The 70,900-nt window shown below is 46.7% G+C and overlaps 3 protein-coding genes and 1 pseudogene across 4 annotated transcripts in view; 3 read left to right on the top strand and 1 right to left on the bottom strand.

Moving 5' to 3' along the window:
- Positions 1–4,720, top strand: part of WNT8B (Wnt family member 8B) — a 17,297-nt gene extending 12,577 nt beyond the window's left edge. Inside the window, exons 4-6 of the mRNA XM_081191849.1 lie at positions 1,771–1,896; positions 2,861–3,003; positions 4,139–4,720. Coding sequence (XP_081047975.1) covers positions 1,771–1,896; positions 2,861–3,003; positions 4,139–4,699 — 830 coding nt within the window. The 3' untranslated portion in view covers positions 4,700–4,720. The remainder of the gene's footprint in view (positions 1–1,770; positions 1,897–2,860; positions 3,004–4,138) is intronic.
- Positions 4,721–22,553: 17,833 nt separating this feature from the next.
- NDUFB8 (NADH:ubiquinone oxidoreductase subunit B8) lies at positions 22,554–33,287 on the bottom strand. Its single transcript, XM_081191937.1, has 5 exons — positions 33,141–33,287; positions 28,597–28,723; positions 26,165–26,264; positions 23,981–24,136; positions 22,554–22,724 (listed from the first exon to the last, which is right to left on the bottom strand). The coding sequence occupies exons 1-5, from the start codon at positions 33,235–33,237 to the stop codon at positions 22,635–22,637; spliced, it is 570 nt and encodes a 189-aa protein (XP_081048063.1). The 5' UTR covers positions 33,238–33,287; the 3' UTR covers positions 22,554–22,634.
- Positions 33,288–36,337: 3,050 nt separating this feature from the next.
- Positions 36,338–37,817, top strand: LOC308585785 (small ribosomal subunit protein uS7-like; annotated as a pseudogene). Its single transcript, XR_014013503.1, has 2 exons — positions 36,338–36,483; positions 37,105–37,817. The product of XR_014013503.1 is annotated as a small ribosomal subunit protein uS7-like (transcript).
- Positions 37,818–44,089: 6,272 nt separating this feature from the next.
- HIF1AN (hypoxia inducible factor 1 subunit alpha inhibitor) lies at positions 44,090–62,153 on the top strand. Its single transcript, XM_081191778.1, is given in 10 exon segments — positions 44,090–44,167; positions 44,169–44,256; positions 44,259–44,611; positions 48,788–49,038; positions 51,334–51,482; positions 52,524–52,669; positions 54,637–54,743; positions 55,766–55,829; positions 57,609–57,719; positions 59,956–62,153. Coding segments are annotated over 10 exon segments (1,377 nt in total). The 5' UTR covers positions 44,090–44,104; the 3' UTR covers positions 60,001–62,153.
- The last annotated feature ends 8,747 nt before the right edge of the window (positions 62,154–70,900 follow it).

Raw genomic sequence — 70,900 nt, 5'->3', positions numbered from 1 at the left:
TAACTAACAATTTGCAACCAGCTCATGACACCCAGGAAACTGCCTCGCTGAGTCTAAAGATAGGACCGGCCCCATAGGAGCTGTTAAGGGGATTTAAGGATGCTTTCAACTCCAGAGTTTATGTGCCCTTTTAAAGACGCAGTCACCCAAGGAAGAAGCTTTTATGATCTCACAACCATCACTGACATAATCTAGTTCCCTGGCAATTGATCTATCTATTACACAACAGGGGAGCTGAGGAGAAAAAGCTATGGCCAACTGCTGCTTTAGCCAAATATGGTTAACCAGTGCTTTTCTTCCTGGGGGTACGCAGGGGTATGCATAACCCTTAACATTTTGTGAATCTAACGGAGAAGAAACAATTTTTAAAATTAAAAAATAGTTTCTTCTCTAGCACGGTGAATTGTCAGTTCTGTTGAATAGCACGATGATTGGCCAGTTTCGTTGTTACTACCTCTGATTGTTGTTGCCACCTTCATTCCTTTCCAGGTGTTTCCTGAGTCACATACAGAAGCGAGTGTCAGGGGTCAGCAAACTTTTTCAGCAGGGGGCCGGTCCACTGTCCCTCAGACCTTGTGCGGGGCCGGACTATATTTTGAAGGGGGAAAAAATGAACGAATTCTTATGCCCCACAAATAACCCAGAGATGCATTAAAATAAAAGGATACATTCTACTCATGTGAAAACACCAGGCAGGCCCCACAAATAACCCAGAGATGCATTTTAAATAAAAGGACACATTCTACTCATGTACAAACACGCTGATTCCCGGACCGTTCGCGGGCCGGATTTGGAAGGCGATTAGGCCGGATCCGGCCCCCGGGCCTTAGTTTGCCTACCCATGGTTTAATGTGTGAAGCAGTGTGGAATGTGGACGTGTGGTGTTTTGCTGATTAAAGTTTGGTTTCATTGAGGGCCAGTCTTTCAAAATGAGTAATGCACGTTCTTTGTACTTTTGTCCATTTACTGTATTCATTTCCCCCGATTTGAACTATAAGATGGCGATTTTCTTGAGTCAAAATGAGAGTACCCCTAAATATGTTGGTTTTTTTTAAAGGAAAAAAGGGCTGTGGTTACCAAATCCAGCTGCTTTGCTTATCTTTGCACATCTGTACCTCCAGCTGTGACCCATCAGCGGCACTGCCACCCGAGAGAAATGTAGAGAACCAAAAGCCAAACAGTACGCTCTGTGTATTGTTTTCTCTAACAGGTTTGGTTTTTTTAGTGCAATCTAGATGGCTTCAAGGGACGCGGGGGGCGCTGTGGGTTAAGCCACAGAGCCTAGGACTTGCTGATCAGAAGGTCGGCGGTTCGAATCCCCGTGACGGGGTGAGCTCCCGTTGCTCGGTCCCTGCTCCTGCCAACCTAGCAGTTCAAAAGCACGTCAAAGTGCAAGTAGATAAATAGGTTCCGCTCCGGCGGGAAGGTAAACGGCGTTTCCGTGCGCTGCTGTGGTTCGCCAGAAGTGGCTTAGTCATGCTGGCCACATGACCTGGAAGCTGTCTGCGGGGAAAAGCCGGCTCCCTCGGCCTATAGAGCGAGATGAGCGTGCAACCCCAGAGTCATCTGCAACTTTACCTAACCGTCAGGAGTACCTTTACCTTAAAACATTTTTTTTTCAATTCAGTATGGATCATTTCCCAATACAGTACTCTTTCATCCTTTTACAAGTCCAAGTTTCAGCCTTACTGCTCCAAATCACAGGAGCTGCTGCCGTATCCTGTCTTGCACCTCCTTTAGTTTCCTTTTTCCTGTGTCTTCGTTTGACAGCAAACCGAGAAACAGCCTTTGTCCATGCGATCAGCTCCGCTGGAGTCATGTACACACTGACACGCAATTGCAGCCTGGGCGACTTTGACAATTGTGGATGTGATGATTCACGCAACGGGCAACTTGGTAAGGACTCTTGTGTAGGGTTGCCATGTTTCAAAAAGTAAAAAACCAGGGCATCCCAAAAGTGGTGGAGCTTTTTCAATTCGCTTGCCTAAGACCCAGGACAAAGTGCTGCCTTTTGGACCCCCCCCCCATCAATTCTGCCTTTGAAATCCAAGTCGTGTCTGGAAAAATCCGGACGTATGGCCACCCTACTCTTGTGACCATTCTTATTGCAAGAGAAACAAAACTGCCAATCCAAACATAATATTTCTTGCCCTTCTCTACGTCCTCACTTTATTAGAATCATAGATCAGAGTTGGAAGGGTCCCTGAGGATCCTGTAGTTTATAGGTAGCTTTCCCATATGGGGATCAAACCTGTGACCTTGCTGTTATCAGCACCATGCTCTAACCAACTGAGCTAGAAAACTGTGCAGAATTGATTCTCCCCTATCAGTGCTATGGCAGTGAGTGCAATCCTACGCATGTCCATTCAGAAGTCAGTCCTTCTGAATCCAGTGGAAATTACTCCCACCAGGTTATATAGGACTGTAGCTTCAGTTTTCTGCAAGAAATGGTGTATTTTCATAGAATCCTAGGGATGGGAGAAGAACCTTGGAGGTGATCTAGTTCAACCTCCTGCGCAATTCAATGCACTCACTCAGACAACTTGAAACCGTCGCGGCTTTTTCCAAAGAATCCCAGGAACTGTGGTTTATTAAGGGTGCTGAGAGTTTGCGAGGAGTCCCCTATTTCCCCTTGGAAAGATACAATTCCTGGAGTTCCCCACAAAATGGGTTTGATTGTTAAACCACTCTGGGGGTTGTGGAATTTGTTATTGCCCCTAAAACAAATCTCGTTATTGAGAATCCATCTCTTTTCTGGCTGCGGCTGTAACACTCACCATGAGGATGAAAGGACTGAGAGAATCTCGCCTGCCTCTTGACTCCATATGTCTGATGACAGCTCTCTCTCTCTCTCCAACAGGAGGACAAGGATGGCTGTGGGGAGGCTGCAGCGACAACGTGGGCTTTGGGGAGGCCATTTCAAAGCAGTTTGTGGACGCACTTGAGACAGGGCAGGATGCCAGAGCAGCGATGAACTTGCATAACAATGAGGCAGGCAGAAAGGTAACGACACATTTTCCACCTATGGCAAATGAAAAAGTTTGAAGCAGGAGATGGGTATCCTTTAGCCTTCTTCCTGATGAGGTAGCCTCCTCTGGCGCAGCCAATTCAGATGGATGGCTTGATACAGAGAAACACTTTGGCAAGTTTCCTGAAGGCTCCAGATTTTAATGTCAGCAGGTTTGCCATTCATAAATTTCTGTCGAAATTGGAAGGAAGACTCTGACCACCAATCGAACAGTTTTCCAAAACAGTTGCAAAGTACCCCCTCCCTTTCAGGTAGAAAATTATGATCCATTTCAATAAAAAGTCTTCTAGTTCTAGATACTGAACTCGCAGGACACAGGTGGCGCTGTGGTCTAAACCACCGAGCCTCTTGGGCTTGCCAATCGGAAGGTTGGCGGTTTGGTTCCGTGCGACGGAGTAGGCTCCTGTTGCTCTGTCCCAGCTCCTGCCAACCTAGCAGTTCAAAAGTACACCAGTGCAAGTAGATAAATAGGTACCGCTCTGGCGGGAAGGTAAATGGCGTTTCCGTGCACTCTGGTTTCCGTCACAGTGTCCTGTTTTGCCAGAAGTGGTTTAGTCTTGCTGGCCACATGGCCTGGAAAAGCTGTCTGTGGACAAACGTCGACTCCCTTGGCCTGAAAGCGAGATGGGTGCTGCAACCCCACAGTCACCTTTGACTGAACTTAACCATCCAGGGGTCCTTTACCTTACCTTTTTACTGAACCTGGGCTGGGGGGTGGGGAGTGGCCAGTGCCGGATTTACGTATAAGCTAAACAAGCTATAGCTTAGGGCCCCACTCTCTTGGGGCCCCCCAAAAAAATTAAAGGAAAACAACTGGATGTACATTTCCAACATATAAGATAAAAAACAATTGCTTCGATAAAATACATATTTTGTTATGTGCAAATGGCTTTAGATACCTATTAGGTCCAGAAATGACCATATAGCATATATCCAACACAAAAAACAGTGACAATTTGTTGTGGACAAAGGGCAGCTGGACATATAAAGGGCCCCATTACCTTCAGTAGCTTAGGGCCTCATCGAACCTAAATCCAGGCCAGGGAGTGGCTTCCGGTCCACCTGGCCTTCTTGCATGGCATTCCCTCTTGTCTTTTCCTTCCTCTCTAGGCAGTGAAAGGGACCATGAAGAGGACTTGCAAATGCCACGGAGTATCCGGCAGCTGCACCACGCAGACCTGCTGGCTGCAGCTGCCCGAGTTTCGAGAAGTAGGAACCTACCTGAAGGAGAAATACCACAAAGGCCTGAAGGTTGACTTGCTCCAAGGGGCAGGCAACAGTGCCGCCAGCCGGGGGGCGATTGCCGAAACCTTCAGCTCCATCTCCAAGAAGGAGCTGGTCCACCTGGAGGACTCCCCTGACTACTGCCTGGAGAACAAGACTCTGGGCTTGCTGGGGACGGAGGGCCGGGAGTGCCTGAAGAGGGGCAAGGCTTTGAGCAAGTGGGAGAAGCGCAGCTGTCAGCGTCTGTGCGGGGACTGTGGGCTGGCCGTGGAGGAGCGGCGAGCTGAGATGGTGTCCAGCTGCAACTGCAAGTTCCACTGGTGCTGCGCCGTCCGGTGCGAGCAGTGCCGCAAGCGCGTCACCAAATATTACTGCGTGCGCAAGGAGAAGCGGGAACGTGGTGGGGGCAGCGCGGCCTCCCGCAAACTCAAGAGGAAGCAGCCCTAATACCAGGCCCCTGCCAACCTCCCCCCCCCCAATTTTTCTTCACTTCTGGATAATATTTAAGTTAGAACCAACGACCCAGTACAGTGGTACCTTGGTTCCCGGCTTAGTCGTCGAACGAATCGGCTCCCGAACGCCGCAAACCCGGAAGGAAGTGTTCCGGTTTGCAAACGTTTTTTGGAAGCTGAACGTCCGGCGCGGCTTCCACTTGGGTGCAGGAAGCTCCTGTAACCAATGAGAAGCTGTGCCTTGGTTTTTGAATGGTTTCAGGAGTCAAACGGACTCCTGGAATGGATTAAGTTCGAGAACCAAGGTACCACTGTAGCTGGGGAAGCCCAGAGGGAGAGAGCTCGCAGGCATTCTGGCAAAGATGAAGTTTCCAGGAGCCCCCACAGACTGTTGTCGTGTGTGGTGAAATTCTTCATAGGGGAGCAGCTAGGGCCAGAGGCACCAGTTTGTGAGGGTGACGGGCCGGGGTGTGTGTGTGTGAGAGAGATTGCACATACATTATTTCGATGTTCCACGCACGAGCATCATGCCTCCCTCCCTAAGCTGGGTAGAAGCTTCCTAGACTTTGCAAAGTTGGTTTAGTCCTCTGCCAGGATGCTGAAACTTGCTGCCTCCTTGCCAAAGCTGGGTGGGCTTTGGGAAGGTGGGGGAATGTCTCTTGGACCCGTTGGAGCATCAGATACCCCTCACTGAGCCAAGCAAAGGCTTCCTGGGCTTTGGGAAGGAGGCAGCAGGCTATAATACTATAATACTCTGATTTACCGGGAACATTTAGGGGACTAGCTTAGTCCACTGACCGCATACCACTGGAGCGGATTTGTTGTTGGACTCAAGAATTGGGTTTCTTTTCCAAGTAAGGAAACACATGGTCCTTTGCTGCGACCTCAGAGGCCATCCTACCCTTAACAGAAGCTACGAAACATCCACGCAATCTAGGACTTTTTTTTACCCGAGATTCCAAGGTAGCAACTCCACATCTGCAGAGCTTGCTTACATAGGCAGGAAATTCCAAGCTGTTTGAGCCACGTTGCTCTATGTGCTGTCTTCAAGGATAGCTTCCCTCTGTGTCCTTTGCTATTAGCTTTGAATTCCACATTCCAGTACAGTGGTACCTCGGGTTAAGTACTTAATTCGTTCCGGAGGTCCGTTCTTGACCTGAAACTGTTCTTAACCTGAAGCACCACTTTAGCTAATGGGGCCTCCTCCTGCTGCTGCTGCTGCCGCGCCCGCCGCCGGAGCACGATTTCTGTTCTCCTCCTGAAGCAAAGTTCTTAACCCGAGGTACTATTTCTGGGTTAGCGGAGTCTGTAACCTGAAGTGTATGTAACCTGAAGCGTATGTAACCCGAGGTACCACTGTACATACCTGGGATCAGGACCATGCTTCTGTCTCCAGGTGTGAGAAAAGCACAGCTACCCACCCACTTTTTAAAAATAAAAAGTAAGGGTCTTTCTCTCTCTCTCTGACCTCTGTTGCAGAACCTGATTAGTCCTTTTATTGTGAGAGCTGAATCAGGGAGGAGTGAAGTGAGTTAAAAAGAGTTTTATTTCAGGGGAGCCAATAGTTTTGAGTGGCTCCTCAGGAAAAGGGCACTGTTAGGGATCCCTGAACGCTGAAACGAACCTTGAAGGGCCAGGAGGAACAGGAAATAGGAGTGGCAGGCTACGCTGCGCATTCAGGGAGGGAATAGGAACCAGGAACTAGTCTCAGTTGGAAAGGAATGCAGTTCTGAAGTGGAAGGTGAAAGGAGAGACAAACACAAGCTTGGGTGAGGAAGGAGGGAAACAGCTTCTGTTTTGGGTGCTCCCTAATGGAAATACATTTCCATCACTCATAAATTTGCTATAATGTGCCGAAAAGGGGGAAAAAAAATAGACACACTGTTCCTTAGAATCAGAAGAAAATAAAATATAATCTCATGGCCTTACCAGGTGATGAGAGATTGTTCTGTTATGTTTTTTGGCACGATAATTTTACATTCATTGCTCGGTCAGTCGTAAGGTCAAGACATCTTCTCTCAGTATAGTTTTTCTGGGGTGAGGATATCACATTTTCACGGCACTCAAGTGATCAAGGCTTTTGTACTTGGGAAATGCCGTTCTTCTCCCAATAGTGCGTTGTAGCTTTTTGCAGCTGTAGTGGGAGCCAAATTCCACTTTGGATAGTGGCTTCGTTTATGACAAATGACACCGACACAGACAAAGAGAACATGCCTTTTTGCGAACTTTTATGTTCTCAGATCTTAGGCACACATGCTCCCTGTGCATGCTGCCTTGTACGTCTAGTGCTTAAAAAACAAATCTACTGAAAAGCAGCAAAGCTATTCCATGAGCGCCCAACTTTCCCCAAACTAGTGCCCTCCATGTATTCTGCACTACAACTCCCATCATACCCAGTCAGCATAGCCCATGGTCACGAATGATGGGAGTTGTACTCCAAAACATCTGGAGAGCACTAGCTTGGGAAAGGCTATTCTAATAATTCCTTTGCTTGCTGTCTGCAGGCTCCTCAGCCAGGACCGGCCCACCCATAGGACAAGATGGGGAGACTGCCTTGAGCGGCAGGATCCACAGGGAAAGCAGAGCCCAGTGTAGATCTCCCTTTGTTCCTGATGTAGATGGTGGGGGCATCATTCTGTGGTTCTATTTAGGTGTCAAATTCTTTGGGGCTGGCCATTTCCCCAGCTAGACTCGCCCAGCCCCATTTACAAAAAAGACCTGACAGCTCCCTCCCTCCAAGGCTTCCCTCAAACCTATCCATTACAATGCAGGGATAAGATATTTCATGACTTCTTCTTCTTTGGCAATCACTCATAGCCAAGTAAGATTGTCTTCCGTGAACACAGTCTTAACAGGGAGTCCATAAGTGACTGTGGAGGCCAATTCTGGATCCACACGTCCTTCCACAGTTGGGACACAGGTTTCCAGGTGGGAGTTGATCATGGTGAAGGTTTGCCAAGCGTGCCTTCCTCTTAGCATGTTTCCCCCTATTGTCCTGAGTTTGAATGTCTTCAAAGCCCATGACACCTTTGGTAAAGGCTGTTCTCCAATTGGAGCACTCGAAGGCCAGTGTTTCCCAGTTGTCGGTGTTTATACTATGACTGGTGCTAGACTGAAGATAGCAAAAGTGTAGCTCTAAATTTTTTTAAAAAACCCTTTGCTCCTCTGGAAAGCCCTCAGCAAAAAATGAACGATGGAGATCATTCCATATCTTCACCATGGAAAACATGTGATATTGCAAGAAGGAAATTTTGATGCAGGAATATAAACTAAATCTCAATCCACAGGAGTGTTATTTTCAATGCTTACTTAATATCTGGAGTTTTATTATCTGGAGAATTAGAAGGATTTTTCTTTGAGCACTTCTGGGCTGGCGTACCTTCTGTGCCACGGGGAGAATCCTCTGCCTCTTTAATAATCTCTGCAGCCCTCAACGGTGCAGTGCAGTGTGAATAAGCGTTTTAGAGGCTCTGGGTGGAAAATTTCAGGGTGCCATTTGACCTTCTTAATCAGCTGCTGTCTCAAACGTCCTGATTTCGAGATCCCATGACTCCTTCTCTCATGTTTTCGGCAGTCCATCTGGAGTATCCATTCTTGCTTTCTTCGGCGCCTTCTCTTTGTCCCCGTTAAGATCCTCGCCAACTCTCTCCTCCCTTTATCTCCCCCAGCGATGCTGCGGAGAAAGCCCTCTGCTTCTTCCCAGGAACTGATCGCAGGAGAGTTGTTCCCCACAAGTCTGCACTGCCAAACATTGTTGTTGTTGTTGTTTAGTTGTTTAGTCATGTCTGACTCTTCGTGACCCCATGGACCAGAGCATGCCAGGCACTCCTGTCTTCCACTGCCTCCCGCAGTTTGGTCAAACTCATGCTGGTAGCTTCGAGAACACTGTCCAACCACCTCATCCTCTGTTGTCCCCTTCTCCTTGTGCCCTCCATCTTTCCCAACATCAGGGTCTTTTCCAGGGAGTCTTCTCTTCTCATGAGGTGGCCAAAGTATTGGAGCCTCAGCTTCAGGATCTGTCCTTCCAGTGAGCACTCAGGGCTGATTTCCTTAAGGATGGAGAGGTTTGATCTTCTTGCAGTCCAGGGGACTCTCAAGAGTCTCCTCCAGCACCATAATTCAAAAGCATCAATTCTTTGGCAATCAGCCTTCTTTATGGTCCAGCCCTCACTTCCATACAACACTATACCAAGCAGAGCAAACACAGGCCTGATCTGAGCGCTAACTGCTGCTTCTTGGGTTGAAAAAAACAACCACCCAAATTTGAGCAGCCTACACTTTGAGCTTATGTGGATAGGCAGGGTGCTGTGTCCAAAACCAGCTTGTAGTCCATCGGCACAGCAGCTTTCTCAGCCCCCAGCCTCACATTAGACATTATATTTGAGGGGAGGGGGTGAAAGTGCTTTCCTATGTCCCACCCAGTCACTCCAGGGCAGGATGAAATTATTAAAACCCTCTTTGTTATTATTCATAATGTTACGACTTACAAAACCCTTCCCCTTAGTAGATGGCATGGATAACACCAGTAAGGTATTTAATTATGTTGTAAATAGGAGAGTTAAGCACTTTGAAGTTTTATTTATTGCACAGTTAACTGTGATATACGTATGCATAACTGTTTATCCGTCTAGATTGTGTATCTCCATTAGGCCTAGTGATGAAGCTTTGTAACTTTGGATAGAAAACTGGTTTGCTTGTTTTTCCCCTCCTTGCTGTGCATGGGTTACACAACACAACTTTTTTTCATGGGACTTTGGGATGTGACTTGCTGAGATTAATCCCCGAGGCATTAATTTATCTATGTCGTTTCAGCTTTTGCTGTTAATTTTCAGTATTAAAGCCAGTCTAGCTACATGTTACTGGTCAATAGACCTCTGTCTAGGTTATAATAAATAAATTGAAAGCTAAGTGCTTGCTAAACACTGAGATGTCCATGTGGTATTTATTTATTTCCATTTTTTCAGCCCGCTGCACAATGTTGTAGGTTTATTAACCATTCATTCTTATTTGTTTCTGGTTGGTGTTACAGGACATCACAATTGTTATTTCACACTTTCCAGTGAACCACTTTAGCCAACACTTTCCTAACTGCAAAAATTCCCCAAATAAGAAGATTTGTTGAGTGCCAAATCCATGATAATTATGCAACCTGGCCTGGCTGCTACGAGCTAGAATTCCCACCTGCAAAATAGCGACAGTCTGGAATTGCCCTTTGCTCGATGATGTTCTCAATGATCTTTTTGATCACAGAACCTAAGACTTGCCGATCAGAAGGTCGGAGGTTCGAATCCCCGTGACAGGGTGAGCTCCCGTTGTTCGGTCCCTGCTCCTGCCAACCTAGCAGTTCAAAAGCACATCAAAGTGCAAGTAGATAAATAGGGACCGCTCCAGCAGGAAGGTAAACAGTGTTTCCATGCGCTGCTGATTTACCAGAAGCGGCTTAGTCATGCTGGCCACATGACCCGGAAGCTGTACGCCGGCTCCCTCGGCCAATAAAGCGAGATGAGCGCTGCAACCCCAGAGTCGGTCACGACTGGACCTAATGGTCAGGGGTCCCTTTACCTTTACCTTAGTCATCCTTTTGAAATATAATTCGAACCTGCGCGCTCCCCGCTTGGGATTTCATGATTACAAGAGAAAGAGGAAAGGATAGAAAAGGAGCTCTTTGTTCTTCCCCATGTTCTTAACTGTTGTTAGTGCCACGGGACTCCCAGGAACCAGGTCTTTGTCTGTAATAAAACGGGGAAGAAACACTGGAAGATCCCGTGGAAGACTCTGTAGTCTTAGGGTGCTTTCAGATGGGTGCACATTGCAGTCTGGGTGCTCCTCACACATGAGAGTTTTTCGCAGCATCGACACGATGTTGTGGGTATCAAAATGCCCGCCGGCGGGATTGCCATAGTGGGGCAAAATGCGGATTTGCACCGGCCTGACTCCACATTACTACAGTGGTACCTCGGGTTAAGTACTTAATTCGTTCCGGAGGTCTGTTCTTAACCTGAAACTGTTCTTAACCTGAAGCACCAGCAGCTAATGGGGCCTCCTGCTGCTGCTGTGCCGCCGGAGCCCGATTTCTGTTCTCATCCTGAAGCAAAGTTCTTAACCTGAAGCACTATTTCTGGGTTAGCGGAGTCTGTAACCTGAAGCGTATGTAACCCGAGGTACCACTATATAGTGGTGTTTTGCAATCCTTGGAAAGTCAAAGATGGCCAGGATTGGAGGGGAAACCCCTGCCTTAAAATAGGGGGAACATCCAGGAATGACACTGGGAAGGAGAGGAAGTGATGTGGATGCCACTAATGGGAAGTAAAGCAGGTATAAATCCTCATTTTGTTCTGGGATAAACAAGCCTGGTATTCCCTCCCCACGTAATCTGAATTTGTCCTTTCTGCATAAAATCTTACAAGTTTCTGCAGCAGCCTTTGTACGATTAAGCCAACATCTGGAATCATCCTCAGAAAGGGAAGGTTTCACAGGAAATCTCCTAGGCTCCCTCTGGCGGTGGCAGTTGGCTAGCACAAGTCTTTCATAAGTAGTGGAAGAATCATCTTTACAGTGGTACCTCAGGTTAAGTACTTAATTTGTTCCGGAGGTCCATACTTAACCTGAAACTGTTCTTAACCTGAAGCACCACTTTAGCTAATGGGGCCTCCTGCTGCCGCCGTGCCACCGGAACCCGATTTCTGTTCTCATCCTGAAGCAAAGTTCTTAACCCAAGGTACTATTTCTGGGTTAGCGGAGTCCGTAATCTGAAGCGTATGTAACCTGAGGTACCACTGTATTTGCATCAGCCACTGGCCATAGCAATAAAAATAATAATAAAAATGTACTGAAGGTAGAGGTGAAAACTTAACTATACAAAATACATTTTGGAGGTTTACATCAATAATCAAATAATAGATCTTATTCTAATTGCCCCCCCCCACGAAAAATCTTGCAGTTTATGAGCGGTAGTCATGTAATCTGGGTAACCGGGTTCGCTTCCCCGCTCCTCCACATGAAGCTGCTGGGTGATCTTGGGCCAGTCACACTTCTCTGAAGTCTCTCAGCCCCACTCACCTCACAGAGTGTTTGTTGTGGGGGAGGAAGGGAAAGGAGAATGTTAGCCGCTTTGAGACTCCTGAAGGGGAGTGAAAGGCGGGATATCAAATCCAAACTCTTCTTCTTCTTCTCTTCTATCACCTGATTGTCCTGATCTGCTAAAAGAAAAGGACACAGTAGGAATGGTTGAGCAACCCAACATGGACAATAGTAGAGGGGTACTTCTATCTCAAACAAACGTGATCCTAAAAAGATTGATGAGGGCATTCTCAGGATACGGACAAAGAGAACAGTTGGCTGTGAATTACAAGAAAACTAAAGTCTTTCATAAGTACTGAGGGAGGTTAGGCAGGAAGTCAAAATTTCTCCTCCTTGTGATTGATCCCACAACCTACCTACCACACTCTCTCTCTCTCTCTCTCTCTCTCTCTCTCTCTCTCTCTCACGCACACACACACACACACACAATTTTTTCTGTTTTACAATTTAGAATCTTCTCTTTCCATGGTTCATTTTGCATATCATAAATCCCTGCATATTTTACAAAAACGATACCATTCAGTATTCCATTATTGCATCCATCAAAGCTTATTTACACTGTTGAATTTCTCTTAACGCTGCCAGCGTTTTCAGCTGTATATTTCCCATATATTCAATAAACATTTTCCAAGCTTCTCTAAACGTATGATCTTCTTGTTCTCTTATTCTACATGTTAAATCGGCAAGCTGCGCATATTCTGTCAACTGAAGTTGCCACTCTTCTTTGGTTGGGACCTCACTCGTTTTCCATTTTTGTGTTAACAAAACATGAGCCGCAGTAGTGCCATACATAAATAACCTTTTCTGACACTTGGGAAATTCAGTCTGAATTATCCCCAACAGAAAGGACTCTGGGTTTTGGGGGGGAAAGTACTTTTGAACATTTTTTTTCCAATTCATTATGTATCATTCCCCAATACTCTTTTACCCTTTTACAAGCCCACCACATATGAAAAAATGTTCCCTCAACCTCTTTGCATCTCCCTCAACCTAATATTTCAAGCGGTCTGGAATTTCTCTCCCTGGGTGGAACTGAGTGCACGAACCCACTGTTCTGCATACAGACAGGCTGGTACGCCAGCATTTAACAAAGACAAGTGTCTGAACGTTTTCTCGTTCTTTCCCCTTCTGTAACCATATCTTACTGGTTCTCTCCATAGTACCTGGTTTCCTTTAGGACCACCAGTGCCGGATTTACGTATAAGCTAAAGAAGCTGTAGCTTACGGCCCCACTCTCTTGGGGGCCCCAGAAAAATTAAAGGAAAAAAACCCTGGATGTACATTTCCAAAATATAAGATAGAAAACAAATAAAATAAAACCTACAAACAGCAACAGTGTTTTGTGCTGTGTAGGCTCCTGTGATGTAAGTCGGGGTGGCCAACTCCCAAGAGACTGCGATCTACTCACAGAGTTAAAGACTGGCAGTGATCAAAGTTGTTGAGCTTTTTTTAGTTGAGCTTCCTTGGGGGGAGCCAGTGATCTACCAGTAATCTACCACTGACATAAGTGATCTACCGGTAAATCAAGATCTACCTGTTGGACATGCCTGATGTAAGTAATGGGTCCCGCCTGCCAGCCTGCTCCCTAAAATATCACTGGTTTGCTCATTTCTAAGTACTTAATTCATTCCGGAGGTCCGTTCTTAACCTGAAACTGTTCTTAACCTGAAGCACCACTGTAGCTAATGGGGCCTCTCGCTGCCGCCGCGCCGCCGGAGCACAATTTCTGTTCTCATCCTGAAGCAAAGTTCTTAACCTGAAGCACTATTTCTGGGTTAGCGGAGTCTGTAACCTGAAGCGTATGTAACCTGAAGTGTATGTAACCCGAGGTACCACTGTATAGGGTGCCCACATTCTGCATGGACTGGTTTCATGGCAACATGTGCAAATGGCTTCAGATACCTATTACCGTAGGTCCATAAATTACCATATAGCATATATTCAACACACACACAAAAAAAAACAGCGACATATAAAGGGCCCTATTACCTTCAGTAGCTTAAGGCAGGGGTAGGCAACCTAAAGCCCGTGGGCCGGATGCGACCCAATCGCCTTCTCAATTCAGCCCACGGACGGTCCAGGAGTCAGTGTGTTTGAACATGAGTAGAATGTGTCCTTTTATTTAAAATGCATCTCTGGGTTATTTGTGGGGCATAGGAATTCGTTCACACACACCCCCCCCCACAAAATATAGTCTGGCCCACCACATGGTCTGAGGGTCAGTGGACCGGCCCACGGCTGAAAAAGGTTGCTGACCCCTGGCTTAAGGCCTCATCAAACCTAAATCTAGCCCTGAGGACCAGCAGCTCTATCACAGAATCATAGAATTGAAGAGTTGGAAGGGACCATGAGGATTCCACTCCCTTCAAGGCAGGAATATGCAGGTGGTCCGTATGGGTATCAAAGCCACAACCTTGGCATTATCAGCACCACACTCTAACCAACTGAGCTGTGTCCTCCTTTGAAGCCAAGTGCCAAATGCCTTCATTTTGGTTCTGGGGCTAGGTTAGGCGGAGAGGTTGCAATTGGCACACAGTGACAATAACTCCCCCAACAAACGTTTGAGACTAGCTCCCCTAAATCTAAAAGATGGATCAAACAGTGTGACGCGGCAGCTAAAAAAGCCAATGCAATTCTGGGCTGCATCAATAGGAGTATAGCATCTAGATCAAGGGAAGTAATAGTGCCACTGTATTCTGCTCTGGTCAGACCTCACCTGGAGTACTGTGTCCAGTTCTAGGCACCACAGTTCAAGAAGGACACTGACAAACTGGAACGTGTCCAGAGGAGGGCAACCAAAATGGTCAAAGGCCTGGAAACGATGCCTTATGAGGAACGGCTAATGGAGCTGGGCATGTTTAGCCTGGAGAAGAGGAGGTTAAGGGGTGATATGATAGCCATGTTCAAATATATAAAAGGATGTCACATAGAGGAGGGAGAAAGGTTGTTTTCTGCTGCTCCAGAGAAGCGGACATGGAGCAATGGATCCAAACTACAAGAAAGAAGATTCCACCTAAACATTAGGAAGAACTTCCTGACAGTAAGAGCTGTTGGACAGTGGAATTTGCTGCCAAGGAGTGTGGTGGAGTCTCCTACTTTGGAGGTCTTTAAGCAGAGGCTTGACAACCATATGTCAGGAGTGCTCTGATGGTGTTTCCTGCTTGGCAGGGGGTTGGACTCGATGGCCCTTGTGGTTTCTTCCAACTCTATGATTCTATGACCAATGTAGCTGCGAATATGTGTCCATAGGATGCTCCTGTTTTCTTTTTTTAGTTTTTATTTATACTTTTCGATTTTATACATTTCATTAGTTCTGCAGTCAATTTAACATTTCAAAATTTGACTCCCTACCCCCTCTTTCTGCGGTTCCTTAAATTCATTTTTTCATTTCTCCTGCATATCCAAGTTCATTTAACTTGCTCGCTTATTTATCTACTGGAAATATATATACTCTTATAAAACTGAAGGTTATTACACTAATCCTGCCAATGTTTTTATCTGTTTACAATTTATCTGCAAATATTCAATAAACCATTTTTATAAAAAGTTTGTTATCTTGATTTCTTATTCTTCCGGTAAGTTTCGCCATTTCTGCATATCCATTTTGTATCCATTCTTCCCTTTACTGGGACTTCTGCTTCTTTCCACTTTGGGGCAAGCAACATTCTTGCTGCTGTAGTAGCATACCTATATAAGTTTCTGTTCCATTTATGTAGTTCTGTCCCTATTTTCATGCTCCTATTTTCATCGGAGAAACAAAAGGCATGCAAACCCCGGGCAAACCACAGTTCAAGAACCATGCAAACCAGCTTTCCCATTTGGACACAAAGGAGGGCCCTTTTTAAACAAAGATTTTCATTTTATTTTATTTTAAGTGTTTGCTGCAGACTGAGATATCCATCTGCTAGGTGCAGGTCAGCAGAAAAGAACTGCTGGGAAATTGCAAACTGGCAAGATCTACTCCTGCGGGTGAGCCTGCCCTGCAATATTTTAAGAGCGATGTCTTGCGCAATTAGCATTACGAGTTCTGCTATAAAAAATACCAAACCAGGTTTAGGAGTGACTTATGGCCACTGAGGGACGCGGGTGGTGCTGTGGATTAAACCACAGAGCCTAGGACTTGCCGATCAGAAGGTTGGCGGTTCGAATCCCCGCAACGGGGTGAGCTCCCGTTGCTCGGTCCCTGCTCCTGCCAACCCAGCAGTTTGAAAGCACGTCAAAGTGCAAGTAGATAAATAGATACCGCTCCGGCGGGAAGGTAAACGGCGTTTCCGTGCGCTGCTCTGGTTCGCCAGAAGCGGCTTAGTCATGCTGGACACATGACCCGGAAGCTGTACGCCGGCTCCCTCGGCCAATAAAGCGAGATGAGCGCTGCAACCCCAGAGTCGGTCATGACTGGACCTAATGGTCAGGGGTCCCTTTACCTTTACCTGTGGCCACTGAAGAGTTTAGCCTGGAAGAGTCGAGAGACCCAGATAAGCCATGAATCACCCCTTGCCCCTGTTTGATTTACTGCGGCGGGAGTAAAGCAGCAACTCCAGGGGGAGGACAGGTGAACTTGAAGTGCACAGGCCCTTTCATTTTTGTGGAGAATGTTCACAAATTATCTGAAGAAGCAAGGCTGGGCCTGTTTTTTTGTAGACTTGCGTGCTTCCTCTCCAAGAATGGCCTTCTCCACCCCGTTTTGCACCTCAGAAAGAGCACGCCTGAGAAGCTCAGAGGGGCTGCACATTGAGTACGGAGCCAGAGAAATAAAGATCGCTTTTCTGCACCGCCCTCCCCTTCTTGCAAAGCTCATTTTCTTCCCCTTTCCTTGTCTCGGTGCCAATTAGTCGACAGGCAAAAGCGGGGAGGGGGCGGCACAAGGATGGGGGGGGACCTGAGAGAGCAGCTCTGCGACGCTGCCCTTCCACCCGTGTTGGGAAGCAGAAAGGCCCAGCCCGGTCTGGTCCACGGGGGCCCCCCTCTTTCACGGCCGGCATTCTTCCTCACACAATTGGCGCTCGGGGGCTGCGGCCTTCCAAGCCGTGCCATTCAGCAGAGTGACACCTGTTGGCGAAGCGGAGGACGGTTTCCCTCCAGGCGGGTGCCCAAGCAGACGGGGCTCTGGGAACTCGGCCGAAGGCTCCTTTCTGTGCCACATATGCCGGTGCAACACAGCTGCAGAGAGCGTTGACCCCTCACAGCAGTGCAGGGCCAGCCCGGGGTCGGCCGGAGCAACAGGCTTCCCAGCGGCCGAGGCAGCGGGCCATTGTCCTCGCATATTGGATGCTTCCCCATATTCATTTCTCCTTAATGAAGGTGCATTCCTGAGAGGAGAAATATTTACATTGGGCTTCCCAGGTGGCCACATCTCGAGCGAGACAACACAGACCCAGCTGCCTCCCAATCAAAACCTCTTTAGCGGGCCTCGAGAGGAGGGTGACGCGAGGGAACAAAAGTCCAATAACCAAGACACCCAACTGCCTTTCTCCCTCCCCACGGCGGAGTCAATGGAAAGTCCATTTCACATGCTAATCCCCACTGGCTCTCTTCAACAACACCTTTTCCCGAAAGTGTTTGGGAAAAGTCCTTGTGGCGGGTACACAGCGCCCCGCTGCTCGGATTCTTCCTTGTTTTAGTCCTGTGGGTCTCTTCCCTCCAGCAGGGCCATTTACAAGAGGGAAGAAATTAAACAAAGACTTTGGAGTTCATCAACCTCCCACTGAAATTCACAGCTGCTGAACAAACTAATCCCCTCTTCAGGGCTTTCTTCCTTTCAATGGGTTCTTGGCTTCAAAGACACTTGGAGAAAGGACTTTGCGGGGACTCACACTGTTCCCTCAATAGAAGTTAGTGCAAGTATTATACTCAAAGCAAGTGCCTTTACAAACCCCATCCCGCTAAACAATCGAGCCCCCTCTGCCTCCATCAAATGTACCCACAGCAATCGAGGCTTCGGGCGCCATGTTCTCCTCGAGGCATTTTGCCCTCTAGAAGGGAAGTGACATGCTCTCACACACAGCTGGCTCTGTGTGGAGATGTGTGTGTGTGTGTGTGTGTGTGTTTGGCTGCATGGGAATGGCCCAGCGCAGCAAACAGGGCACGCTCAAAGTTGCCCCCACTTGGATATAGGAGCAAGGCTGAGTGCTCTTAAAATAGAAGGCTTTGCAAGCAAGGCATGCTGGGACTACCCAAAGTAGCTGGCGCAGAGTCAACCCCTTGTGTTAGTTGGCACCTTCTCTTGTCATAAGCTGCAATAGCTCAGTTGACAGGGCATGAGACTCTTAATCTCAGGGTTGTGGGTTTGAAACCCACTGTTGGGTGAAAGATTCCTGCACTGCTGGGGGTTGGACTTGATGACCCATCATGGTCCCTTCCAGCTCTACGATTCTAAGATACCCTCCAACATTTCTCCTATGAAAATAGAGAAATTCTATTCCATTCTTATTATTATTATTCCCTACCCATCTGATTGGGTTGTTGCAGCCACTCTGGGCAGCTCCTGACATCTATAAAAACATAATACACCATTAAACGTTTTAAAACTTCCCTATACAGGGCTACCATCCCCGTGACGAGGTGAGCTCCCGTTGCTCGATCCCTGCTCCTGTCAACCTAGCAGTTTGAAAGCACATCAAAGTGCAAGTAGATAAATAGATACTGCTCCGGAGGGAAGGTAAATGGCGTTTCCGTGTGCTGCTCTGGTTCGCCAGAAGCGGCTCAGTCATGCTGGCCACAAAAGCTGTACGCCAGCTCCCTCGGCCAGTAAAGCGAGATGAGCGCCGCAACCCCAGAGTCGGTCACGACTGGACCTAATGGTCAGGGGTCCCTTTGCCGTTACCTTTAAGGAAAAACAGGACATTCTGGGATCAAATCAGAAACAGGGATGGCTTCTGTAAATCTGGGACTGTCCCTGGAAAACAGGGACACTTGGAGGGTCTGGGAGCAGGATAAAACTATCGCAGTGGCTGCGGCACTCACCTAAATTGAGATACTGCAATTGTTGTTTCACTCACATCACAGCAGCCCTCGGTTTTAAGTTCTCAGCAGCTTAGCTGGTCCTAAACAAGCTTTGTGGTTGCATTTCCCACCCCCATTTTCTTTTCCAGGCAGCACCACCAAGACTGGGAAGGTGTAGCTGTCTTGTTTCTCCAAATTCCAGCACTACCGAGCTGGAGAAAGTTGGGGCGTCAGGGCTTCGCTGCTGCTTCTTTTCCTAACAGTAGCGCAGCTCCTGGTGGCTTAGCCACAGTGCACAAGGGCAGAGTTTGACGGAAGCTGCCCTGCCCCTTGGCAGAAGAGTGGATCCCAGCTCAAAAGAGCATATTTCCAGGGAGCGACACCTGACAGGATGAGGGAGTGGCTTGTGTGTGTGAATGTGAAAAGCATGCACTCCCAATATCCCAAAGACAGCTGTCCTCAGATTGCTATTAGCAGTGCAGGAACTGCAGTATTTTTTCCTACTGCCATACCGGGTGGTGACGAATAGGTTGCCTGTACTTTGGGTTTTTTAGTGCAATCTAAATGGCTTCAAGGGATGCGGGTGGCACTGTGGGTTAAACCACTGAGCCTAGGGCTTGCCGATCAGAAGGTTGGCGGTTCGAATCCCCGCAACAGGGTGAGCTCCCGTTGCTCAGTCCCTGCTCCTGCCAACCTAGCAGTTCAAAAGCACGTCAAAGTGCAAGTAGATAAATAGGTACCACTCCGGTGGGAAGGTAAACGGCGTTTCCATGCGCTGCTCTGGTTCGCCAGAAGCGGCTTAGTCATGCTGGCCATATGACCCGGAAGCTGTACGCCGGCTCCCTCGGCCAATAAAGCGAGATGAGTGCCGCAACCCCAGGGTCGGCCACGACTGGACCTCATGGTCAGGGGTCCCTTTACCTTTACCTTACTTTATATCTGGAGACTCTTGAGAGTCCCGTGGACTGCAAGAAGATCACACCTATCCACTCTGAAGGAAATCAGCCCCGAGTGCTCACTAGAAGGACAGATCCTGAAGCTGAGACTCCAATATGTTGGTCACCTCATGAGAAGACTCCCTGGAAAAGACCCTGATGTTGGAAAAGATGGAGGGCACAAGGAGAAGGGGACGACAGTGGGTGAGATGGCTGGACAGTGTTCTCGAAGCTACCAGCATGAGTTTGACCAAACTGTGGGAGGCAGTGGAAGACGGAGTGCCTGGCGTGCTCTGGTCCATGGGGTTACGAAGAGTCGGACACGACTAAACGACAACTTTAAATCTATGCATCTCTTCATTTATTTTTCTCCCCAAGCTACTCTATTCCATTCCCAACTGACTTTCATACCCCCTGCCCCCCTAGCATATTCATCAGGCTGTTCTGGGTGCTTCTTGCAGTTTCCCCTCCCACCTCCCATTTTTTGCACTTCTGGAAACATCGGGGTTACCCTGGTTACCTCTCTCTTGCGTCTGACTGTTGCAGCCTTGGCTACGTAAGAGGCAGCTCTCGTCTCTGAAGAGCAGAAACAGAGCACGAGGCAAACAGGGCCAGCCACTAAATGTTGCAGGGTGCTCCTGCGTGGCGATTCCCAGGTTGAAAAATAAATTAGCATTGGAACACTGGGTTTTGTGTTTGTGAACGTTTAAAAGTGCAACCAGTCTGCATGCAAGCCAACGGAGCACGAGGCTTCGTAAACCGACTGCTTGATTTGGTTGGGAAGCAAAAGAGAGTTGCACCCATCAACCTTCCCACTCTGCTCCTTCTGTCACTTTCTTGCACCCGGATTCCCTCTGCGCCTCTCCCGGTGCATCTCAGCCTACAAATGCTTTGTATGTCCCATTGTATCCACTGGGGCTTACTCTCAGGAAAGCGTTAAGATCCCAGCGCTATCGGTATCTGAGCAGCCTGATCCTCTGCAGTCTTAACAGTCACTGCCTTTTCTGGCATAGTCCTGTATTCTCCACCCCCTTATAATTACGTGGGGAGGGGGAAGTGGGAGCATTCTCTCTGACCCTCACATGGCTTCGCAGCTGCTCCCCCCCCCCACCCCCTCCATGTGCCGGGGGCTAAATTTAGTCCAAGTGCTCAAGGATCGGACTACATCGCCGGGTTGTTGTTAAGCAGCACTGCAGCAATGTTGGTAGGATGCTGTTTCGTTATTACAGCAAGCTTTGTTGTTGAACTGACCTGCTCATGCCGCTGGGGCGAGACATCTTTATAAAGGGATCTTTAAAATGCACTCGGACTGAACACATAGCACTATGCAAAGGATCATTTTCTTTGGCTTGGTGTCAAGTAACCCAGAGAAACAAAATTAGAATTTCCCTTCACTCAATTGTATTGCATTGTATAGCCTCTGTGATAAAAAAGAGGTATTTTATTTATGCAATGCCCCTATTCTCACACTCATTCCAAGGGTTTATCCACTGTTAACTTTGCTGAAGGCTTGTCTGTACCTCCTCTACTCCTTCATTTATTCTTCAATACCCTGTTTGTTTGTTTGTTTGTTTGTTTTTATTACTGGTGCTGACTTTTTAAAAAATTTCTTACACATGGTGAGATTTCTCATTTGGTTCTGCTTGTTTCAGGCCTGAGGGGATATTTTTTGGTAGCAACTTGTGATCTATAGATTTCTGTGACAATTCCTTGTGAGTTGATAGCTAGGTTTTGATGAAGGGCAAGGAAAAGCTTTCTTTTTGAAGTCTCCTTTTTTGATTTTCCGTCATTGCAGTTTGGCGCTGTACAAGTGGTGGTGGAGGGGAGGTTACTGGGTTGTTTTTGATTATGTATTTAGTGGTTTTATATTCTGATTTGATCTAGTGAACCGCCCTGAGGCCCAATGTTATAGGGCAATATACAAATTTAATAAATAATAATAATGATAAATGTTTCTTTACTGTGGATCAATGGATTTTTAAATAGAAGACAGATTATTTTATCTATTATCACATTTATATCTCACTGCTCAAAGCTGCATATATAACTGTCCTCCTTCTCATCTTTCACAAAACCCAGACACATTGCTCAGGCTGTGACTGGCAAGAGTTAATTTTATGTCGGAATGGGCACTTGAACCCAGGCCTTAGCCTGACAAGCCAACCACACAGTAGGTGAGGTTGTCTTATTTTCTTTTGCTGACTGTTTGCCCCTCATTCAAAAATATGCTGGTCCAGTGCTACTTACTGAATAACCTGGATGTTTGTCAGAATATTGGTGCTCATTTGTTTTTACTTTACAATATTTCTGAGTCATGCTGTATTGATCTTACTTTGTGTGCCGATTCTCACATGACGCAAAAGGTTCTGAAGGAAACAAGGTTACGCATAAAAGAACTCTCTTTAGGTTTTAGAGCGACGCGGGTGGCGTTGTGGGTTAAACCACTGAGCTTAGGACTTGCCGATCAGAAGGTCGGTGGTTCAAATCCCCACGACGGGGTGAGCTCCCATTGCTCAGTTGCTGCTGCTGCCAACCTAGCAGTTCGAAAGGACGTCAAAGTGCAAGTAGATAAATAGGTACCGCTCAGGCGGTAAGGTCAGCGGCGTTTCCGTGCGCTGCTCTGGTTCGACAGAAGTGGCTTAGTCATGCTGGCCACATGACCACATGCTGGCTCCCTCGGCCAATAAAGCGAGATGAGCGCCGCAACCCCAGAGTCGGTCACGACTGGACCTAATGGTCAGGGGTCCCTTTACCTTTATGCTAAATCCACATGGCCCACTGTACAACATACTCATACAAATCAGAAATAACTAAGTAGAGGCTTTCATGGTTGTGCCCTCCCGTCCTGTTCTCCCCCCCCAAAAAAACAACAACAACAACCACACCAGGATCTTGAGAAGAGTGGTGTACAGTTTGTTTTATAGATAATCCTGATCAGAGAGGATAAAAGAGGAGTTGCAGTTCCAGCCATCCTTATATCTCATAGTGCTTCACCACAGGTGTTTCGCTGGGATCCCCACCTCGTGCCACATGCAGGTCGCCGTAGGGAAATTGCTTTGGGCCCTGCAGAGAACAGGAGACAGCGAGAATTAACTCATCACACTACATATTTATAGAGTACAGAACCAAGAGGCCCAAGTGAGCCCTTTCAAAGCAACAAAATACCTGCCAACCCACATGCCATGTCCCCCACTTTTCGTTTGCTCACAAGGCCACCTGCATGTGGCATTTCTCACTTAAGACAGATGATTATCACCTGCCAAACAATCTATTGTGAGCAGTAAGAACCCCATCCAGTAGACCAAGTTCAAGGATAGTTTGTTTTCAGGGCCACCATTTCTTTATGGGCCTACCTTTGAAGGTGACCCGGAAACTACAACTAATCCAGAATGCGGCAGCTAGAGTGGTGACTGGGGGCGGCCGCCAAGACCACGTAACACCGGTCTTGAAAGACCTACATTGGCTCCCAGCACGTTTCCGAGCACAATTCAACGTGTTGGTGTCGACCTTTAAAGCCCTGAACGGCCTCGGCCCAGTATACCTGAAGGAGCGTCTCCACCCCCATTGTTCTGCCCAGACGCTGAGGTCCAGCGCCGAGGGCCTTCTGGCGGTTCCCTCACTGCGAGAAGCAAAGGTACAGGGAACCAGGCAGAGGGCCTTCTCGGTAGTGGCGCCCGCCCTGTGGAACGCCCTCCCATCAGATGTCAAAGTGATAAACAACTACCTGATATTCAGAAGACATCTTAAGGCAGCCCTTTTCAGAGAAGTTTTTAATGTGTGATATTTTAGTGTATTTTTGGTCTCTGCGGAAGCCGCCCAGAGTGGCTGGGGAAACCCAGCCAGATGGGCAGGGTACAAATAAATTATTATTATTATTATTATTATTATTATTATTATTATTATTATTATTGGGGATCCATCCAGGGCTGCAACTCTGACTTTGCTACAGCAGATTACATTAAAGCCACATGCTGGAATACACCTGTGGGTATAGGGCGATATACAAACTTAATAAATAATAATAATAATAACTCACAAGGTTTACACCCCACCCCTCTTCTTTGTAGGCAAACCAGAGGCACGACCACAGTTCAATGACACATTCCAGCTGGGCAACAGAAAGTGTGGCTTGGAGAGAGGGGCATGGCTTAGGGAGAGTCCTGAGGAGCACAGATGACTCCCTAGCCTGAGGTTCCCCAAATATTTTAACAAAAGACAGAAAGTGCCCCCCCCCAGATGATATGGGGCACTGGAGTCTAGGTATGAACTTTAGAGGGCTCTCACAGCCAGATATTCAAAAAGGCTGACTTGTAACTCACCACAGGCTGGTAGGATGGAAATATCTCGCCAAGAACAAACATGGAGACCATGAAGCCAATGAAGCCGAAGAGGTACTTAAACATTGTGTTCCGGGGCACGAGAGTGGGAGATGTGTCAACCCGGTTCCGGATGAACATATCAAAATGCCAATGCAGCTGGTCAAAACAAAGGGGAGGTGTGGTTATATATGGCCAACACCACCTGCGAGTTATCTTGGGGTTATTATGGAGATGAGAGAGGGCTTCACACAGTTTACTGCTAATACTATGAACCAGGGGTTGTCTATGGGGGAGCTTAGACATGAACTAGTTCACATCGCAGGAATAAATCTTCCCCTTGAACTGATGTGACGAGCAAACAAAGTTAGTTGTGAAGACCCAGTAAAAAACCAGGAGGGGGGGGGGATCACCCAGTTTCTTCGCATGGTCCCCTTCCAGACTTGTTTTGCTTCCCCCACAAAAAACAACAACAAAAAACTGATTTCTTCTGCAAATAAGGGACTCTGCTGTGATGAGATATCATCCTATGATGAAATTTCCTATTTTGTATCTTAATATACTGTGTTTTCTGGCATATAAGACTACTTTTTAACCCAAGAAAATCTTCTCAAAATTCGGGGGCCGTTTTATACGCCGGCTACAGCAGCGGCTCCGGCAGCAACTCCCCACCAAAGGATAAAAAGACAACAAATTAAATCAGAGGACACCAAGATCTCTAGATGAAGCAGAAATACGCTTGAAAATTGGCCCCAGAAGCCCCGGCCACTGGGGAGTGGAGTGGATTTCCGAGCCGGACTGGAGACTGGTTTTTTTTTTTTTTTTTTTAAATGGTGTGCGTTGGAAGAGGAGTACAGTGGTGCCTCGCAAGATGAAATTAATTCGTTCCACAAGTTTTTTCTTCTTGCGAGTTTTTCGTCTTGCGAAGCACAGTTTCCCATAGGAATGCATTGAAAATCAATCAATGCGTTCCTATGGAGACCGTCCGGGGACAGAGGGGAAGTGCCGCGCGCCTTCCCCTCTGTCCCCGGACCTGTTTTAAAGGGAAGGGGCAGCGGGGAGAATCGCTTCTCCCCGTTGCCGCCCCTTGGTTCAAAAGGGGTCCGGGGACAGAGGGGAAGGCGCGCGCACGCCTTTCCCTCTGTCCCTGGAGATTGCGGGGCTGGCAACGGGGAGAAGCGATCTTCTCCCCACCGCCCCTTGCTTCAAAAGAGGTCCGGGGTGCGGGGGCAAGCTTCGTTTTGCGAAGCAAGCCTATAGGGAAATTCGTCTTGCGAAGCAACTCGAAAACGAAAAAACCTTTCGTCTTGTGAGTTTTTTGTCTTGCGAGGCGTTCGTCTTGCGGGGCACCACTGTAGTCTTTTATGGCGAGTATATCCCAAACTCTATATTTTAACTGGAAAAGTTGGGGGTCATCTTATACGCCCAGTCGTCTTATACGCCGGAAAGTACGGTACTCTCGCCTGTGATCTTCACTCCTCCAACTCTGTTGCCCTGATCTGCTTAGAGACCTCCTGCTCCCTGAAACAGAGCCATCCATTCAGCCTTGATGCTGTTTACGTCATAGAATCATAGAGCTGGAAGGGAACCAAGGGTCATCTAGGGTTGCAGGAAGTCTGGATGATGTCTAGGTGACATCATCCCCCTGAATGCATGCACCTTCTCTTATTAGTCTTCAAGCCACTGATAAAGATCTCTCTCTAATATTTGCCCTCCCTTGTTAAATCTGTGTTTCCAGGAGAAAACACATCCTATGTGCCTATAGCTTCATTTGCTTCTGCTTAGCCCTTAATACCAGAAGCTTCCCGTCCCCTCCCTCCCTATCCATGTTTAGACTAAGTTCTTAGGAAAAGGACCTGCTCAGTTTGTGTTACATTGCAAAGCACCGCAAGTATTGATGACACTGAGTGACTTCATACACTGCAATCAGAAAGCAAAATATCTGCAAGGTCAGAATCTATTTTTAAAACACATACAATTATCATTTTCATACTCAAAACTTGGATTCTAAAGTGTCAATGTGTGTACACTAAGTAAATTCAAAAACAGGAAGATCTTTTGAGCTTGGAAGCATCAGAATGTGATTCAGTAAAAAGTCTCAACTCGGTGATACTCTCCCTAACCCAGATAAATATGGACTGCAAACTGAAATCACAGAAATGGAACACAAAAAACTATCATCCTTACGGTCTCGCCGTAGTTACGCCTTAACTCAGGATGGTCCCACTGATAATAAGGATCTCTCTCATGCTGTGATCGGTCAGGAAGCTTGGGATAGTCACCATAACTATGAAAAGTATATAAGGAAGTCACCATAAATCCATTGCACTAGACAAACAGAAAAATGCTTACAAGAACAATAATACAAGAGCAGAAGAGAAAGCAGGTAAAGCTATGAAGCTCTGAGTACTCTATGTTTATTCATTAAAAAATACTCAACCATTTCATCCTGTAAAAAGCAATTTGCCTGTGTTTTACCATTTCCCAGTTTTCCTAGTTTACAGGTTCTGCGGGATATAGTGTGATATACCACTAAGTCATGGAAACAAAACCCATTCGGAGCTGTGTATTTAATTAAAATATATATATCACAGGGTTCGAAAAGAGCCAAATTCCAATCAGGAAGGAGGGGAGAGAGAGGGAGGTAGACTGAAGTTTATGTCATAGTGGCAGCTACTGCCACTTTAATATTATTACAAACGTGAGCTAAGGGAGAGGATCCTCCATGAATTAGGCCAATGTTTCTCAATTATGAGTCTTGAAGAGCTTCATACTACAGAAGGACAACATTAACATGGAATTGTTTACTTACATTTAAAAACTTTAGACTTAATGTTGTTGTATTTCAGCAGTCACCAACCTGACCCCCTGGGTATCTATGGAGTCTGTTAAAAAGGTCTCTGTAAATATTGCCCTCCAAATCAGCAATGCATGAGGGCCTATTTGCCCTTCCTGCTCAGTGCTTGTGTGTATTGGCTCAGCATCTCTTACACTGAACAGGTCCCCTTAAACATGCCCACATTTCATTGGATGCCATGATTGGACATCAACCCTCCCTTCCGTTCTGAACACAGAAGGCGTGCAAAGAACTGCTCTCTGTGAGTGAATGCAGAAGTGGTTGACGTAGGTACCTTTTTTCTGTTGATGGAAAGGGGATGCCCACGTCATTTTGCATTCCTGTCTCTTTCTAGATATGGCAAACATTTGGTGTTCTGTCACCCGCACCCCGAGAGCAACCATTTTGCAACTGGCACCCCAGGATTTGCTCAGAACTATCCAATATATTCATTGGCCCAAACCAGTTGAGAACCCCTGTTGCATTTGGATTCCTGCCTTCACTTCAAATCTAAGCTCCCCTATCAGTTATGTATTCCCCACAGTGTAGACTGTAATTCTAAAGGAGTAGTTTAAGGTAAAGGGACCCCTGACCATTAGGTCCAGTTGTGACCGACTCTGGGGTTGCGGCGCTCATCTCGCTTTATTGGCCGAGGGAGACGGCGTACAGCTTCCGGGTCATGTAGCCAGCATGACTAAGCTGCGTCTGGCGAACCAGAGCAGCGCACGGAAATGCCATTTATTTTCCCGCCGGAGCAGTACCTATTTATCTACTTGCACTCTGATATGCTTTCGAACTGCTAGGTTGGCAGAAGAGGGACCGAGCAACGGGAGCTCACCCCGTGGCGGGAATTCGAACCGCCGACCTTCTGATCGGCAAGTCTTAGGCTCTGTCGTTTAACCCACTGCGCCACCCACACTACTAACATTTTCAACACAGGGATGTGGGTGGCGCTGTGGGTTAAACCACTGTGCCGCTTGGGCTTGCCGATCGAAAGGTTGGTGGTTCGAATCCCTGCGACGGGGTGAGCTCCTGTTGCTTGGTCCCAGCTCCTGCCAACCTAGCAGTTCAAAAGCACACAGTGCAAGTAGATAAATAGGTACCTCTCCGGCGGGAAGGTAAACGGCATTTTCATGTGCTGCTCTGGTTTCGCCAGAAGCGGCTTAGTCATGCTGGCCACATGACCTGGAAACACTGTCTGCGGAAGCAGACAAACGCCGGCTCCCTCAGCCTTTAAAGTGAGACGAGGGCCACAACCCCAGAGTTGTTTGCGCCTGGACTTAATTGTCAGGGGTCCCTTTACCTTTTAACATTCTCAAGTGGGTTTGGATAGGGTAGGATTTTTCCCTATTTTAAAATCCTGAGGCACTGCCCTGACCTCATGTTGCTAATGCAGGTTCATTTCCCTAGTTTTCATTACTCCTTGGTAAAAACCGGACTAATAACCCAAGTCACTGAGTTGATGTGAAGATGAACAAATATCTTAATGTGGCTCATGCTGAGACAGTATTGACCTGAATATGTGCTTAAAATTGCCCCTTCCTTTTTGGCTGGCCTTGCAAAGTCCAAGGGCTTCCCAGGATTGTGTGGTTGGATCCCCATTGTCTGAACTTCATGAAAACAATCTATTATTGCTGTGGGTGGGGTAGGCAGAGAAGAGCCAAGAAGCATGAATATTATGTTTATTTTACCCAAGTGTCTGCAAACAACACCAGGAGAGGCATATGCTTTTCACAATCCCAGCTCCCCACATCACCCAATCTTTGAGTCAAGTATACCTCACCCCATGCCATCATCTGGATAAGGTTCATAGTCCTCCAGTCTCATGTTGTACTTTTTTGCCGCAGCTGCCCGTTCCTCCGGAGTTTTGGGGTAAGGCCCAGGCAGCAAGTCTTTTGGCGTGTCCGAAGCTAGAGGAAGAAATGCAAGTCAAGCCCAAGGCTACAGGGGGAAATAGCAGCTTACAAAGAATAGATTGTTCAGAGCAGGAACAGTACAGGGCTGTAGAACAAAAAGCTGAATTCATTTAGGCCTGCATTGACGGAAGCTTTGAATTCACAGTTAAGGAAGTAAGTGTACAGCTGTGTTCGGCAGCACACTCACCTCACGGCAAAACTGGTGGGGTTGCCACTGAAAATGTCAATGTTCTCCCCCTTCACAATCTAATACGTTTGCCAGATCTAGTAGTGTCACTTGCCTGCATTTTTTCTGACCTCTGTGACAATCAATGATGTGGAGCAAGTGTAGGGGAACACACAGCAAGCTCACATAACACGGGAAAATCTGCAGAAACAACCCCAACATGGGTGTGTTTCCAGCAGCCCTGCATGTAGTCTAGAATCACAGCCGGTTCCATCCTCAGTCACCACCTGCCATTCAAAATGAGAGCTACAGCAAAGAGATCCAGAAGCACAAATCCCTGCCCTTTATGCAGAAAGAGCACAACATTCTGCATAAAGCGCAGTGGCAGCTAGGGGGCGAGGGGTGGAATGACCAGAAGATCTAATCAATAAGGGTGGGGATGTGGAGGTTTGGCATGAAGGTACCCTAGAAAAGCCTCTCCCAGGCCACAGCTTTAAGAATAGCAGAAGTGACTGTGAAGGCTGTGTGTGTGTGTGTGTGTGTGTGTGTGTGTGAGAGAGAGAGAGAGAGAGAGAGAGAGAGAGAGAGAGAGGAAGGAAGGAAGGAAGGAAGGAAGGAAGGAAGGAAGGAAGGAAGGAAGGAGTCGGGGGGGGGATTCCTTTAATAATTTCAAAAGTTATGTGACCTTGTTGTTCAAGTCAATCTTTTTTACATAGTTTAATGTATCATGGTATTTTATGACTTGTTATTTTTATTGATTATAATTTAGTAATGCTTTATGGTAACTGTTGAGAGTAAATTTCTCTTTAATCATTATTGGCTGATATTTTGAGAGCTTAATTTTATTGTGTATTACAGGCTGATGGATTACTGAATATTCTTTATTTTACATGTTTAAGTCATTTTAAAATTATGACTTATTTGTATTGGATCGTTGTAAGGTGTGTGACCTTCCTTGCATATTTTGTTGCCTCTTCAGCTTGTAAGCTGCCTTGTGTATAGCAACACAGAACGGCGGTATGCAAATTAAAAGTGACAATGGTGATGAAGATGACAGAAGCCACAGAGAAAATTGAGAAGACATGAATAGCCCAGATATTGTGCTGGCAGGAGCTGGCTTTGGTTTTTTCTCTCTCTCTTTTTAAAGCCACCGTCATCCTCAGTGCGACTGAACAGGGAATTCTAACCTGGGACCCGGGGCCCTCTGGTCACAGGCATTCAGGAATGAAGCCCCACTAAATTCACAGCACAAAAAGAAAACTAGAAAACAATGAAAAACCAAGCCACAGCCCTATCCCACTCTCTTTTACTCAGTGATAAAGGCACTGTGTGTTCATGGAGCTGTCTCCCAAAGCCAGCATGCAAAAGGGCTGCAGCCACCGTTGGAAGATTCATAGAATTGTAGAGTTGGAAGGGATCCTGAGGATTACAGTGGTGCCTCGCAAGACGAAATTAATTCATTCTGCGAGTTTTTTCGTCCTGCGAGTTTTTTCGTCTTGTGAAGCACGGTTTCAATTTTTTCAAAAAAATCTTCAAAAACCTCAAAAAAGGCTACCACACCGCGTGCTATGAGTTGTTCCCCGAAGTCAAGTCGCAACTGCACCTCTTCAAGCAATGCACCCTGTATTACTGTAACGGTTTTAAGAAAGAGGAAACAAGCTTGCAAGACGTTTCCGTCTTGCGAAGCAAGCCCATAGGGAAATTCGTCTCATGAAGCAACTCAAAAAACGAAAAACTCTTTCGTCTTGCGAGTTTTTCGTCTTCAGAGGCATTCGTCTTGTGAAGTACCACTGTATCAAGTTCAACCCCCTGTAATGGCAGGAATATGCAGTTATCCCATATGGGGATCGAACCTGCAATCTTGGTGTAATCAGCACCATGCAGCTGTCCCATATCAACTGAGCTATGGAGTGACAGGTAAAAGGAAGCTCTTCTTCATGCAGCATATAGTCAAACTGCGGAACTCGCTCCCACAGGAGGCAAGAGGTGGACATCAACCAGAATGGATTAGACAAATTAATGGAGGAGGAGAGGGCTATTAATGGCTTTGCCCCCAGCACATGGAGGCAGTGAATGTTTCCAAATTCCAGTTGCTGGAAACCATGAGTGTGGGATTTTGCTCTGGTGCTCAGTTCCTGCTTGCTGGTTCCCCACAGGTACCTGGTCAGCCCCTGGGAGAACAGGATGCTGGACAAGAAGGACCAATGGCCTGATCCAGCAGGCTGCTCTTTCCATTTCTTCTATTTCATACACCACTTGATGGTAAAACAACAACAACCCTCAAAGCAGAGACGCTAAAACCGAGAACCTTGAAATGTACAAAAAATTAAAACACTGAAACAGGTTAGAAACCATCTCAATCCTCTAAGCACCTAGGTAGGCTTCCCCTAAACAGGAATGTCTTTTTAAGCAGGTGCCAAAAGAGTGCAGTGAAGATGTCTACTTGGGATCAATAGGCAGGGAGTTCCAAAGTGGTAGGCGCTACCTCACCAAGCAACCAAGTTCTTACAAACACAGAAAACAGGTGTTTGGTGGCACCCGTAGGTCCAGCGCAGCCTCAATTTCCTCCCCGCTCAATAGACCCCCAGGTGAACAGGAAGGGGACCCCCACACCTGAGGGAAAAGTGACCCCCCCAACTTGAGGTTGCCCCCACCTGTGGAGAAGTGAGATGTTGACCTCCCAACTTAGAGCATGGTGACCTCCACCTGAGCAGAAGGTCCCCTACTTCAGGGGAATGTGACCCCCCCACCTGTGGAGAAGTGAACCCCCTGTGTGAAGGGGATGCTCACCGTCCACCTGGTCGTCACTGACCTGCCCACCTTAGAGCATGGTAACCCCTACCTGAGAGGAAGGTGACTCCCCCTACCTGAGGGGAATGTGCCTCCTCACCTGAGGTGACCCCCCCATCTGAAGAGATGCTGAACCCTCACCTGTGGAGAAGTGAACCCTGTGTGAGGAAATGCTGACCCCCCCACCTGGTAGTCATTGACCTGTCTACCTTAGAGCATGGTAACCCCCACCTGAGAGGAAGGTGACTCCCCCTACTTCAGGGGAATGTGACCCCCACCTGTACAGAAGTGAACCCCTTGTGTGAGGAGATGCTCACCCCCCCCACCTGGTAGTCACTGACCTGCCCACCTTAGAGCATGGTAACCCCCACCTGAGAGGAAGGTGACTCCCCACCTAAGGTGACCCCCCATCTGATAGTCATTGAACCTTGAAGGAAGGTGACCCCTCCATTTGAGAAAGTGGCCCCCAAACCTCCCTACTTTAGGGGAATGTAATTCCCCCACCTGAGGTAGTGACCCCCCTCACCTGTGGAGAAGTGACCCCCCCATCTGAAGGGATGCTGACCCCCCCCCAATCTGATAGTCACTGAACCTTGAAGGAAGGTGACCCCTCCATTTGAGAAAGTGGCCCCCAAACCTGAGGGGAAGGAGACTCCCACGTTAGGGGAATGTAATCCCCCCACCTGAGGTAGTGACCCCCCTCACCTGTGGAGAAGTGACCCCCCCATCTGAAGGGATGCTGACCCCCCCCAATCTGATAGTCATTGAACCTTGAAGGAAGGTGACCCCTCCATTTGAGAAAGTGGCCCCCAAACCTCCCTACTTTAGGGGAATGTAATCCCCCCACCTGAGGTAGTGACCCCCCTCACCTGTGGAGAAGTGACCCCCCCATCTGAAGGGATGCTGACCCCCCCCAATCTGATAGTCATTGAACCTTGAAGGAAGGTGACCCCTCCATTTGAGAAAGTGGCCCCCAAACCTCCCTACTTTAGGGGAATGTAATCCCCCCACCTGAGGTAGTGACCCCCCTCACCTGTGGAGAAGTGACCCCCCCATCTGAAGGGATGCTGACCCCCCCCCCCAATCTGATAGTCACTGAACCTTGAAGGAAGGTGACCCCTCCATTTGAGAAAGTGGCCCCCGCACCTGAGGGGAAGGTGACTCCCCCTACTTCAGGGGAATGTAATCTCCCCACCTGGGGTAGTGACCCCCTTACCTGTGGAGAAGCGACCCCCCCCCCATCTGACAGTCATTGAACCTTGAAGGAAGGTGACCCCTCCACTTGAGAAAGTGGCCCCCGCACCTGAGGGAAAGGTGACCCCCCACCTGTGGGGCAGTGACCCCCCCCCATGGATGTTGACCCCCACAACCCGCCTGCCTGAGGGGAAGGTGACCTCCCCACCTCCCCTCTCTGCACCACCCCATGGGAAGCGGCGGCAGCAGTAACTCACGGACCGGCACGGGCGCCGCTCGGAGCCGCCGCTTTCCACGCCAGCGGCCGCAGCAGCTGGAGAGGCCGCAGCCGGACAGCAGCGGCGCCGCCGAACGCCATGGCGGGCCTTCCAGCGCCGAAGGGAACTCTGACGGCGGAAAGGGGCGGAGCTAAGGTGGGGGGAGGCGCGCGGCGCGCTCCGTCACGCACATCATAGACGCATTAAATGCCGGCCTTGGTTCCCCGGATGTCGTTTGGACTACAGCTCCCATCACCCCCAGCCTTTGCGTCGCAGGACCTAAGCCCCGCGCTTCCTTTGGACGCTATGCCTCCCCGTGCGTGCGCACGCGCGCAAGAACGCGCCGTCGCCGCCTCCCGCCGGGCGGAAGCGGCCTCTTCTCTCACGGGGAACAGTGGGTCGATTTACAGCGCACGCGCGGCTAAGGGCTGGTTGCTTCTGTGGCCTCTTTCCCCCCCAAAGCAAGAGACAGGGCGACGGGGCCTTCGTGCTCTCCCTCAGCTGAAAGTGAAACGTTTAATTTAATTGTCGCGTTTTATTTATTTATTTTTCAAAAAAAAAAATTTACTGGTTTTCCACAACATTATAAACAAACACATAAAACAAACAAACATAAATCATAGCCTTTATTAAAAATTACCCTTATTAACATTGTTAACTGACTTCCTCACTTGAATTTCACTGCATATCCTTTTAACGGTTTTCCAAATCACAGTCCTTATAAAATTTAACTTAAACATCAACATCCCTAGATCTTCACATTATGAAATTAAACATATTAATTCATCACTTAACTTAAATAAAATCCTAAGCCAATTGAGTATCTGCAAGCTGTTTTCAGTTAATTTAACTTAACATATTTAACTAAGTAATCGTTAAATTTAATCCAATCTTCCTGATACTCCTCCTCCTGGTCGTGGACTCTTCCGGTTAGGTCAGCTAGCTCCAAAAAACCCATCATCTTCATCTGCCATTCTTCCATCGTTGGTAATTCTTGGGTTTTCCACTTTTTAGCTAACAAAATACGAGCAGCAATTGTGGCATACAAAAATAATTTAACATCTTTCTTGGGCAATTCCAAACCTGTTATTCCAATTCCAAACCTGTTATTTTCTTGTTTAAACAAACCTCATGGCTGTTTCGTTGCTATTAATTTTATAGCATGGCTCCTGCGGAGCCTGAGCTTGTCTACTCGATAGTAAGTCCTATTGAATTCCACGCGGCTTACTCCCCCGTAAGCTCGTGGCCCCTTTTGATAAAGGGTGGGTATACAAATTGAAATAATAATGATGATGATAATAGGTTAAGGGACCCCTGACCGTTAGGTCCAGTCGTGGACGACTCTGGGGTTGCACCGCTCATCTTGCTCTATAGCCTGAGGAACCTGGCGTTTGTCCGCAAACAGTTTTTTCAGGTCATGTGGCCAGCATGACTAAGCCGCTTCTGGTGAACCAGAGCAGCACACGGAAACACCGTTTACCTTCCCTCCAGAGTGGTACCTATTTATCTACTTGCACTTTGACGTGCTTTCGAACTGCTAGGTTGGCAGGAGCAGGGACCGAACAACGGGAGCTCACCCCGTCGTGGGGATTTGAACCACCAACCTTCTTATTGGCAAGCCCTAGGCTCTGTGGTTTAACCCACAGCGCCACCCGCGTCCCCTTGATGATGATGATAATATGCAGTAACTGGCTACATAGTCAGAATCCATGGGGGTTGCGCAGGCAGGGTGGAAGGAGATGGGGGAAGTATTTTATGGTGGTCTGCTGAGTTCAACATGAGTGTTAATGTTAAGTTGTGGGTGAAATATCAGACGACACAGCGATTCTTCAAACAACTCTTGTTTATTCACAGGCCAGAACAGAACTGAACTGAAGGGTTCAGCCAGCCTGCTTATATAGAGCTCCATTAGAATGCAACAGTAACAATTTTCTGTAATTATCCAATCACTGAACGTCAGTTTCAATCCCTTATTTGCATATGTGGACCTGAGTGAAAACTATCTACAGTATCCCCTGCTGGCCTAGGGTGAGAACTTTAGTACATAACAGTTAACATATACACCACCTATTTTGCCCGGGGTAAAATTACACTGTTTTGCTGACTAGGTTGTACTCCTCCCATGACACATCTCTGATTCCAACTATCACTACACACGGTTGAGGTTGCTCTGGTAGTGGGGTTACACTGATGCAAAGTTAAGCCATAATATTCCTCCTGATACTGTAATATGCCAATGTAAAGTTCCCAGCAGCAGCATGTCTTCCAGGTCTGCTTGCACAGGGGAGGGTTCTGTAAATAAGAAAAAAGGCAGAAGAAACAGAAAGAGCAAGCAAGCAACACATTCGTGTTGAGAATAAACAGCAGTTAGATGTAGGTATACCTGGTTTATCACTGTCTTCATTAAATTAGTATGTTTATAACTAATGTTGTCATTAGAGCAAATGGGTTTAATGATAAATAATCTGGAATGGGTTTTGATCTGCAGAGGTTTATAATAGAGATCGTTACAGAGACATTCCCCATTATGTCTGATGTGAATAACGGGAGAAAAAATGAGAACTAGTACGCCAGAGTTTATGTAATGAAGTAAAATGTAGGCTTCATTAATGTTAATATTGATCTTATGCAAGATAATGCATCAGTCATGCTAATATTATATATATATCTGAAAGTAAGCATGCTGTTTCAGCTGTTTATATTTTCCCAGCTCTGCCAGGACAAGACAATTAGATTTGGATATTAACTTTAATAATATTGATACCATTCCAAAAAAGGCAATTTGCATAATGAGGTGAGATGCAAAATTGATCTTATTTGGAATTGATCCCTCCATCCCATAAAACTCTGCCCCGTAAATTCTCATTAACTTTTGCTAGAATTTGCCACATGGAGAGAAAGATTACATCAATGGCCATTTCAACTTTTAAAGTCAATATTATTCTAACCATGGCTGAGTAAATGAAATATATTTTAGCAAGGGGTGGGCAGAAATAAAGAGATGGCACAAGCCAGAAAGGGAGGCCTGTCGCTTGCCGCAAGAAGGGCAAGCACATAAAATACGCAACGCAAATGTTGAGCTTCATGTTCTCATAAGATACCTTGACCTGGCTTGACAAGGCTGTGTGACAGAGGGAGCTCCCAGAGTGGACTTCACAGCCACCTTGCTCCCCCCAGATCCTTCTTACTGCCCTGCCAAGGGGTCGGCATAAGACTCTGAGTAACCCCGCGCGTGGCCCTTTTCTGCCTCTGCGAGCGAGCGGGATGCGGGGAGGAGAGCGAAGCTCCTCCATAATGACTGACTGGGAGACAGCCCCTGCTGTGGCTGAGACCCCTGATATCAAGCTGTTTTGTAGCCTTATTGGAGTTTACCGATTGGATCTGCGTTGCTCCGGGACAGGAGGAAGGAAGTCAAATGACACCGATAGCAGAAGGCACTTGCGTGGTGAGTCCACAGCAAGTCCAAAGAAATCAGAGATTACATGCAGTATATATATCCTCCAGGCACCCTCTCCCTCCTTCCCCAGGAATCCAACCACGTCAGCCTATGTACGCAGGTTGACATCACATATGTTCTTGCTCTGGTATTCTTAACCATAAAAGGGTATTCCTTCCTGTACTTCTGACCATAAAAGGATCTTTCTCTTCCTACTCTTATCTTGGAGGAAGAGGTCGTCATCTCCGAGAACACGCTCTGGCGTTGTTCCCGGATTTGGGTCTGTGCGTCTTTTGTGGTCAGAACGTAAGATAAGGCACAGACGTGTCTTCTCTGTTCTACTGGTACAGTCAGGGTCATCCCTTGCCGTGACTGATAAAGGAGAGAGTTTGTTTATGCAGCTGTGTCCTTGTTATGCATTTGCTCAACAGCTCAAAGTTTATGCATTTTAGAGTGCTCTCTTGGAGAAACAAGAAAAGGGGGGGGGGTTGAACCAGTTTTAAACTGACTGCACAGAAACCCATTCCTTCAGTTTTGGGAAATGGAGTACAGATGATGTGCAAATCAATGATATCTCCTTGCAGGATTACATTGCAGTGAAGGAGAAATATGCCAAGTATTTGCCACACAGTGCTGGGCGCTATGCTGCCAAGCGCTTCCAGAAAGCCCAGTGTCCTATCGTTGAGCGCCTCACTAACTCAATGATGATGCATGGACGCAACAATGGCAAGAAGCTCATGACTGGGCGCATCATCAAGCATGCCTTCGAGATCACCCATCTGCTCACAGGAGAGAACCCCCTTCCAGTCCTGGTGAATGCCATCATCAGCAGTGAAGACTCTCCCTCATGAAGACTCTACCCGTATTGGTGGAGCTGGCAGAGTGAGGAGACAAGCTGTTGATGTGACACCTTTGTGTCGTGTCAATCAGGCTATCTGGTGGCTCTGCACTGGGGCTCGTGAAGCTTCCTTCCGCAACATAAAGACCATAGCTGAGTGCCTAGCAGATGAGCTGATCAATGCAGCTAAGAGTTCCTCCAACTCTCAAGAGGTCCCAGGCCCTAAGGAAGTTAGATTAGCTTCAACCAAAGCCAGGGCCTTCTCAACACTGGCTCCAGCCTGGTGGAATGCTCTGTCTCTTGAGACCAGGGCCCTGCGGGATCTGATCTCTTTCCGCAGGGCCTGTAAGACAGAGTTGTTCCACCTGGCCTTTGGCTCAGAATCAGTTTGATTCCCTCCCCCTCTTTCTTTTTCCTTTCTCCTCCTATGAAGAGATTGCTCCCTAATTGTTTTAATGTTGTATCTTAATTCTTTTAAATTGTATTTTAATCAACTTATTATTATTATTATTGGTTGTTAGCCGCCCTGAGCCCGGTCTTGGCTGGGGAGGGCGGGGTATAAATAAATTATTATTATTATTATTATTATTATTATTATTATTATTATTATGCCATCAAGAAGAAGGACGAGTTGGAGCGTGTGGCCAACTCCAAACATTAAGAGCTACTGCTGCTGCTGGATATCCAAAGCAAATAAATTCTCATTTAAAAACAAAACAAAACTCAGGGGTTGGCATGGGCTGGATCACTCCCACCGAGATCCTCCGTGGGCCAGACCGGTGAAGCGTGATGCAGGAAATCATGTCTGCGCATGTCTGCGCATGTCTGCGGTGCTGGAAACTGCTTCTGCGCATGTCCAGACGGAAATCACTTCTGCGCAGGCGCAATTTCCGGCGTCTGGGCATGCGCAGAAGCAATTTCCGGCGCTGCGAACATGCACAGACGCGATTTCCGGCATCTGGGCATGCGCAGAAGCGATTTCTGGAGCAGTGGAAGAGAGTCCCCATGCCGTGCTGCGCTAAACCGGCGCAGCACGGCATGGGGACTTGCCGAGTGGTTCGCTCAGGGGCCGCTTCGGGCCCATGGGTCTTAGGTTGCTGACCCCTGGTTTAACTCAAGGAGTCGTCTAAACTGGGACTTGTGGCTAAGAGCTCTCTTCACGAACCACGAGGTGCAGCCAATGTTTGTTGAAATGTGGGCCAACCCACTGCAAGAAGGGCTTTCAGTATACTTTGCTGCCTCAAGTTGACAGGCTTGGCAAAGCTTCGTGCAGAAGAAATGTCTCTCCAGATATTGCATGGAACCTTTTTGAGAGAGGAAGTTCCCTCTTCAGAGAGAAAGACTCACTCTCCAGCCAAGCCAGACTGTGGAGCTCTGTGAGCTGTGGTGGACTATGCCAGCCATTTGCAGACCATTGTTATGGAAAAATCTAGGTGTGAGGCTGCTCAGTCACCCAGCTCATCAGGCAGAGCCCGCGGGTCCCTGCGGAATAAAGGAAGGAGTCCAGCCCACCGGAGCAAATAGCTGTAGACCAAAGTTTATTGCGCAGTAGGTTCAAAGAGCAAATTTGAACCCCGAGGATGGGGTGACAAAGACTTTTAAAACTTTCCCACCATATCCCAGAATAAAGTTCGTACAGCATCATTGCTACATCACTGACATGTCACAAAAGGGGAGGGGTTAACCTTGGCAAACATGTCCAGACAAGTCCTTGGTACAAGATTAGCATAAGCAGACATGGCAGGGCAAGACTCAGGTATAAGATTAGCATAGACAAATATGTCTTAAGTACCCACCACCCAAAAGTACAATAGAAGTTCCTTTGCATGTCTGGAGCCTGAGGAGAGTCAGGTGATGAGATTTGGCTTCCTTTGGCTAACAATGAGCCCAGCAAATGTCACCTCTGGGAACTTCCTGGAGTCCTTTTTCAAGGGGAAAATAGCTTTGGAATGGAGTGAACTGGCAAAGGAGATGATTTTATATTGAAAGGATACATTCAGGCATAATATTTGTAATATTTAACTTTAAAGATGTCCCCCACCCCCGTAATTTCCGTAACACCATAATCTCTGATGAATCCCCACTCAGATGCAAGTTTCTCCACTTTTTCAAAGCTGCAATCTCATGTCCGCTGACCTGGAAGCAGGCTCCATGGAACTGCCTCAGGGAATGTTTCAAAGTATTGCACCATCTACCTTGAAACCCAGTGGGAGGAGAAGATGTAGCTGCTGCACCAACCTGGCAATCTTCCTGCTGTGGAGAGACTCACCTTTGGCCAAACTAAATAAGGTGTGAGAGAAAAGCAGCTTAGGTGGCTCTGAGTGGGCAGACCACAGGAAGAATTAAGCTTAGGCTGGTGTCTCAACGATGACCTTAAGACTAGTGGATGGAGTTACACCTTGGCTGCAGTAAAGTGTCCTCTGGTAACCTTAAGAGTGGAATACTGTGAAGCATATGTTAGAGGCAGAGGAACCAGAGACCAAATTGCAAACATGCACTGGATTACGGAGTCCAGAAAGACATCTACTTCTGCTTCATTGACTATGCAAAAGCCTTTGACTGTGTCGACCACAGCAAACTATGGCAAGTTCTTAAAGAAATGGGAGTGCCTGATCACCTCATCTGTCTCTTGAGAAATCTCTATGTGGGGCAAGAAGCTACAGTTAGAACTGGATATGGAACAACTGATTGGTTCAAAATTGGGAAAGGAGTGCGACAAGGCTGTATATTGTCTCCCTGCTTATTTAACTTATATGCAGAATTCATCATGCAAAAGGCTGGGCTGGATGAATCCCTAGCCGGAATTAAGATTGCCGGAAGAAATATCAACAACCTCAGATATGCAGATGACACAACATTGATGGCAGAAAGTGAGGAGGAATTAAAGAACCTTTTAATGAGGGTGAAAGAAGAGGGCCAAAATATGGTTTGAAGCTCAACATCAAAAAAACGAAGATCATGGCCACTGGTCCCATCACCTCCTGGCAAATAGAACTGAAATTAAAGAATGTGAATAACTTAGGTCCATTCATTTCCATCAGTCGACTGTGTAAAACTAAGTTGAATGCCACCCAAATATTTTGTATCACATACTCTTACAAAGTTGCCAACAAAGGTCCGTATAGTTAAAGCTATGGTTTTCCCAGTAGTGATGTGTGGAAGTGAGAGCTGGACCATAAAGAAGGCTGATCGCCAAAGAATTGATGCTTTTGAATTATGGTGCTGGAGGAGACTCTTGAGAGTCCCATGGACTGCAAGAAGATCAAACCTATCCATTCTGAAGGAAATCAGCCCTGAGTGCTCACTGGAAGGACAGATCCTGAAGCTGAGGCTCCAATACTTTGGTCACCTCATGAGAAGAGAAGACTCCCTGGAAAAGACCCTGATGTTGGGAAAGATGGAGGGCACAAGGAGAAGGGGACGACAGAGGACAAGATGGTTGTATAGTGTTCTCGAAGCTACCAGCAAGAGTCTGACCAAGCTGAAGGAGGCAGTGGAAAACAGGAGTGTCTGGCATGCTCTGGTCCATGGGGTCACAAAGAGTCGGACACAACTAAACAACAACAACAACAACAACAACAACAACATATGTTATATGGGACAGCCTTGGGGGACTCTTTGGAAACTTCAACTAGTGTGCAATGCAGCTGATCAACTGTTGATCGACTCAGGGCAAAAATATTGTTATAATTTGAGGAGGACCCACCTAAACCCTAGAAATTCTTAAATGGTAGAATTTTGATTAATCAAGATACATATAGATCAGTTGTGGCCAGCTCTCAAGAGGGTGCGATCTACTCACAGAGTTAAAAACTGGCAGTGATCTACCCCCTTTTGGGGGGTTCAGGTCAAAGCTGTTGAGTTTCTTTTAGGGATGAGGAAAGCCCTGTTTTTTGGGGTTGCAGGGCAAATATGTTGAGCTTTTTTAGGGGAGCCAAACTTGTTGAACTTCTTTGAGGGGAGCCAGTGATCTACCACAGATGTCCAGTGATCTACAGGTAGATCACGGATCTACCTGTTGGACATGCCTGGTATAGATGAAAGTACAAGCTGCAGAACTGTGTGAGACAATGAATCCCTTGGCTGGCTGATGCAAACCAGCCTGGCTGGCCTAGGGAAGAGCAAATCTGTTAACATGACAAAAGGAGTTGATGGGCCATCTGAGAGGAATCTTTTGGCCTGGAAAGACCAATGGGGTATGTGTTTGAAGGGACAGGAAAAGAGAATGCAGAATTAGACAAATTAATAGGAAGGATTCGAAATCTGCGGGACCAGAGATTCACAGAAGACTGGTGTAAATTTACAGACTATTTGAAAAGTAACTGTGATGATCAGACTACGTTTGCAAGAAGTTTTGTGAGGTGAATTATTGGAACTATTGCAAAAATGGATAAAGGGGAGGATGGTTAGTTAAATAATTAAAGGCAATATGAATTTAAGAAATGCATAAGAAGTGATAAGAACGGTGGATCATCAGAGGTGCTGATGAAAGTCCAAAAAAGATTGCATAAGTTGTGAAGTTTTGTTGTACGTATTATAATTTATATGTCAAAATTAATAAAAATTATTATAAAAAAAGGAAAAGAGAATTTTTAGCAAGGTGTTCTGGGGAAAAGAAGGAGGAAGGAAGGAAGGAAGGAGGGAAGGAAGGAAGGAAGGAAGGAAGGAAGGAAGGAAGACTGGGATGTATCTTGGACAGGTTGGCTGAAGGCTGGCTGGGAGAGATGCCTTACATTCCATGGCTACACTGTGTACAAGCCCCACAATGACCATGCTGTAAGATCTGGACTCCCTCCATGCAGACTGAAGGTCTTTTTATTTCTTAAACTCACGACAGTCCCTGCCACATCTCAATTCTCCGAAGAAACACAGACCCTGCATGAGTGCCTGGAACCCCATAGACCAGGCCTAGGCAAACTCGGCCCTCCAGGAGTTTTGGGACTACAACTCCCATCATCTCCAGCTAACAGGACCAGTGGTCAGGGATGATGGGAGTTGTAGTCCCAAAACATCTGGAGGGCCAAGTTTGCCTATGCCTGCCATAGACTCTTGCTACCACTCGGCAGACAGAGGGGGAGGATCCCAACTTATGTAACAATAGCATACAGCTCCAATGCTGTTGCAGCAACACCAGTTGCCCGTATGCTTCCAAGCCCAGTTAAAAGTGCTCCTTTTGACCTATACAGCTCTTTGCAGCTGAGGACCACAATAGCTTCTGGAAGGTCTCTCCCAATATGAACCCTTACACTTATGGACAATGTATCACAGTAGGTGTGACTTTTCGAATACCCTCTACAGTGGTACCTCAGAACTTAATCCGTTCTGGAAGTCCATTCCTAAACCGAATCCATTCTTAAACCGAGGCGCTCTTTCCCTAATGAAGCCTCCAACCGTCCACTGTTCTTAGACCAAGGTAAAGTTCTCAAACCAAGACACTATTTCTGGTTTTGCAGAATTTGTAAACCAAATCGTTCTTAAACCGAGGTACCACTGTATATCACATTCCCTAACCATCCAAATACAGAGTGATTCCCAGCCACCTCCACAAGCCTGAAAGCAGCCAGAAAGTTTTTGAGAGGGGAATGCCAAAGAAAATCTCATTATCAACACACGTTTACACAATACCAGTACGTTTACACAATACCAGTCCTACTCTGAGCAGACCCGCTGAAGTTAACAGACCTGGCTAACTTAGTTACAGATAGGTAGCCGTGTTGGTCTGCCATAGTGGAAATAAAAAAAAATTCCTTCCAGTAGCACCTTAAAGACCAACTAAGTTAGTTCTTGGTATGAGCTTTCGTGTGCATGCACACTTCTTCAGATACACTTAGGTTAGTTAATGTCAATGTGTTTATTTTGAGTAGAACTTAACTGACTAAAACTCACGAGTCTACAGCGTAGGATTGCTAGTTAATGTTATGGTTTTATTCTCTTTTTAAAGGTTTTCTTTAAAAAAACAATGACCAAGTGGTTTATCTTTTTTTTATGAAATAAAGAAAATAAAGAAAAATAGATAGACAGCCAATTTAGTTGCAAATAATTTCCTATGCATGCCAAGAGCAGATTTCTCTCTCTCTTATAAAGGTAAAGGGACCCCTGACCATTATTAGGTCCATTCGTGGCCGACTCTGGGGTTGCGACGCTCATCTCACTTTACTGGCTGAGGGAGCCGGCATACAGCTTCCGGGTCATGTGGCCAGCATGACTAAGCCGCTTCTGGCGAACCAGAGCAGCGCACGGAAACGCCGTTTACCTTCCTGCCGGAGCGGTACCTATTTATCTCCTTGCACTTTGAGGTGCTTTCGAACTGCTAGGCTGGCAGGAGCAGGGACCGAGCAACGGGAGCTCACCCCATTGCGGGGATTCGAACCACCAACCTTCTGATCGGCAAGTCCTAGGCTCTGTGGTTTAACCTACAGCACCACCCGTGTCTCTTATACCCCACCTTAATTATTTTACTTGATTTGCGCTGCATTTGTGACGTTCCATTTCATTACATTGTTGGTATCCGCTTTGGGATGCAAATCAAGCCAGATCGAAAAGCCAGATCTTTAGCTGCCTCCCTGCCTTCTCGCTCCCGGGGCAGATATTCACCGCCCGCCCTGGCAGGATGCGTGCATGCGCCCCCCTCTTGCCTCAGGCACCAAAATGCCTGCGCCGGCCCTGCTGCTTACCAAAGGTGCTCTAAGCTGAGATGCTGATGGCTCCGGGCGCGTTTCCTCGACCGCCCGCCAGGGGTCGCCGCTGCGTTCGGGCCGGACCGGAAGTCATCCCCTCTCCCCGCGGACAACGACGCCGGCAACAACAACAACAACAACAGGCACGGCCTGGCGTACCCGGATGTTCCTCGCCGCCGTTTCCGCCTGAGGGAGCGAGCGAGGCGCCGCCGCCGCCGCCGCCGCGAGTCCCCGGGCTGCCCAGCGTCGCGAGGTGGGCGATGGCGGAGGCCTCCGCGTCCTGCTCCTCCCCCTCCCCGGCTGCTGAGGAGAACGGGGGCCCTTCTCCGCCCCCTCTTCCTCCCAGGGGCCCCGAAGGCGGCGGCGGCGGCGAGGAAGAGGAGGAGGAGGAGGAGCGGGAGGTCGGGGGCCGCCCCCACCGAGGCTGGAGCGAAGCCCAGTTCCGGCGCTACGGCTTCGCCACGCGGCCCATCCCCAGGCTCCGCCACGGGGACCCCCGGGCCGAGGAGCTCATCGAGAACGAGGTGAGGGGGTGGGCTCCTTCCCAGACATAAAATACACGCGCGCGCCCCCCCCCTCGGAGGAAGGGGGGAGGGGTCCCCTGTGCTGAGACCCGGGGGGGGGGGTTGAGAGGGGTAGGGTGTGGGGCTTGGCCCCCTCTCCTACGGTTTGCCGCCAGCCTTGGTTAGGGTGCCTCAATCTTTATTATTATTATTATTATTATTACACACACAAAAATACGTATATGCATTTATACATTCCTGTCTGTCTATCCATACCCCCAAATGTGTGGGGGTCGGGGGTGTATATGTATACGCGGAAGGGGGGAGGGTCCCCGGTGCTGAGACCCGGGAAGTGGTAGGGAGGGTTGCAAACGCCCTGGCCTCCTCTCCTACGATCTGCCACCAGCCTTGGTTAGGGGGCCTCCTGCACTATTATTATTATTATTATTATTATTACACACACACAAATATGTATATGCATTTATACATTCATTCCTATCTGTATATCCATACCCCCAAGGGGGTGGGGGTGTATACACACACACACACACACACACACACACACACACACACACACATATTTATATATATATATGCATTGCAGGGGTTATGCTAACTAGATGATCCTCAGGGTCCCTTCCAACTCTACAATTCTGTGTTAACTCTATACCCTGGCTTTTCCCCTGACAGTGACTTAAGGCAACTTACAGTGAGAGGGATGGAGGCCTGAGTTTTCCTTCCGGGAGGAAGTGGGGCGTCCCCTCTGCTGAGAGCAACCCACCCATGCCCACCCGTCTGCTTCCCCCCTCTTTGCCACCAGCCTTTGTTAGGGTGCCTCCAGTATTATTCTTATTACACATACACATGTATGTATATGGATTTATACATTCTTGTCTATTCCTACCATACACACACACATGAATTGCAGGGGTTATATTAGATGATCCTTGGGGTCCCTTCCAACTCTACAGTTCTGTAATACTCTATACCCTGCCTTTTCCCCTGACAGTGACTTAAGGCAGCTTACAGTGAGAGGGATGGAGGTCTGAGTTTCCTTCCTTGGAGGAAGTGGGGGGGGTCCCCTCTGCTGAGAGCAACCCACCCATGCCCACCTGTCTGCTTCCCCCCGCTTTGCCACCAGCCTTCGTTAGTGTGCCTCCAGTATTATTATACATATACAGTGGTGCCTCGCAAGACGAAAATAATCCGTTCCGCGAGTCTCTTCGTCTAGCGGTTTTTTCGTCTTGCGAAGCAACCCTATTAGCGGATTAGCGCTATTAGCAGTTTAGCGTCTATTAAAGGCTTAGCGGCTTAGCGGCTAAAAGGCTATTAGCGGCTTAGAAAAAGGGGGGGAGCGAAAAAAATCGCAAGATTCGCAAGACGTTTTCGTCTTGCGAAGCAAGCCCATAGGGAAATTTGTCTTGCGAAGCAAGCCCATAGGGAAATTCGTCTTGCGAAGCGCATCGAAAAACAGAAAACCCTTTCGTCTTGCGAGGCATTCGTCTTGCGGGGCACCACTGTACATTCTTAAATATACAGCTTGCCTTTTCCCCAAACAGAGACTCAAGGCATCTTACAGCTAAAAACAAATCAGCTAAAAACAGAGAAAGAAGCTTTCATTATAAAAACCATTAAGCATTGATAGAATTAAAACTAATTACACATATGTTTAAAACCACACACAGAATTATAATCAAAACAGCATGGCTCCAGCCCTTTAATTAAAAGCGGTCAGTTTCCGGAAGGTCTTCACCTGCTGGCAGAAGGATAGGAAGGAGGGAGCCAGAGAGGGTGTTCCAAAGTTGCCTGGGAGCAGCCACCACAGAGAAGGCCCTCTCTGTATCTATGAGGGTGGCGGGGCCAAGAAGAGGGCCTTCCTCAAAGATCTCAGATCCTGGGAAGGTTCACATGATGGAGTAGGGTTGCTGGATCAGGAGGCTTCAACCTTGAAAAAATAGGGGGGAAAGGGGGGCATAGAGGGAAGTTTTCCCACCTCCTCTTTTAAACATCCCCATGGTAGGAATATTCACTTTTGACAAGCAACCTTCAAATAAAGGCAAGCTGGCCCACACATGCACAGGTTAGTGATTTGTGGTACATAGGCTGAGGAAAGAAGAGGGTGGTTTTTATATTATTTTTGTTTGCAAAATATTTCTTAGTCACCTGGATCCCCTTTTTACTCATTATACTTTATTCTGCAGTTGCTATATGAAAAACCTGCTGATATTGTTCCTGTTTCAGCATTACAGTTCCTGTGCATTTACAACTAAAAAAGGGCTTTGAAATAGCAAGTGACACTGCTGTGGTAAACTGGGGCATTGGGCTGAAGGCAAGGTTTTGGGTGTCTGCAAGACTAGAAGCAGCACCATAGTGAATGGAAAGTGAGCAGCTTTAGGATAGGCAGGAAAAGTATGCCCTTCTGCTGCCCGTCTTCTGCTCCCCAATTATTTATTTCTAAGGCTGGTGTATTCTCATCATTGGAGTGATAGCCACTAACTTGGGTGACTTTAAGAGGGGATTAGGCACATTCTTGGAGAATAAGGCTACTAATAATTAGCAGTGTGCCTCTGAGCATCAGCTGCTGGGGTTCACAAGGGAGAGTACCATTATAGGTGTCCCTTTAGGCCAGGCTTCCCCAACATCGGCCCTCCAGATGTTTTTGGCCTACAACTCCCATGATCCCTAGCTAGCAGGACCACTCATCAGGGATGATGGGAATTGTAGTCTCAAAACATCTGGAGGGCCGAGGTTGAGGAAGCCTGCTTTAGGTCCTTGGTTAGCCACTGTGAGAATAGAATGATGGATGAGATAGGCCTTGTTCCCTTTCAAACAACTCTTTAAGTTCTTCAAAGACCTCTCAATAGAGGTATTTGGAGGTAAATCTGTGTTTGCTTCTAATATTTGAGTACAGTGTTAGAAATTTCCTGGGCGCCAGGCATATTTTGTTTCTGGTTCGGGCCCAGTTGCGACTATATGGAGATTTCTGGGCACCAGGTTGGCAGCCAACATCTCCATTGAGCCAGTGAAAAAACCTCTGCCTTAGACCATAGTTAATACCATTTCCATTTCCACTGTCCATTTCCATTCCATTTCCATAGAGGGAAGTTTTCCCACCTCCTCTTTTAAACATCCCCATGGTAGGAATATTCACTTTTGACAAGCAACCTTCAAATAAAGGCAAGCTGGCCCACGCATGCACAGGTTAGTGATTTGTGGCACATAGGCTGAGGAAAGAAGAGGGTGGTTTTTATATTATTTTTGTTGCAAAATATTTCTTAGTCACCTGGATCCCCTTTTTACTCATTATACTTTATTCTGCAGTTGCTATATGAAAAACCTGCTGATGTTGTTCCTGTTTCAGCATTACAGTTCCTGTCCACTGTTCCATTTCCATTTCCATTTCTTCTCTCTCTTGCATACTGGGGAAATGAATTGTAAGGGCAAGCTACAGTCAAGCAATGTAGTTGAGATTGTAGAATTGTAGCATTGGAAGGGACACTGAGGGTCATTTAGTCCAACCCCCTGGCAAATAAGCATTGTGTTGTGACCATAACTTAGGTTTAAGCTGCCATTTGGTGCCTAGCTTATACAGTGGTACCTTGAGATGCGAACGAGATCTGTTCCGGAGCCCCGTTTGCATCCAGAATCAAACGGAACTAGCGACGGCACGTCTGCACACTCACACGTCGCTTTTCGCTGCTTCTGCACATGCATGTGACGTCATTTTGAGCGTCTGTGCATGCGCGAGCAGCGAAACCCAGAAGTAACACGCTCCGTTTCTTCCGGGTTGCCGCGGAGTGCGGCTCGAACGCGCTCAACATGAAGCATATTCAACCCGAGGTATGCCTGTATATCTCAGTTTTGAACACTATTTAAGTATCCTTATGGAAGAGTTAAGCATTTTGTTTCATGGCTTGAGCATTAAGCAGAAAGGTAAACCCATCACCATTCTGCTTTTTGACTTCTAGTGTTCCGCTGTATTGGGCTGTCATCAGTGTGTAAGGCTGTGCTTTATGAGTGACGGCAGTGAATAGTTGCAGCTACTTTGTTGTGTATGGGTTTCTCTTTATTTCCTTCCATTGCTTATTCCTAGTTGCAAAATCAACCTGAATATTTGTGGCTGAGAGTTCGATACCTCCCACCTTACCTTGGGATTTTGCATTGCTATGCCTTGTGCTTTTTTCTTGTCTTTCCTAGGAGCCAGTGGTGTTGACAGATACAAATCTGGTGTTCCCTGCTCTAAAATGGGATCTGGACTATCTTCAGGAGAACATTGGGAGTGGGGACTTTTCGGTATATAGAGCAAGCACACACAAGTTCCTGTATTACGATGAGAAGAAAATGGCAAATGTTAAGAACTTCAAGCCGAAGTCAAGCAGGGAAGAGATGAAATTCAGCGACTTCGTTGAGCAGCTCCAAGAAATAGAACAGCAGGACAGTGGAGAAAGGTAACATCGGTTGTTGGCTTGGCGGTTTGGTTCTGTCATGAGACATGGACTGAGTTCTTCTAAGGCAGGAGTGGGAACCTTTTCCAGTCTAAAGGCTGCATTCTCCTTTAGGGGACACATTGTGGGCCAGAGTGGATGGAGCAACTGGTGTAAGTTGTATCTCAAGTAAGTTGTGAAGCAGGACTGGTGAAGGGTGTGACATAGGAAAATAATAATAATAATAATAATAATAATAATAATAATAATAATAATAATAATAATAATAAAGTTGTGAAGCAGGACTGGTGAAGGGTGTGACATAGGAAAATAATAATAATAATAATAATGATAATTTTTATTTATATCCCGCCCTCCCCAGCCGAAGCCGGGCTCAGGGCAGCTAACAACAATAAAATAGTACAACATTCTAAAATCATTTCATTATAAAATTAATTCAAATCAAATTGATGGCAACCATTGGGCTAGAGTTCTGTGAAGATTTCCAAAGGAGGGAGTCAGGCTGTGCCCTGACCAAAGGCTTGATGGAACAGCTCTGTCTTGCAGGCCCTGCGGAAAGATGTCAAGTCCCGCAGGGCCCTAGTCTCTTGTGACAGAGCGTTCCACCAGATCGGAGCCACAGCCGAAAAAGCCCTGGCTCTAGTTGAGGCCAGCCTAACCTCTCTGTGGCCTGGGACCTTCAAGATGTTTTTGTTTGAAGACTGTAAGTTCCTCTGTGGGACATACCAGGAGAGACGGTCCCGTAGATACGAGGGTTCTAGGCCGTATAGGGCTTTAAAGGTTAAAACCAGCACCTTAAACCTGATCCTGTACTCCACCGGGAGCCAGTGCAGCTGGTATAGCACCGGTGAATGTGATCTCGCAGCGAGGACCCCGTAAGGAGTCTCGCTGCGGCATTCTGCACCCGCTGGAGTTTCTGGGTCAGTCTCAAGGGTAGCCCCTTGAGTTCTGAGGGCAGGAAGAGTCCTGAGGGCCAGATAGAGAGGGTTGGAGGGCTTCATTTGGCCCCCAGGCCTGCGGTTCTCTACTTCTGTTCTAAGCGGCTAGTCTGAGATATCATCCCTGGCTAGCTGCTTGCAGGGTTTTAAACTGAAGGAAACAGTGAGACATTCTACATTATACAGAAATTCTGTCACAGTGCAGATTGAGCCAAAACAGAATATAATTCTCTCTTCACACGGTCAGATCCTGTACTTCCTACCTTGTAGGGAATTCCTCCACTTTCCTGTTCATCCCCCTTTTACCATGCACAAGCATCTTCCTGAAGAAACAGGATCATATCTAGTAGTTATTGTGCTAGTATTGCTGCTGAAGGCATCCAATAAGTGTGTTCCTTTGGGCAGCACTCGAGGTGATGGGGAAAAGAAATTGGATTCTGGACTTAGTGGGGGGCTGGTTCTAGTGTTCCCCCTCCTATTAAATTAATTGGAAAGTGGCTGTGTAATTAAGCCAAGGCTACAACGAAGAAAGTGCTGCACAGCTTGGGAGAAGAGACCCTTTGCTTCCTTTGTTGATTGCAGTGAGCGGAATCAAGGAGTCGCTCATTCGCCAGTTGTACAACTGGATGTGTGTGGGTTTTTTTCTTTTTGAAAAATGGTTTAGCATTTTTGTCCATCCTCCCCAATGCTCAAAGCAGCTTCCTATAAAAAAAATAGAATAAAAATAATAAAAAGATGCAGTTTTGAAAATAAGAGCATCATAAACAAGGGCTTTTTATGGGTTGTTTTATGGTTGGTTATATATGAGAACTGTTTACTCTGCTACTGCTATTTTAATGCTAGCTATTTTTACTGCTATTTTAATGGTGTATCTTACTTTGTTGCAACCCATCTGGAGGACATACACCCTAAAAGGCAGGCTAGGAACCTATTATCATAATCAGTATAATCAACAGCAGTATTAACACTAGGTCACAGTCCCTAATCCACTGCTGTAGGTCTTTTGGAAGATAGGTTTTGCATCCTGTCTGAAAGGATACAAAGATAGGACAGCTTCTAGACTGATCTCTGAGAATGAGAGTACCTGAAACCATGTGTTTTGTGCATCAGGGAACAGATGGGTCATCCTGCATGTGTATACCTGCCCAATTTCTATTGACTTGGTACTGCTCAATTGAATCCTTTCCTTAAATCTGCAGTCCTCTGGGCGAAGTTAGCCTTTGCTTATCAGGTTTCTATATAAGTGAATGTATTTTTGAGGCATTGGCTAAAAATGAATGAAAGATGGCAAGCAAGATCTTCCTTTTTGCAGACCTACATGTAAAATTCTCCTTTCCCCCTTGTTTTCTGCCATGTGCAGGCTTTATCTGCAGCAGACTCTGAACGACACAGTTGGGAGGAAAATCGTGGTGGATTTCCTGGGCTTCAATTGGAATTGGATTAACAGGCAACAGGCAAAGCGAGGCTGGGGTCAGCTGACATCCAACTTGTTACTGATCGGCATGGAAGGTAGCAGATCTTTCTTAGACTTAAATGTGCCTAAAGGTCTTTGGACAACTCACTGCATTTTGCTTTTATTGTTTTTGGTATTTTTTAGGATAGACAACTTCTTAGGGATTCCTTTTGCGCACAAACATCCAACATCTAGCCCCTGTTATCTCATATATGAAAAATCTGATGTAGGTGATTCAGAGGCCTGATTCAAAGAAGCGGTGTCAGGGATGGGGTCCATAGATGCCAGGATAGCCAACATTATGCCTCCCAGATCTTGTTGGACTCCAGGCAGCATGGCCAGCGAGCAGGGATGATGGAAGTTGGAGTCCAAATGTCTCGAGGGCATAACTTTGGCTACCCGAGGGCCTCTTGTTCACAGATTACATCTGAAAAGATAAACCACACTTTTCTTATTTGGTTCTTACTTCTTTCACATGCATCCATTCCCTCTGGCTGCACAAATAGGCAGCATGGCAGTTATCTGACTGCTCTACTGAGAAGGACTTTCTTCACATAACTAATTCTTCCTTGTCCTGTAACATGTACTACTGTCTTGTTGCAAGGACCCAGATGATGCAAGTGCTATAAACCGATGACATACATTCATAAGTGTCCTCTGTATAACTGAATACACTGTTTAGATCCCCCCCTACGTAGAACTTGATTTATTTTGGTGCATGACCGATGCAGATCACCCATTGTAAGGTAATGATTCTATCCTGCCTTTCAGGGCAATCTCTCACAAGACAGCCTACAGTAAAACCATTACACTACCTCCCTTGCTTTGGATAGCTCTCTGAATGGATAACTATTATTCAGAAAACCTCTAAACCACAGCCGTTAAACTGGTTTTGAATTGGTTTGTCAGTGGCTTTCCTTACGCAATGATGGGAGCTGTTGCCTTCAGTGGGTCCTGAGAGTGTTGTTAAATTGCCCAACATGCTCTTAAAACTTTATTTTCTAACGGTTTACTTGTAATGTAGGCACACCCTCATTATTAATACTTGTGTTTAGAGGGCTGTCAGGTTTACAGTGTCTCTGTTTCTTTTTATGAAGGGAATGTGACTCCAGCACACTATGACGAGCAGCAGAACTTCTTTGCTCAGATTAAGGGATACAAGCGTTGCATCCTGTTTTCCCCTGACCAGTTTGAGTGCCTCTATCCTTATCCTGTGCACCACCCATGTGATCGGCAGAGCCAGGTAAGGCGACATCTGTGCCAAATGGCCCCTACTTTGTAGGAGTATGTGATATTAAATATTTGGGTGGCATTCAACTTAGTTTTACACAGAGTCGACTGATGGAAATGAATGGACCTAACTTATTCACATTCTTTAATTTCAGTGGGTCTGAGTAAAACTGAGTTGAATACTATCCTTTGTTCTGATCAGATGGAAGATTCACACAGGCGTCTATGTCCTGTCTAACAATGACCAGCCTGAAAGAGGTCACAAGCAAAACGTGATCTGTATTTTCCTCCTGTTATTTGTGGTCAACGTCTCTTTGTCCTGTTCAGGCCTTACTTGCTGGTGTTTACTCTGATAATTTAGCCTAACCCCTTGATGTTGAAGGAAAGAGACATGAAAAGCAACAACTGTGCTGCAAAGAAACCCCAGTGTGCAAGCAGGTGCTTGCTTATATGTGGGGTTTCTGCACACAAACACGCCCTGCTTTCTTTTCAAACGATTGCATGCGATTCAGTGCCATGGGGGAAAGTGTGGCTGTGCTCCAGATTAAACGCAGCAATGTCCCACATTATTGCGTTTGCATCCTGCCTCTTCTCTGAGGAACTCAAGATGGTTCTTCCCCATTTTACTCTCTCAACAACTCTCTGAGGCAGGTTTTCCGAGCGAGAGAGTGGCTGGCCCAAGGTCATACACAGAACTTTGTGGCTGATCGGAGCTTTGACCCAAATCCTACTCCCAACACACTAATCCCTATATCACACTGGCTCTCCAGTATGCAACATCCATACTATACACTATACTATACACTGAGAGCCAGTGTGGTGTAGTGGTTAAGAGCAGTAGTCTCGTAATCTGGGGAACCGGGTTCGCGTCTCCGCTCCTCCACATGCAGCTGCTGGGTGACCTTGGGCCAGTCACACTTCTCTGAAGTCTCTCAGCCCCACTCACCTCACAGAGTGTTTGTTGTGGGGGAGGAAGGGAAAGAAGAATGTTAGCCGCTTTGAGACTCCTTCGGGTAGTCATTAAGCGGGATATCAAATCCAAACTCTTCTTCTACTATACTAAGAAAACACTATACTATTGGATGCAATGTGAGTAGTGCATTGTCCTCTGAACGTGTGCACTCCACATTGGCATGAGTAACCAGTTTTTACAGCCATATGTGTAGTACAGGGACAACAAATTAATGGGATGGAATTTGCCCTCCACCAAGGTATCTAAACAACCTACCAAATTTCTAGGTAGCCTATTTTTTAAAAAAAATATATGTAAAAGCAAGATTCTAGCTCATGATTGGACTTCAGCCTAAACCCAACCTTCCCCATTTCATTTGCTTACTGTCTACCTATAGTACAGACATGCAACACAGACCTCTTTTCTACCATTTACTGATGTGCACTTAGGAGACAAACACAGTCTATTACTGTCTTACTTAATACCGTGTTAACTGATTTTGCTTTGAAGAAAACAAATTGGGTTACAGTGGTGCCCCGCAAGACGAATGCCTCGCAAGACGAAAAACTCGCTAGACGAAAGAGTTTTCCATTTTTTTAGTCGTTCCGCAAGACGAATTTCCCTATGGGCTTGCTTCACAAGACGAAACGTCTTGCGAGTTCTTACGAGTTTGTTTCCTTTTTCTTAAAGCCGCTAAGCCGTTAATAGCCGCTAAGCCACTAATAGCCGCTAAGCCGCTAATAGCCGTGCTTCGCAAGACGAAAAAACCGCAAGACGAAGAGACTCGTGGAACGGATTAATTTCGTCTTGCGAGGCACCACTGTAAATCTAGAATTTAGTCTAGCACTTGACTTTCCAGGTTAACTTTTGTGACTAGTATGCAACAGGTTGTTGTCTCTACCTGAGCTCGTGCAGGTTTACCTGAGGGGAATTGGGGCATGGGAAGGACCATACTCTGGGGAACTCTCTAGATGACCTTTGTGACTTCAGCCTCTTCAGTGACATGTTCTTTTCTCCTGTTTTGCTAGGTTGACTTCGACAATCCTGACTATGAGCGCTTTCCCAATTTCCAGAACGTAGTTGGCTATGAGACAGTGGTGGGCCCAGGCGATGTGCTTTATATCCCCATGTATTGGTAAGAAGCATAGACGGAGGATTGGACAGGGTGGGGTGGGAATGGGACAACTGCAGCAGAAACCAGGGCCCCAGATTAAGGTAAAGGAACCTTGGGCTCACAAGAGGCCTATGGCTCTTTCTCTTTTGACTCAGATGTATTGTAAAGCCTACACTTTTTACCTTCTCTGTGTATTCAAAAGGGAGAGAGCGCTTCCTTTATCCTCAAGATACGGAGGATAAATAGGCTTTTGTGTTTTAAGGTGTTCTCATGCCAGAAGAGAGAGGAAAAATAAAAACATCCTTGACATTTGCTAGTAGCTTGGATTTGGGTGGGTGGGTTTAGGCAAGGTGAGGCTTACCCTTTTGCACTCTCACCATGGCAGTTCAACACAGGATCGAACTGTTCCAACCACTGAAAATTTCATACACAACTGTGTAATATTTTAGTCCGTCTCCATTGGGTTTCTAAAAAAAACCCCCAAGTAGCTAAGGCTAATCTCATGGGGTGAATTCTCCTTTACTGTAAGGGTAGAGTAAGTCTGACCCAAGTCGGGTGTGGATCTGTCCATGTACCAATCTCTATGGGACTTAAATGGGAAATGGCGCACATCCCACAGGAAGTAAAAGTATAGGGGAAAGGGGGAGAAAGTGCCTGCCTTCAGTTCCCGTAGCCCTTTCAACTTAGAATGAAAGTGAACCTACCTTTGTCAGGTTGGTACTGAAGGTGGGAAACATGCTTTGTTTGTATTCTTAGATAAAGTATGCACATGCAAGAGAGCACCTATCCATGGGAGTGTGATCTATTGAGCAACTTAAAATAAGGACAGATACAAACCAGAAGAGGTCACGGATAGTCACAGCATGTTTCCCTGGCATGAAGTACAAATAGGATGGAAGCAGGGGGGGATAAAAGAATAATGAAGGCTCAAGCTGAGCTGTCTGCATTGATGCTGTAGCACTGATGTTGTTAATTCGTAAATTCTCTGTGGCTAGAATTGGAAACGTATACAATTTCCCTGGCCTTTCTGTTATTCTATTCAGGTGGCATCACATCGAGTCTCTGCTGAACGGAGGAATTACCATCACTGTAAACTTTTGGTACAAGGTAAACATGCCTCTAGCTTTTGTTGCTGGCAGAAGAGAACTTTGTGCATGGACAGAACAGAAACATAGAGCTGCTACTTGAAATATTTGTTGCGTGGTGTAATGCAGTATTGATGGTGCTACATTATAAAATCTGTCCTCTTCATCCTACACACCTCTAAGGGCTGCTTAAGGTTCCCTAGAGTTATATTAACTCTTCCAAACCTGGCCTGTGCTCTTAATTCCATCTCTTAAAGGATTTGTATGGCTGCATTGGTGCTGTTCAGTAAATTTGCATACCACCCTTCATCCAAAGATCACAGGGCGGATCACAACATAAAAATACAAAACGAGAACACAAAGTACATAACAGAACAAAAGCAAAACATACCAATACCCCCCCCCCCGCAAACACATTTAAAAGGACATAGAATGCTAATCAGCCAAAGGTCTAGTTAAAGAGAAACTTTTTCACCTGACACCTAAAGATATGTAATGAAGACTCCTGGGGAGCCCATTCCACAAAAGGGAGCCGCTGCAGAAAAGACCCCCTTCTCATGTTGTCACCCTCTGGAGCTACCGTGGAGGAGCCACACAAAGAAGGGCCTCCAATGATGTTCACAGGGTCAGAGCTGGTTCACATTGGGAGAGGCGGTCCATAGATATTCCCTCTGTGAAGTAGTTCCTTGGGTTGAAATAATGCCTAACTGTTTAATGGTGATGGTTCTTTTAGGGAGCCCTTTCCTAGACCAGCATTTGTGCAATGACCTCTAGTATGACTGTGTACCATTTGGCTGCTAATAGAATACCAACCATCCTCCTGTCCCCCACTGTTTTATTGGCCACTGTTTTATTGTGCTTGTGTGTGTGTGTTAGTTTTTTCAAGTAACATGAAGTGCTACAAACTTATGATCCTGCTGTTTCCTTTTGGGTTTTCTGCTACCTCCCAAACCAGAAACCAGAGTGAACGCTGCAAGTTTGATGCTAGTCTCTTTGTCTAAATAATAATATTAATATTAATAATAATAATAATAATAATAATAATAATAATAATAATAATAATAATAAAATTATTATTTATACCCCGCCCATCTGGCTGGGTTTCTTTTGATTTGGAAGCTTCCTAAGTGTGTGTGTGTGAATCCTCTTTGAGAGTATGAGCACATGTAAATATGTTGACACAAAATTAAATAAATTCCTTCCAGTAGCACCTTAAGGTAAAGGCAAAGGGACCCCGACCATTAGGTCCAGTCGTGACCGACTCTGGGGTTGCGGCGCTCATCTCGCTTTATTGGCCGAGGGAACCGGTGTACAGCTTCCGGGACATGTGGCCAGCATGACTAAGCCGCTTCTGGTGAACCAGAGCAGCACACGGAAATGCCGTTTACCTTCCCGCCAGAGCGGTACCTATTTATCTACTTGCACTTTGACATGCTTTCAAACTGCCAGGGTCGCAGGAGCAGGGACTGAGCAATGGGAGCTCACCCCGTCGCGGGGATTCGAACCGCCAACCTTCTGATCAGCAAGTCCTAGGCTCTGTGGTTTAACCCACAGCGCCACCCGCGTCCCAAGTAGCACCTTAGAGACCAACTAAGTTAGTTATTGGTATGAGCTTTCGTGTGCATGCACACTTCTTCAGATACGCTGAATGCACACGAAAGCTCATACCAATAACTAACTTAGTTGGTCTCTTAAGGTGCTACTGGAAGGAATTTTGTGTGTGTTTGTGTGTGTGTCGACTACGGCAGACCCAACACAGCTACCTGCCTGTAATGCAAATATGTGTTTGTGTTCTTCCCAGGGTGCCCCAACTCCCAAAAGGATTGAATATCCCCTAAAGGCTCATCAGAAGGTGGCAATAATGAGGAACATAGAGAAAATGCTGGGTGAGGCGCTCGGAAACCCACAAGAGGTACAGAACAAACCTGGAAACTGTTTTAGTGGGCTAAGTTGCTCAGAAACCCACGAGTTCTAATTGGGCCCTAAGAGCACCAAAACAGCCAAATTCTGTCCGTCGTTTGCAGTTCCATAGATATGCAGGAAGGGTTAACCCTGGGAGAAAAGAAGGGCTATAAATTATGCCATATATTTATGTACCGTATTTTTCGCTCTATAAGATGCACCAGACCATAAGACACACCTAGTTTTTGGAGGAGGAAAACAAGAAAAAAAATATTCTGATCTCAGAAGCCAGAACAGCAAGAGGGATCACTACGCAGTGAAAGCAGCAATCCCTCTTGCTGTTCTGGCTTCTGGGATAGCTGTGCAGCCTGCATTCCCTCCATAAGACGCACACACATTTCCCCTTACTTTTTAGGAGGGAAAAAGTGAGTCTTATAGAGCAAAAAAAATGGTATTTATTATAAAATACCTCCGGACATCATCTACGAAGATGCTAGGGTGGTATTAAAATGAAAAGGAATACAAGCAAATCCACTACAAAATGTGGATTTTAATAGAGTCATACAAATTTGAGGTATCTCTGCTACTATTTGCCCAAAGCCAAGTGACATCCCGGTTTAACTTTTGAGGTTCAGCACTATGTCGTTGGCAAATTGACATCTCTCAAAACTTAAGATACAGTAAGATCTTCTATATACATCAGGAAACGCGGCGGATTTCAAAAGTAGGCTGATTCGCCCAGGGTTTCAAAGGTCCTCTGAGTTCAATAGATGTTATTTTTAAGGAAAACCTCTGTAAACAATTGCACACAAGTGACAATTGACAGCGATTTTAAGGCTGCTTGTTCTACTGGGGTGACATTCATCTTGAGTTCCAAGCCTATTATCCTTTACTGAGAATGGGTTGGAAGATAGACAAGGACAATAGAGACTTTTAAAAAGACTGGGAACCATTTATGTTGTATGTACAGAAATATTGTAAAGAAGTGGACTCACTAGCAGGGTTTGAGTAAACATTTACAATTAACAAAATAAATATAGTCTTTAAGATGTAAAAATTGGAGAATAACGAAGTGTAAGTGGAAATGCGAAAATAAGTATGGTATAAAAAAGTGAAGAATATAACAACATTTAAGTTAAAGATTGCAATATTAAGGTAGAATAAAACAGGCAGGGGAAGTAAATAGACAAAAGAACCGTAAGAGGAAGTTGATGGAAGTCGGGGGGGGGGGATTTATATTCCTTTTTACTTTTGAGACAATGTTGATTGTGGTGATTATAAAATTGTAAAACTTAATAAAAATTATTATTTTTTTTAAAAAAAGATAGAATGGGTTGGAAGATGCACAGTAACAATAATAATAATAATAATAATAATAATAATAATAATAATAATAATAATAATTATTATTATTATTATTATTATTATTATTATTATTATTATTTATACCCCACCCATCTGGCTGAGTTTACCCAGCCACTCTGGGCGGCTTCCAATCAGGTGTTAAAAACAGTACAGCACTAAATATTAAAAACTTCCCTAAACAGGGCTGCCTTCAGATGTCTTTTAAAGAGAAGATAGCTGCTTATTTCCTTCACATCTGAAGGGAGGGCATTCCACAGGGCGGGCGCCACTACCAAGAAGGCCCTCTGTCTGGTTCCCTGTAATCTCACTTCTCGCAATGAGGGAACCGCCAGAAGGCCCTCGGTGCTGGATCTCAGTGTCCAGGCTGAACGATGGGGGTGGAGACGCCTCTTTAGGTATACAGGACCGAGGCCGTTTAGGGCTTTAAAGGTCAGCACCAACACTTTGAATTGTGCTTGGAAACGTACTGGGAGCCAATGCAGATCTCTCAGAACTGGTGTTATGTGGTCCCGGCGGCCACTCCCAGTCACCAGTCTAGCTGCCACATTCTGGATTAATTGCAGTTTCCGGGTCACCTTCAAAGGTAGCCCCACATAGAGCGCATTGCAGTAGTCTAAGCGGGAGATAACTAGAGCATGCACCACTCTGGCAAAACAGTCCGCAGGCAGGTAGGGTCTCAGCCTGCGTACCAGGTGGAGCTGGTAGACAGCTGCCCTGGAATTAACCTCTAGTGTTGACTTCAACGGTGTTCTGCTCTTTCCAGCTGTGTTTACAGTTTTTCATCTTGGGAAGATTTTTGGCTGTGCAAACATCACTCCATTCGGCATATGTCTATAGCCAACAGTTTTTGTGGTTTTACTCATTTGTTGTTGTCTCAACAGGTGGGCCCCTTGTTGAATATGATGATTAAGGGGCGGTATGACTAATCCGCGGCCTCTGCAGTGGTGGATGTTGTGAGCTGCTTCACAGACAAGTGGAAGATACTAGGTGCTAGTATCGCACGCAGAAATTGAAAGACTGAGGTGCTCCCGGCACAGCTCTGCCCTGTTTTGCACCAACGTAGGGAGCGACTGGTACCATCAAACACTCCCGTCCATCTCTCTTTCAACTTCACTTAACCTTCCAGAAGATCCCGTGCTTTACAAAGTAGGAACCTAGCTGCCAAGGACTCGTGTGTCTGCGACCTGCCAGTATACAGAGATTGGCGCCTGGTACTTGCCTGTCACCTGTCACATTGCAAAATACTTTTTTTGGGAGGGAGCAGAGTTTAGACTGGCCCTGCCAGTCTTTTGGTTCATCCCATCAGCTGAATTGTATGATGTTGAATGAGGGGTGGACGCAGTAAGTCTCAAAGTCTTGAGAGTCTCCCGAAGCGGGAGAGAACCTTTGGCCATGTAAGACTCCACTGTCTGCTTATTTTGCCTGGGAAGTGAAAGCAATTGCATGCTGGCATCTGCATAGTTGCCTGTGTGTGAGAAGCAACTAGACAAGCCATTTAGATCTTCCCTCTGCACCTTGGCATTAGAAATCTCCCCGCCACCCCTTCTCTGAGGTTTAGCTTCCGTGTTTGTCAAAGGTCGCCTTCTCTCTGATGGCACAATTTTCTAATGTAAAGCAAAATTATGGTTACAAGTACACAGAGGGAGGAGGTAGGGATGGAGACAATAAAGTCTTCCAAGTCAGCTGTGCCAAATTAACATCGAAAACAGCGTTTTGGAGGGCCTGACCTCTTAATTCTGTTGGGAGTCCAGGCTGAAATCACCATACACACAGATTCCCTTTACTACACCCCGGATGGCTTTTCCACAATGAGCACCAGTGCCCTTTGTCAGTAAAAAACACCTTTGTGTTCTGTTTCTCTTTCCATACATGGAAATGTTAATTTCACTCCATCTTCGGCCTTCTGCATACTGGATTATAATGGATAAATAGGTGGAGAAGGGGAACAGCAAAGTTACAGTAACACTTTATTGCAGTGACTTTTTCGACAGACTTCTATGTAGGGTGAGGCCTCTATTTTCCATTCTGTTCCACTTTTCCCTGCCTGGCAGGAAATGTGGGTGTTTCTGGCTGTGTTTCACCAAGATGAGAGTGCTGAGTTGAGATCCCAGCTTTGTTCCTTTGCCACAGAGGTGCTTTTCCGTGAAATGGAGAGTTTTGAGAAGACCTCGCTGCAAAAGCTTTGCTTGTCCCAGCAGGAGAGAGGTCATGACCAGCTTGCTGGGACAACACCTGAGCATGACTTCACCTTTTCTGGGACAGATCACACTCTTATCCTTTTATTGTACGGATCACACTCCTAATCTTTTACTGTGAATTCAGAATGCAGTAGCTGAAGACATTCTGGAGAAAGCTGGGTAGTGGTTCGGATTCCATTGGGCAGGTCAGACTCTTTAATGAGGGAGCAATGGAGCTTTGTCATAAGCCAAACCTACTGTTTGATTTAGCTCTGCCAGCCACATAGAATCAGTGGAATGCCAGAGTTCTTGCCATAGATAATAGATCGGGAAGGGGGATGGAATGGCTTCTGAAGAGCAAGATTGGACTTGGCAAACGGTAGTACTCATAAAAGCATTCTGCCTGAGGGCAAAAGCAATTCTTGTACTTCACGGAAAGTGCCCTGGATGTGCAGCAGTATCTGCCAGGGTGCCAACTGAGACTGGAGCAATTTGTGGAATTTTGCTGTTGCACAGAGCCCATGCGGAAAGGGGCCACACGCCTCGCTTGGAATGAAGAGGATGGGACTTAAACACAACCTTCGGATCTCTCATTTCTTTTTGCCAAAGGTAACTTTTGAAAGTTTTTTAACGGTTGGTTTTTTTTAATAAAGAAGAAAAAAAAATCATTGCGCCTGACCGGTGCAAGAACTCCGTTTACAATGCACTGATGGACTGATTAAGTTACTGTCTTCTCTTGTGTTTTTTTGTGTTTTTTTAATCCTATGCTTTTGATGCCCTGCTGTGGTATTGGGGAAAGCTGTGTGTGTGTGTGTTTTCTGTGATGATGTGTGAGGACATGTGGGAAAGGCGTAATGCATCCTGAAGCGTAGTTCTTAAAATAAAACTGTCCAAAAAGAGAAGTATGGTGTTTCCTTTGTTCTGCCCAACAAACGGCCCTCTCTATCAGAGAACTCGATCAGGACTGTGGGAATGGATATCCCTTTGAGGGCTGTGGCATGGGCTCGCTGTGTAGTGCTCAGACCCTTGATGCTGTTGCTAGAACCTTGTGTTTGTAGATCTCTGGAACTACAATTTTCACCTACACAGCCCTTCCAAAGGAGGTTCATTGCCTGTGGCCTCCTGGAGTGTACGTACAAACCCACCCACCCCTGTCTTGGCAATGTCTCTAGACCAGGGTTTCTCAAACTTGGGTCTCCAGCTGTTTTGGGACTACAACTCCCAGAATCCCCAGCCAGCAGGACCAGTGGTCAGGGATGATGGGAGTTGCAGTCCAAAAACAGCAGGAGACCCAAGTTTGGGAAACCCCAATCTAGACACTGAGAAATCTTTGCTGCTTATTGTGGCGTTTGTACGGGGCCCCCGGTCATCTCACGGACTATTGACCCGTACACCACTAATCTGCTGCCACCAACCAGTTCCTCCCTGGTAAAATCACTTCAGTCTCAGTCAGCTTTTCAGTTAATAAAGAAGAGTGTATTTTATTTCAGACACAAACAAAACTTTTACAGCATTCCAAACGTTGTTGCTCTTTACTTTTGTAGTCTTATTTTCCTCTATCTCTTCTACCTCCCCACCCTCAAGAACCCATGGCCCTAACTATCTCTCTATTACCAACTGCCTTTCCCAACCAGCCAACCCACGAAATCCAACCAACTACCCACCCACAACGAACTCCACCCAGAACTCCTCCCAAACTGGTTTTACAGACCCACTGACCACCCCCCAGGGTCCTGTCTGTTCAACCTATTTAACTATTTCCCCTCCAGCACTCTCATATATGTTAACGTCACAGTTATCAGCCCAGCTCAATAGCGCATCAGCTCTAGAGCAACAGTTTACAGGAAGGGAGCAGTATCCCTTTTACAGCAGGTCTTGCCACATGGTGGGCATATTTGCCTTGGTGCTTCCTTCATATCTCCCTTGTTGGCCCACCTCTGCAATACAAGGGCCTTTATTCGGTTGTGGTTGGGAGGGAGCTTGTCGCACAGGGGCCCAACTTTCCTTCCCTGACATCCCAGAAGATTCTGTTCCTCATCTCTGCCAGTAAGAAGGCTGACCCTCCAGCAAGTATTATAACTTGCAAAACTTTAATATGAAATAAATAATAAAAGGGTTGATTGGGCTACAATTCAAGAGGGTGCCTTTGGGGGGGCATGCAAGAGGCTATGTGAATTAGTAGCTTGCAGCCAAAGAATGGGCCGCTTTAGTTCAAATCAATAAAGGTAAAGGGACCCCTGACCATTAGGACCAGTCACGACCGACTCTGGGGTTGCGGCGCTCATCTCGCTTTATTGGCCACAGGAGCTGGCGTACAGCTTCCGGGTCATGTGGCCGGCATGACTAAGCCGCTTCTGGCAAACCAGAGCAGCGCACGGAAACACCGTTTACCATCCCACTGGAGCAGTACCTATTTATCTACTTGTACTTTGACATGCTTTCGAACTGCTAAGTTGGCAGGAGCAGGGACCAAGCAACGGGAGCTCACTCCATTGCGGGGATTCGAACCACAGACCTTCGGATCGGAAAGTCCTAGGCTCTGCGGTTTAACCCACAGCGCCACCCGCGTCCCATGTTCAAATCAATATACGTATCCTAATCTGGTTTTTTGGCCTTTGTTGACCCCTCTCATGATCGCCAGGTCTCAGTGTTGTTTCACAACAGAAGCCACAGCTGGCAGGATTCCAGCGTTTTGCCACCCTGTTCCTTGGCCAACCTTTCTAATCCTCCTCTCTTCCTCCCATGGGAACTTAAGCACTGTGAAGTTGCATCTAGCCGCCTCCTCTTCTCTGCCACTTCACTTCTCTTCCACCTACCCTTCTGTTTCCTGTTTCTCAGTTCCTTGCACTCTTCCCTTCAGCCTCGCCCCTGTGTGAGACTTTCAATCGCAACTCAGCTGACAACTCGCTCTCCCCTCGCTGGCTTTGTAGCTCGGCTGCAAACTCTGATCCCCTGAGCGACTGAACATTCCCTGCTGCCACACCAGTTCAAGCCAGTAAATGCTGGAGAGACTACAGGTTTCCCCAGGCTGATGTGTAGCTAAATAACTCGATGTGCACATAAAAAGGTAAAGGACCCCTGAGAGTTAAGTCCAGTTGCGAATGACTCTGGGGCTGCAGCGCTCATCTCGCTTTACTGGCCAAGGGAGCCGGTGTTTGTCCGCAGACAGTTTTTCCGGTTCATGTGGCCAACATGACAGCCTCTTCTGGCGAAACCAGAGCAGCGCACGAAAACGCTGTTTACCTTCCCACCGGTGCGGTACCTATTTATCTACTTGCACTTTGACTTGCTTTCGAACTGCTGGGTTGGCAGGAGCTGGGACCGAGCAACGGGAGCTCACCCCATCGCGGGGATTCAAACCACCGACCTTCCAATCAGCAAGCCCAAGGCTCAGTGGTTTACACCACAGCACCACACGTTTGCGTCTATATACCATGGGTAGGCAAACTAAGTCCCAGGGGCCTGATCCAGCCCAATCGCCTTCTAAATCCGGCACGTGCACGGTCCGGGAATCAGTGTGTTTTTACATGAGTAGAATGTGTCCTTTTATTTAAAATGCATATCTGGGTTATTTGTGGGGCATAGGAATTTGTTCTCTCCCCCTCCCCCCAAAAAATATAGTCCGGCCCCCTACAAGGTCTGAGGGACAGTGGACCGGCCCCCTACTGAAAATGTTTGCTGACCCCTGGTCTATACCAAGCCCTGTTTTAGTAAGCACATTTTAAAGGTTATGTCTTGGGCGGGGGTCGGGGGGCGCTTAGGAAGGTATCATGCCAGAAGCAACAATTGCACCGCTTCCATCTTCGAAGCAAGGTCCAAGTCTGTAGGAGTGGGCGCATCTTGGAAGGGGTGAAGGATTCGCACCCGCTACCCAAAAGCTTTCGTCTTTTCCAGTGCCTCGTCCACCTAGTCTTTGGCGTTTAGTTTAGAGTTAACTGCTGAGAAGCTGGTAGGTCTCCTCTGTGTAGTTTATTGCTCCAGCTTGGTGGACAGCCCTTGTGCGAGAGGCGGAGGAGCTCTCATCTCGCCACGACAATGAAACGTAAGCTCTAATTACTGCCTCGCAAAGTCAAATATTTGTTGCAAGCAGAGGATTAATTGGCAGGGGAAGGGAGAGACAGTGGAGGCTCTCGCAGAATAACAGGAACAGATGCCTGAATGCCTTGGGGAAGCACAGCTTTCTCCTACAAATCAGAGCTTTAAATTACAAGGCTTTTACTGATGCCAACAGTTGTGGGAAGTCGTCTGCTCTCATTTGCGTAATGGCTTCTGTCACTGCTGATTAGACAGAGGATGAAAGAAAAGAAATTTGACAATTAGGAATGAATGATCATTAATCAGAAACTTGGTTAGGAGAAGGGGAAATAATATCCCACAGACAATAGGGAACAACCTCGCTTGTGTTCCACGGGGGCAGACATTTGTACCCATAGATGGGGGCGCAGAAACTCGTTCTCCAATGTATGATGGCCTGTTCAGAAGAATTCTGCAAGGAGACATGATGTCCGGGAGTTATTTGTCAGCATCTGAAAAGTCCAAGGGAAATGTCTTGCTCTTCTCCATCCTAAAAGCAAAGCAAAGGGCTAAAATCTTAAGGACTGTTTTGGCTCATGTTAACCCAGTGAAAAGCCCCCTTCCTGCCCCGGACTGCTGACTGCTCCAGATCATAAACTGCTCCTAAGAAATTCAGTTTCTCAAGTAATCTGCCATGCAGGATGGTGTGTTTTTTGAGGGGAAAGCAAACCAAAAGAAGAAGATTTTGGATTTGATATCCCGCCTTTCACTCCCTTTAAGGAGTCTCAAAGTGGCTAACATTCTCCTTTCCCTTCCTCCCCCACAACAAACACTCTGTGAGGTGAGTGGGGCTGAGAGACTTCAGAGAAGTGTGACTGGCCCAAGGTCACCCAGCAGCTGCATGTGGAGGAGCGGAGACGCGAACCCGGTTCCCCAGATTACGAGACTACTGCTCTTAACCACTACACCACACTGGCTCTCCCCATAGGGGAGTCCCCATAGGGTTGCCAAACTACTTCCAGGCCAATAAAACTTGGATAGGTGTTTCATTAAAAATGTGCAAGCAGCAAAAACCATTTTGCAACCCTGTCACTCTTTGCATCAGGGATTTTCTGGGCCCGGTACACTCTATGTGGATTGGGCCTGTGCTCAACCTGCAAAAGGCGATAAGAAGTTGCATAACAATTGAATGCCCTCTGTGTCATAGGCAAATTTGTTTCCTCTCTTGCAGGTGGCATGGAGGGCCCCAAAATAAATCGGCCACACACAAGTAATAAGATGCTTGGCAGACAGAATGTCAACAGGTGAAGCTTTCCTTTTGATTGCAGTTGTACACTAGAAAATGTTTCCCCATGCAAAAAACCATAGCTGTCAACTTACAGATTTAAAAATAAGGGACCAGCAGCCTTGAAAATAAGGGATCAGCAGCCAAAATAAGGGACCTGCAGCCTCCAGGCACTCCAGTCTTCCTGTCTTCCTGCAATCTGGTCAAACTCATGCTGGTAGCTTCGAGTACACTGTCCAACCACCCTTGTAACCAGAGGTTCAACTGAATAGAATCTGAATCACATGCACCACAAGGCCTATGCAGCCTCAACTTAAGATGGCTCCCCGGCCTGGCTTTGCACTGCAAAGTTTGCAGCAGCACGTGCAACAAAATGGTGTCCAGCATTCAGAAACCCCCTCAGCTTGCATTAACTAGCCACACACACACACAGCCTCCCCCCTCCCTCCCTCCCCCAGCCAAACAACACAGTTGGAGCCTCCCTCCTCCCTGGCCGGCAGGGAGGGAGGGAGAGGAGCTGCTTCCTTTGAAATTTAAGGGACCTCATTTAAGGGACATCCATCAATAAGGGACAGCAGCAGGACATGGTGCTGGAATAAGGGACTGCCCCTCCAAATAAGGGACGCTTGACAGCTATGCAAAAAACTCTAGCTTTGAGTTGTAAACCAGTTGCAACGCTGGAGGTCTTTCATCAGCTGATCTTAGGTTTGCAGTTCAGTGTAAAAATCATGGTATTTCAGAAATTCAAGATCCATAGCAATCATGTTCAGATGCTCACGCTTGGACAGACTCAAAGATTTCAAGTGTTAAAAAGCAAGCAATGTGTTCGTTTTGCTGTGGTTATTTAACGATACAACAATGTTATCCACACAAGTCAAACTACATGCAGATCTCGCTGTCGGAACACTTGGTATCTGAAATCTCAGTTATGGAAAACACAAAGAATTGTACTCAAACCTTGCTACATGAATGGCTGGTTCAGATATCCAAGCAGCCGGAGTTTGTCCCCTTCCTTTCTTATTTTGTCATTTATTCCATAAAATCTATATATCGCTTGATTGTAAAAAAACCCCAAACAACCACCCTCAAAGCAGCTTACGAAAGATAAATGTCAAGGAAAATTCACAATCGTACTTTGAAACATGCAAAGGTTAAAATACAAAAACATTAAAATCTCATCAACTTTCTAAGCATCTGGCTAGACTTGCCTAAACAAGAATGTTTACCAAGAAGAGTGCAGTGAAGACGCCTGCTTGATCTCAGTAAGCAAGGAGTTCCCAAGTGTAGGTGCTGCCACACTAAACAATTGAATAAATAAATGCAGAATGGAAATTGTGTGGCACCTGTAGTAGGTAAAGGTAAAGGACCCCTGGACAGTTAAGTCCAGTCAAAGGAGACTATGGGGTTGTGGCGCTCATCTCGCTTTCAGGCCAAGGGAGCCATCGTTTGTCCACAGACAGCTTTTCCAGGTCATGTGGCCAGCATGACTAAACCGCTTCTGGTGCAACAGGACACTGTGATGGAAACCAGAGTGCACGGAAATGCCATTTACCTTCCCGCCACAGCGGTACCTATTTATTTACTTGCACTGGTGTGCTTTCCAATTGCTAGTTTGGCAGGAGCTGGGACAGATCAACAGGAGCTCACTCCGCTGCAGGGATTCGAACCGCTGACCTTCCGATCGGCAAGCCCAAGAGGCTCAGTGGTTTAGACCACAGCGCCATCTGCATCCTGGCACCTGTAGCAGTGCCAATTCCACCAATCAAGGCAAAGTTGTCACATTTTGCATTTGCCATTGGGAGGAGAGCTTCTTTGACATCCACTTGGACCCACTGTGTTCCAAGAAAATAACTTGTCCCTGTTTTCATCGGAGAAATATTGGAGGACATGCATTGCCCATGCATGGAAAAGCACCCACTGTTGGCAGGTGCTGATGGCAGATAGAAGAAGAAGAAGAAGAAGAAGAAGAAGAAGAAGAAGAAGAAGACGACGAAGAGGAGGAGGAGGAGGAGGAGGAGGAGGAGGAGGAGGAGGAGGAGGAGTTTGGATTTGATATCCCACTTTATCACTACCCTGATAACCATCGCTCAACCCATTTCACACTAACTCTTTTCAAAAATAGTTCACCCACGGCCGGGCCATCCATGAGGTAAAGTGAGGCAACCTCCTCAGGTGGCAGGATCTATAGGGGCAGAAGATCCAGCCTTGTAAGGAATGTGTTGCATGTAGATCTTTACCCACCAACCCTAGTTTCCAATGCACACCTTCACTCCCCTCACTTCTTCCCTGGCAGGGAGAGCTTTGTTTTGTGGTTTGCCTCAGGTGCCAAAATATATTGGGCCGGGCCTGCCCGGGCAAAAAATGGTACAGCTCAACAGGTTAAGGGAAAATTCATCCACACCCGCAGATAATAGTTTCTCAAAACCTTGAAGCCTAAGAAGGGCTTCATAGTAGCAGGCCTTTTGCCAGGGATAACTTCCAGGCGCACATGAGGATGGAAGGAATCCAGTTGTAGCTTCCAGCCCTATCTTTCCCTTTGCCTAGCAAAAGCATATTCTTCTCGCACAGACATAGTTCCCAGGGTGGCATTTGAACCTGCCTTCCTGACTTCACGTGTCCTTCTTGCATTGCACCCGTACTTGGAACAAGATCTTTCGTTCAGTGTCACAATGCACCAGATTACTGTTGACACTAGCGTGAGGGAATTAGCTCTGATCCGTTTCCTCAGCACTAAGAATCAAGTAACGTAGGGCTTTATTGCAGAGAATGTGCTCTTTTATTAGGCCACAGAACATCTGATGAGTAGGACAGCTTGTTTACAGAAGAAGAAAAGATTATTGGTTAAGCAAACAACTTTCAGATCAGGCCACCAACTAGGCTACGGCTGGGACAGTTTGGGTACAAGAACCACCTGCCAAACCTGGTGAAAATGGGATGGCCAAAGGTGCCAGGCCACACAAACAGAGCCCCACTGGTAGCATAGCTGTCAACCATCCCTTATTTGGCGGGAAAGTCCCATATCCTAGCGCCATGTCCCGCTGCTGTCCCTTATTGATGATGTCCCTTAAATTTCCCGGGTTTCAAAGGAAGCAGCTCCTCTCTCTCCCTCCCTGCTGGCCAGGGAGGAGGGAGGCTCCAACTGTGTTGCTTGGCTGCTTTGCTCACCCAATAAGGAGTCTAAGAACGACTGGGGGGTGGCGCTTGCATGTCTTGTGCTGATCAAATCGCCCGCGTTGCCTGGGGACTCGCCTTTGCTCAGCGCTTCTCAGCGGAGAGGTGACGGTGGTTTTCCTTGCTGCATCCCCTTTGCCGGGTTGCTGTGCTGTGGGAACCACCGCTTGAGGCTTCGTTTGGCTGCTGGCTGGGCTTTCTGCCTTTGGCTTGGAGGGGCTCAGAAGCTGAGCATACCTGTGCTTGGAAAATCCCTTTTTTTGGCTGCTGGTCCCTTATTTTCAAATCTGTAAGTTGACAGCTATGACTGGTAGAAGAAAAGGAGCTAGCAGTAGAGTAGCTAAATTCAGAAAGTCTGGGGGGGGGGGAGGAAGAGACAAAATGGGAAATAAACAAGATGAGCTTGAGCTCTTGGTACGGTACAACAAACTAAATATGACATAATAGGCATCACTGAAACCTGGTGGGATAAGTCCCACGATTGGAATGTAATAATGGGGGGATACAATCTATTTCAGAGAAACAGACCAGACAAGAAAGGAGGAGGAGTGGCGTTATATGTCAGGGATGTGTATACCTGTGAAGAGATCCAAGATTTAGAACCTCAAAGCCAAAGTGAGAGCATTTGGGTCAAAATTAAGTGAGAGAAGAATAACAGTGACCTCATTGTGGGAGTTTACTATAGATCCCCAAGCCAAACGGAGGACATAGATGATGCCTTCCTGGAACAGATGGCCAAGCATGCAAAAAGAAGGAAGATAGTAGTAATGGGGGACTTCAATTACCCGGATATTTGTTGGATGTCAAACTCAGCCAAGAGCATAAGGTCAAACAGATTCCTCACTGGCCTTGCAGACAACTTCATTGTCCAGAAAGTGGGAGAAGCAACAAGAGGAACAGCCATTTTAGATCTGGTCCTAACCAATGTTGATGACCTGGTTAGTGGGGTAGAAGTGGAAGGATCATTAGGCGCGAGTGATCATGCTCTTCTGAAGTTTACTATACAGCGGAAAGGAGCAGCCAAGCATACTAGGACTCAATTTCTTGACTTTAAGAAAGCCGACTTCATAAAACTTAGGGAAGTGCTGGGTGAGATCCCATGGACAGTAATACTAAAAGGAAAGGGAGTTCATGATGGCTGGGAGTTTGTTAAGAGGGAGATAGTAAAAGCACAACATC

This window comes from Podarcis bocagei (genome assembly GCF_964188305.1).
Source record: "Podarcis bocagei genome assembly, chromosome: 4".
Lineage (NCBI taxonomy): Eukaryota > Metazoa > Chordata > Lepidosauria > Squamata > Lacertidae > Podarcis > Podarcis bocagei.
Note: the sequence above shows the minus strand (reverse complement) of the source record. Positions and strands in the feature narration are given on the sequence as shown.

Excerpts from the sequence above, each read along its gene's own strand:
- NDUFB8 (XM_081191937.1), bottom strand. The coding sequence starts at position 33,237 with ATGGCGTTCGGCGGCGCCGCTGCTGTCCGGCTGCGGCCTCTCCAGCTG. Across the intron at positions 26,265-28,596 it reads TATCCAGATGATGGCATGGG|TTATGGTGACTATCCCAAGC; the intron begins GTGAGGTATACT and ends TACTTTTCATAG. Across the intron at positions 22,725-23,980 it reads TTCCATCCTACCAGCCTGTG|GGCCCAAAGCAATTTCCCTA; the intron begins GTGAGTTACAAG and ends TGTTCTCTGCAG.